Consider the following 62,505-nt stretch of genomic DNA (forward strand, 5'->3'; position numbering starts at 1 on the left):
AAAAAAAAAAAAAAAAAAAAAAAAAATTCTTTTTTTTAAAAAAAAGACCTCTTAACACAGAAAAGCTTAAGAAACAATGGTTTTGTACCACCTATTAGGGGCCAGGCATCAGGACAATGGTTTTAAGATCCAAGCAAAGATTAGGAACTCTGGGGTGACAACTTTCTCTTCTGCTGGAGACCCTGACACTTTCTCTCTGTACCCCCAGGAGAAGAGCCAGTGACCCTCCCTTGGACATTCATGTTATGAAATGATAAAGACCAGCAAGAGCAAAGAGGGGAGAGAAATGCCCTGTTCTGCAGGAGAGGACACCTATTCTGAGCACAGCCCTCAAAGGCTCTATGACTGAACCATATATTTATTTACTAAGTAGCAGTGGGCTACACACAGAAGAGACAGGCTTCTCCTACAGTACATCAGAGAAGGTCTTCCAAAGTGTCCCTGAGCACATTGGGACATCAGAATCTAGTTCAGCCAGCCCAGGGGTTCGAAGGGAGGAGGAGGAGGATTAGGGTATGCCTATTAAGACTGTGCTGATTCATATGACCCTCCAAACACTCATCTTTGTCAGATTTGTCAAATGAGAGTGTCCCCCCAAGAAGTGAGTGGGCAAGGTGAGATTTATAAGAACAACTGACAGTAGAAAGAGAAGTATAACTTGACATTTGGTTTTATCTCTGCTTTTACTCATGTCCTTGCCTATTGGTAAACCAGAATTACGTACATTCTCGGGGTGAAGCATATTGCAGGTTATATCTAGACATTGATCTATGGTTAAGTTATACTCACCACCATATCTAACACTTCAGAAGACAAATCCCACTGCATATTTATAAATGCATTGCAACAGTAAATTGTCACGTGCTGATAATTGGTCACTGAAAAGCTAGATCTGGAAGTCGAGTTTCGCCCCACTCCCAACATATAAACTTGAGAGTACCTGGGGGTACACAGAGAAAGTGGCAGGGTCTTGAGAGGCAGCTATGTTTGTCTCAAAGTATCCTCTGAGATCCTCTGTCTGAGGTTGGGATGCCACCCTTAACTCCGGGACAATCAAAAAAGATTGAATCAATCAAGAAAATGTGAAACAGTTCAAGAGTAAAAAAAAAAAAAAATGTCTCTGAGAACAGCTAGATGATGATAACACTTGCCATCATGGCTTATCCCTTGATATGAAAATGTCTGCAATGGGAATGAGAAGCCAAAGTTCCACCATGGACATGCATTCATGAGGAAAAAGCTGGCTGCTCCGTAGGGACTTCCCTGGTTGATTTCAGCTGGATATTTGTATGACCCCCTAATTGGATCATGGTACACTTCTTTAATTGGGCTACCCAAGTCATTTCTGAGATGTTTATAAACCCCCAATTTCAGTTTTTCTTGCATATTTCCATCTTCCTCATTTTATTGCTAATATTCTTTTAATTTACCACTATCTTGTATATAATAAAAACTCCTGTAAAACCAGAAGCATGGATATCATAGATCATAATTTACAATTCTGCTTGTGAAGAACCTAACAACATTAAACTAGAAGTAAAGAGTAGAAAGACAATGCCAGAGGATGAGAAAGGAGTATGACAGGGAGAAAAGTGAAGCCTTAGTGAGGAGGGAATTGTATGAGGTAGGAACACGAAGTAATGTGGAGAGAAAATAAAGGTCAACAAATGAGACAGGAGGACCAAGCTTAGAGAGGGATGCAGAGCAAGGTGATCACATTTGCTCCACTCCCAGGTGCTCTAACATGCCCAGGATCATAGGATCAGAGCCAGTCCCACAACACCCAGAGGAAGCTCCACTCCCAGGCTCACTAACACACCCAGGATCAGAGGATCAGAGGTGAGGAGGGCACATCTGTCCCAAAACCTGGAACAACTGGGACCAGTGGGACCTAGGCACACAGGATCTCCACCAGTGGCATGGCTTGCTTCCGGTCTGTCTGGGCCAGTGCTCTAAGCAGACCTTGGGAACAAATTTTGCAGTCAGTCCCACAACATCTAGAGGAAGCTCCACACCCAGGCACTCTAACACACCCAGGATCACAGGATCCCAGAGACAGCTTGACTAGGATCACAGGAAGGGCAGGCCCCAGTCAGATTTAACCAGGTCAGGTAGCACTAAAGATAACCCAGGAAAGAGATCAGGAGTCACAGATGCAAGCATCACCAACAGAATACAAGAGATAGAAGAGAGAATCTCAGGGGCAGAAGACACCATAGAAAACATTGACACAACAGTCAAAGAAAATGCAAAAAGCAAAGAGTTCCCAAAAACATCCAGGAAATCGAGGACATAATGGGAAGACCAAACCTTAGGATAATAGGTATAGAAGAGAGTGAAGACTCCCAACTTAAAGGACCAGTAAATATCTTCAACAAAATTATAGAAGATAAGTTCCATAACCTAAAGAAAGAGATGTCTATGAACATACAAGAAGCCTACAGTATCAACTTTTGATAAAAAGATATATCATTGGAGAGTCTTGCCACAAGGAATGTTGAATAGCTGTACCTTAATGGCAATAGTTTGTATGACAGCCATTAGAAATAATTCATAAAATAGTTTCCTCAATCCATAACATACCATTATATAGATATCTTACTATCTGATTCAGATACAAATAGCTTAGGAAAAACATTTGGTGTTTGCCTTTCTGGAGATTTTAAATTGTTACTAAAAATATAGGTTATTCTATTAATTATCTAGGACATAAGATTCAACTACAGTGGGTACATATCAGGGAAGTCAGACAATTCTGGGCCAGAAGGATAAAGACATATGCTCCAACATTATTAGAAATATATAGGACTGTTCAGGCAGCCAGCTGTCTCTATGAATTGTTTAAGTTTTGGAAATTATGTTTTTGTGCTTCTTACATGTTCAGGTAACATTTAATTCATTCTCAGATGAAGACTAGATATAGTCTCATAATCAAACGAGTTGTTAAACATTAAAAAAGAGATCTAGATTTGAAAGGATGGTTTTCAGATGGTAAATTAAAGCTTACAAATTTAGCAACCTCAAATTTGCCAAATACGATGGACTGGATGACATAAGTACATGTCATGCCTTACAAGTTAGATAATTGTTAGAAGTATGGTCAACATATATCTGAAGAAAAGAGCCTTTTTAAATGGACAAAAGGGGAGAAATGTTGTGGGTTTGGTCTAATGTGAACTGTAACATATCAATCTGGGTCCCCAAAATTGCTCAAGAATCCACACATCCGCATGTAAGACACTGGAGGAACCCTGTCCTAGTTGGTTTTGATTGGTAAATTAAATTGCCAGTAGCCAATGGCTGGACAGGGAGAAAGAGGTTGAATTTTTAGGATTCCCAGGCAAGAGGCCAAGGAAGGAGGAAGGAAGGGAGAGATCTGCCATTCTAGGGAAGGAGAAGAGATGCTGTGCCTAAGAAAGGGTGGATTAGAGAGTATAGCTACCATGTACAAGCTGGGGTGGCCCAAAGGGGACTGCCTGATTGGGCAGGAAAGATAAAATTTAGATTTCAGTACATGATAACTTGGGACTACTGGAGGGTGGTGGATTAGCCATGTAGAGATTAGAAGAAGCCCAGGCATTGAGCTCTTTTAGACATAGCAGAATATCAAGGCTGTGTGTGTGTGTGTGTGTGTGTGTGTGTGTGTGTTTGTGTGTGTGTGTGTGTGTGTGTGTGTGTGTGTGTGTGTGTGTGTGTGTCTCATTCAGGAATAAAGCATTGAGGTGGGTAGCAGGAATGTGCCACCATCACTGGGATCAATTGAGTAGCATTAATTGGGTACTGCTACAGAAAACTAAAGAAGAGCACGTGGAATGCGATGGCAGAGGGGCGAGGGCACTTTACACATGCATCTCTGCATTGCATAGTCCAGACTCCAGACATCACCTGCCCTGCAGTGTTTGTAGAGGCATAAATGGAGGGGCAAACTTGGCAGCTTTATAGGAACAGGACAGGGCAGGACAGGAGTGGAACCAGGCTATGGGCTCTGTCCTGCCCTAGCTCCAACATACATGGGATGATAGCTAATGCTAGATTCCACCTTAGACATAGAAATGTCTACACAAGAGACATGAAAATGGAGTCATCATGATCCAATTCCCATCAGACCATGTCATTTTAGTAATACATTAAAGACAAGAGTCAGGAGTGATCTGTTAGCTGAGGCCACCAGGATTGGATCAGTAGAGACAGAGGACAGAAATGCTAGATAGCAGAAGCATTTGGCAAATTTTAAAATCACTGGACCACAAAATGAAATAAAGAATGAAATCAGCCTAGAGAGATGGTTCAGTAGATAAAGTGCTTGCTCTATGAATCTGAAGGCCAGAGTCTGCATTCATGAACACACAGAAATGCTGGGTGTGTTTAGTGGTTTATCTGTAATTCAGATCTCTGAGAGAATTGACAGGGAATCTGGTTACATGGTAGTCAGCTATGCTAACAATATTAGTAAGATCTGGTTCACCAACACACTCTGCTGTAAGGCAGAGAGTAATCAAGAAAAACTCCTGGCATAAACTAGAACAGAGGCTAATTTTCTGCTCAGTACTTGGTCTCTGGGTCCTGTGGGCTGGTAGGAAGACCCAGGTGTCCTCAGTGGCAGATGCTAAATAAAGTTCACCCTTCTGTGTGAACACACTCATGCATGCACAAAAGAGGAGAGAGAGGGAGAAGACAGACTGACTGGTAGACATACATGTTCATGTATACATACACAAATTCATGTGTAGGTTCAGAGGAGTAGAAGTAGGAGCTCTAAGGGACAATCCATCTAGACTAGGTTCTTCCATTTAAGAATGAATCAGTGAGAAAAATAGCATTGGGACTACTTTTTTATAATTTTGATTACACACATATTTGTGTGTATGTGTGTGTGTGTATGTATGTGTATGAGTGTCAGAGGAATAATCTTTTGAAGATTAGAACAAAACGGGGTTTTTTTTTCCTTAAAGATTTTTTTCCTTAAATTCTAACAGTCAAGAGATACAACTTGGGTCATTAAACTTGGTAGCAGAATCCTATACTCAATGAGCTATATTGCCTGCTTTTGAATTTTTTAAGTTGGCATTTTATTTGCTCTTTAAATAACAATATTATATTGTGGCTCAAACTGATATGAAACTATGTAGCCTAGTTGGTCTTGATTTCCTAACTCAGTCTCCCAATTGTTGGGATTGTAGGTACAAACCACTCTGATATGCTGAAATTGACTTTGTGGCTTACCCTCTAAATTGTCTTCTTATTGCAGAAGCCATGCAGGGAAGGCTGTGGCAAGCAAGTCAGTTTCTTAGAGATGGTCTATTGTTTTACATGGCTGTAATAGGTGTGCTCTGAGGTATGGACCCCAGAGACTTCTCCTTGCTGCTGGTATGCCTTTCCTGTCTCTATCTCATAGCCTAATGTTTCCTGAACAGATTTCTGGCAGAATCAATATGAAGATGTACTTTCATGTAATAATGCTGTTTCAGTGAAATGGTGATTTCATAATTCCGGATATTATGGCCAAACGCAAATACTTATAGAAGGGGATCTTGGACCATATAGTAAGATGGTGGTGGCCTTTAAGATCTACCATGCGAGGGATGAAAAAGTCTCAAACCAAAAATCCTTGATATTGACTAAGGCATTTTAGCTGGTCATAGCAACTGCTGAGGTTCCCTTGTCTCCCAAAGCCTGAGAAACTATGGGTCCCTGCTTCAAATTTAGTCAGGAAGGTCACAGGGTCCTGAGCCTATACAAACTCTCATAAACCACCTGACCATGTCGACGGTGCCATCAGAAGGGGTATTGTGCTATCTGTGCTATCAACCTCCCCCATGTCTCTTGAGAGATGAACATTAGACCCAGATTGCCCTCTGCTCAACCTTAGGACTACCCATGGGTAACTGAAGGGGTCTGGGATCCCTTAGCCTGACTACCAGCATCTCTGATAGGGAGCCCCAGGTAGTCATCAGGATATCAAGGCAACCCATCTCTTTCCTTCTGTATACTACAGTCCTGATGGATTTTTAGGGATCTACCTCCCCTTCTCATTCTCCTATTGTCAGGGTAGGGGACAGCCTTATCAACCCTACCAAGCCCCACTGCCTCATTGTATCTTTAGAGATATCCCCTTATCTGCTCCTTCCTACTGGTATCAACCTGCCCCATCTTCTTACTGGGGAAGGACCTCTTAGCCAAAGTGAGAGCCTCTAGTTCCTTTGCTCTCAACATTTACTTAACCCTAGGGTCTCTGGCCACTCCCTTCCCCCCACCCCGCCTCCAAATCACACAATCCAACACATCCTATTTTTGTTTCCTGGCTTCCCCATTGCATTCCCAAGTGTAAGACGCTTATTCTAAAGCCAAACCTCATCTCTCATCCTCCAGCTACAAAGCTCAGTCCTGTCCAGGGCAAAAAGTAAGAGACATCACGCGCTCACCTGGTTCTGGATGTTTGGAATGTTTTGTCTGTCTGTTTTGTGGGTGCAGATAGGTCTGTGTTTTCTGGTGTGTCCATAAGTCTTGTGGCAAACATGGAGCCAGGATGGAAATAGCTCAGGCTCAGTTGAATTATGAATGTTGGTAGCCACTGCATGTTTATTTCAAAGGACTGGTCTCTTTTGAGCATGTGAGCTTTCTGAGTTCTATGTTTATTAGTTTTGTTTTTGTTTTCTTTGCAGCTGCCAGTCTCCACTACTAATGCCATTTGCCAGAGGTACTTTGATGGCCAGGGCTCAGAATTCATCTATGGAATTTCTGGTTAATACATTCAGTTTAGCAGGGATTCAGATGTCTTTTGAGTGTGGATAATATTCAAGTTGTGTTATGCTGTTCCACTTTTACTGGAAAACTGGCTCTGGAATTGGATTATGACTCCCCTTCATTGAGATCCAAGAATGTATCTCAATGTTTAGAGAAAGGTTTTCTCTAAAATCTCTGTTCTTTGTTAGGAGGGCCACCTAACTGTGTCAGAGAAAGGAGAGCAAACTAAGACAAAAGGAATTAAAGGAACTCGCTTTGCAGTGATTGTTCTCAGCAATAAGTACTGAGAATAACACCTCTTGGCTAAATGGTTAGATGGAAAATGTGAAAGCTTAAGTGTTTGAGGATATGAAAACTTGTGTTTTAAGGAATGTAAATATGCATATTGTAAAGGTGTAAGAAAGTAATCTAAGGTAGTAGAAATGTTTCACATTTCTTTCACTCTATTTTGAAGGTTCAGAGTTTTAATATTGATCAATGGAGTTCTGATAAGCTGATAAAGCACCAACTATTATTATCAGTGACAAGCTTAAGATTTTAAATTTTCTTTGGTTGTCTTCTAAGTATATATAATTAAAGGTGCTTCTCATTGTGCTAAAAAAAATCTCTGACCAATCTATATGTATGACTCTGAGACAGAGGGAAAATGCCTGTGATTTTTAACCCAAAGTTTTTGTTATGGATAACTCCTGTTAGCTGCTTTTTCTACAGTGTGAATTTCAGTACAGATTACAAACAGTGCTAATACATACATACATACATACATATATATATATATCTTCTATATCTAACTTACTTTAAACAAAAAAGCTCATGTAAGTTTCAGGGAGCCATAAGACTTTGATCTACCTCTCTCAGGTCAAATGGCCTCCAGATAAGAACAGCCTAGCGTCCCCTACTGGCCTGTTCTTGAAGGTACGATCTCTTTCTCACTTGGTCTTGGGTCCCTTCCCCCTCCCTCAACTATCAGGATGATATGCCTGAAAGTTCCAAATTTCTGATTTTCCTTTAAGTTTCTTAAGTTAAGTACCTTAACTTCCAACCCTAGTCTACATCTGTCTCAGCAGATTTCCCTCAGTTGGCGGGTACCATCTGGGAATCAGCCATGCACTACAAACTATTCCACATGGCTGTGAGCCCTGGACTTGTTGAAAGCTGATAGAACCAGTCCAGCTCCTGTGATTGTTCCCTGTATCTTCAGCTGGGTCAGTGAACCAGATGTTTCTGATGAATACACCAGTGCTTAAATTCCCTCCTGGCCTTTGATTAGCATCCTAGCCTTCCTAAACCCTGACAATGAAACTTCAGCAGGAAGTTGTGAGAGAAGGGAGCACATCACCCCTTATCCTGGACAAAAGACTGGTGTTTTAAGTCAAAAGGAAATTTTCTGGCAAAAGGGACAAAATGGCGACCTGTAATGTTTATTACCACACCGGAAAAGGTACCTGTTCAAACTAAATAGACCCAAATTTATCAACCACTGGATTCATTAGCTGAAATAGTTCTACAATATGACAGAACACTCATAATTGCTTTATCTAAGACAAGGAGGTTATTGTGTGGCTTTGAGAAAAATTCTTGTTTCTATGCAAACCACTTGAAAGCTATTAGAGAAAATCAGTGAGGATTATTAGATTTACTAACAGCAGAGAAGGCTAGCCTCTGCCTCTTCCTCAAGGAGGAATGTTGTGTCTATGTCAACCAATCAGGTATAATAAAAGACAAAATCTGCCAACTCTAGACAGATCTCCACAGCACAAAGCCGCTGGGCGGTGGGCCCTTGACAGGCATGCTGCCCTTCCTAACCTCCCTTCGCCTTCCCCTTGTCCTCATTCTACTAATTATACTCTATCCCATAAACTTCTTGTCTAGATGTTTTTCAACAGAAGATCCAAAGATTTCTAACTAGATATTTATTAATCAGCTGTTATTAGAGGATTATCAGCCCCTGACTACAGGACCAGAGGCCTACAGCCCCCGATAGTGAAGATCAAGCTTGTCTCAAAGACTTCAGTGCCTCCAGACAGCAGGAAGTAGTAGAGTGGTATCTTCACCTATCCTAACCTCTGATTGTACTGTAAACAAAACACAGAGGAGTATAGAGTAAATGGGCCAGGAAAGAAACCCCTGACCCTGAGTTGTCCTTAAGCAACTGGGCCAAGAGACCACTACCCACTACCTTGTCCCTGACTTGACCCCAAGTCCAAGATAAAGGCCAAAGGAAAAACACTCTGCCCCTTGTCTGATCCAAAGCTCAGGGACATGGAAATCCCCGTTTCTGTAGTGGTCAAACAATGTTTCCTATTAGCTCACTTGGCATGCTCCAAAAACCCCATAAAAGTCTTCCATTCAGTCCAGCCCTCTGCTGCCTCTCTTCCCATGCAGAGACTGCAGCCATTCTGTTCTTGTCCCAAATAAATTTGTTCTATGTGCTTTGATAACTGGTGGTGTGGCCGTGTGGTATTTCTTGACTTGCGATAGCCAAGATGATCTTGCTTTGGAAAAACCTTTACACTAAGCCCTCCAATATCAATCATCAATCAAGAAAATGTATCAAATGTACATTGCCCATGGGACAATCTGATGGGAAGTGTTTTCTTAATTGAAGTTCCATCTTCAAAATTACTCTAGTGTATGTTGACATAAAAATAGCCAACACAAAAGGAAAGCACACAGTCACAATATTGCTAGGTGGAAAAGGCACTAAGAGCTGGTTGTATTGTGTAAGAATACAGATTCAGCAGCAGAGAACCCAACTTCCAACCCTGTCTTTGCTACTTCCTAGATGTGTAACACTGGGCAAGTTACTTATCTCAGACCCTCATACTCCTTATCTGCCAGGCGACAAGAACAGGACTATTTGCTTCACAGGATAAGAGAAATGAGACCATTCAAGGAATAGTGTCAGCTAAACAGAAAATGCTCGCTCCATTGGAATTAAATAAAAGCATATTTCCCAAAAGCCTAAATAAGCATAGTTGGTTAGAGTTTTAACTTTGTCTTTGTAAGTTCTTGAGTGACATTAAGCCAGGATCAGATACTTTGAAATTCTAAACTTCAGAACAAGAAACCATCCATTGGAATTGGTTGCAACTGCCAATATAAAAATACTCAAAGCTTGAAACCTGGGAATATTGAAGTTTGTTTCTAGAACAGTCCTTGAGAGCTCAGTGGAATTTTACCCAGCCATAGGATTCTCAGCCTATTGGACGAAGCCTTTCATGGTGAAATCACCTGCTAATGATCAAGGCTAAGGCAAATGAAGACAGGCCAATAGAAACAATAAAATAATTGACACAATAAGATCCATTTGAAAACATACGTTAGGAAGTAGCTTACAGAACAACTATTGGAAAAGCAAAACAAAACGAACCTGTTTTATTCCATATCAAAAACCATGTGAAAGGAATCAGTCTTCTCACCTACAAGGAAGACCCACAGGAAGACCCACAGGAAAACCTACAAGGAAGATTTTGTAGGCCTAATCCTCTGTAACCATCAAAGGCAGTGGAAGAATAGCATGCCATTAGATGCTGAGGGTTGACATGACAGGTCCAGCAAATGATGCCTCAGGGCCCTGTGCTGCTAATTATAGTGACAATTCCAAGCTTCTGCAAGTTAGCAAATATTTACTTATTATTTAAAATATACATCCATATGCTATGAAGGTCTTAAGTAGATATAAGTGAGGGGCTTTCACAAATGAGTGATTTGCTATAATTACTGACTGAACAGTCACTCTAACAAGAGAATATTGTGTGTAAGTGTGAGTGTGTGTGTGTATTTAGTGTTGAGGGCTAAACTCCAAGCTTCATACTTACTGAAAAAATGCATTAATAACAAACTATATGCTAGCCTACTTTTTGTCTTCAGGCAGAATCTTTAAGTTGCTGAGGTCAGCCTTCAACTCACTCTGTAGCTCTTGTAGGCCTTAAACTTGCAATCCTCCTGTCTCAGCCTTCCCAACAGCTAAGATTACAGGCCTGTACCCCTAGTCCTGCCCCAGTTTGGCTCTTTGTAACGTAGAATTATAAGTGTTTGTATACATTGGATTTCCCAGAGTGGAGAAGAGCTAGCTTATAAACACCTAAAATTGCTCTAGGCCAAGTGTCCTAACAGCATGTAGGAAATAGTTCACTACAAAGAGGAAATTGCATAATTTGAAAGATCACATTAACTTGCTTAATTTACCTGGCTCTGTCATAAAAACTCTGGTGATTTTATTTCCACACAAAAAATTATAATAAAAATACACACCTGTAGTTTCCTGAATCTTTATGAGCTTGTAAGTATTGCATTGTCCTTACTGGGAATGAACTGTTATATCTTACAGACAAGTAGACTGAAGCATGAGGAAGCTCAAGATGATAGAGTCGCTGATGGAGGGGAAGAGTCATACTTTTTGTGTTCTAGTTATTTTCTGTTGCTGTGATTAAAAAATGATCAAAACCATCTTGAAAAGGAAAGGGTTTAATGTAGCCTGCAAGCTATAATCTACCATCAAGAGAAGTTAAGGCGCAAACTCAAGCAGGAACTGACAGAGACCATGTTGTCCCCCAATTATGGATCCTAACACTCTGGAACCATAATCCCCCAAAATAAGTTGCCTTGATAATGGTGTTTCATCGCAGCTATAAAAGACTAACTAATACACTAATGTAATAACATTTCCTGTTTATGAATAAAAGTGCTTATATTAATAAACCTTGGCTTTATATAGAAGAACTAGTAGCTGTCCCACATTGACAGGGAATCAAGCTTGTGATAAGGTTATTTCCTGATAAGCTACAGGCAAAGACATTCAGACCAAGGCTAGAAGTGGCCCATCGTTCCTTCAGCAATGATCCTAAGAATTCCTGCAGAGCCAGGATGGCATCCATGGCTTCTCAGCGTGGGCACTCGAGCACTACTCCTAAGCTCATCCAGCCAGGGAATACAATCCTCTGCCATGTCAACTGCCCTGGATCACATCACCTAGCCCAAGTTAGTGCTTTTGCAAGGATACTACTTACCCATGCCACATCCCAACAGATCTTTCTGCCTCTCTCCTAATCCACTCCGCTCCAAAACTCAAAATAGATTTCTACTTTAAGCCAATTCCCAGTCTTAAAGTGCAATAAATAACCTCCTCATGCACCCTCAATATTTTATGATACTAAATAACTCAACACCTACAAACATAAGATTGAGATAGATAGAGTAAGCTCATGGTCATGGAAAGTGCTCATTAGCACAGAGAACCAGCACTTCCACTTGACAGAAATCAATTTCATATCTTTCAATCCAAAATACTGTAAAGAATTCAAATCTCTCAGCACATGTTCTGAAGAAAATTATTAACTTGCTCTAAATGCCAACACAAACTATCTCCTAAGAAGAGATGTTAATAATGAGTAAATAAGCTCTTCTAGGTTCCAGGTAGGGTGTATAAGATAAATAGTAGGTGAACAGGTAGGGTGGGTCTGGGGAACCTGCCTGGAATTCTGGGACAGACTCCACATGGAGACAGACAGTTTGATGGGTAGGGCGACTGACTGCTAGGCAGTTAAGTGGAGTGGTTCTGGAGGATCTACCTGGAGTTTTAGGTTAGTCTCCTGGTGGTACCTAGTAGCCAGATGGGTAAGGTCACTATTGGGTGGGATGGCCTGTAAGATATGTCCAGAATTCTGGATCAGACTCTACATGATGCCAGGTGCACGATGACAGACAGGTGCATGGAATGATTTTGAAGGGCCATATCTGGAGTTTAGGATTTGACTCACCACAGTGTCAAGTGGCATGGTTGGTAGAGTGATTGATAGGCAGGCCAGTCCTGGAAGACCTACTTGGAATTCTGGATTAGATTCCACATGGTGCTAGGCAGCACACCGTAAAGGTGACTGATAGGCAGGTGGGTGGAACTGCTCTCTCTAAATAATTCTTACACAATTGAAAGTAAAATCTACCCATGTATTATTCCAACTTTGGTATTTAAACTCCCCTTACTGAAGAAAAAGAAAAGTCTCTTAAGAATACCAAATTCATATTCAACTTCCAGATTGAGCCTAGTCCAAAACCCTGTGCTACCACCAAGCATGGTGAGCCCTCCTGACCGTGCCTATACCCTCTCTATTCCCCAGACCTACCAAAGGGTCTCACATCCACAATGTCAGTGGCCTTACCTAGTAGGCCCTTCTGAACCTTTCCCAACCTTCAGGCTTAGGTCTAGTGGCACATCATGTTCACCAGTCCAGCCTGCTATTTCACATCAGATACATAACCAATGAAAGAAGTCCACATGCCAAGGCCTTGATGTAATTGACAATATAAAAGGTCAAGACAACATGCCCAGGCCCTCCTAAGCCCATCAGTCCTCTGAAGATATCTGTAATGAGAATTACCTAGATCAACTGCAGGACCCAGAACTTAAAAGAACACGCATAAATTTCACCAACGAATTCAAGGACACAAAAGAGACATCTCTGCAAAGAGAATAAATGCTTGAGAACTGCCCAAGAGAAAACAAACTTAAGACTGAATGAAATGAGGAAGACAATCCAGGATTTGGAAACCAAAGTCAATAAAGATAAATGATAATGAGAAGTCAAGCTGAAATAAAGATAGCACTGAACAGCTCAACAACCCAAGTCTTGGGAAGGGATCAAATAGAAGATAGAATATCAGGAGTTAAAGATAAGAGGAGGACTTAGACCATACACATCAAGAGTATGAAGTTTGAAAAATATCCAGGAAAGAACATGAAGGGACCTTGGAGCAGAATTTCAAGGTCAAACCTTAAAATTATAGGCATAGACAAAAGAGATGAATCCTTGATCAATGAATGGTGCAGACCAGATCTTCAACCAGATCTATAATCAATCTCAGCCCTCTGGAAGCTATAGCAAGATGGTTATGTTATAAGTATTTGGAGATGAAGGCTTTCACCTAGGGGATCTCTAGGGCTCATCCCATGGGGTAAAGAAAAGACTGCATGTCTGGGAAAATCAGAAGTCCAAAATTCTACTGGAAAGACGCAACAGTGGCAGTTGCTAAGAAAGTGAAGCAGAAAAACCCAGCGGGAGCCAGAAGAGAAAGAAAAGCACAAAGGTTTTTAGAGCAGACAGTTGCAATCATAGGACTAGAGGAAGCCCCAAAGCTCAAGGTCCAACCTGGGAGTCCGGGTCTGCTGGACAGTTTATAGGCTATCCAGGCCTACCTCTTCTAGACTTCTTTCCCCTTCTACTTGATTGGTCCTGCCCACGCCAGCCATTAGCAATTTGTATCAGGTGCAATGTTCTGGTTTGCGGAGGGGGAAATACTACCTCAGGAGCGAAAAGCAGCCCTTCTTAAAAGGCCCTATCCCTGTTTTTCTGGTTGGCCTAAGTTTCCCTGACTCTTCTTCAATCACAAGTTCAAGGTTAGCCTGCACTACGTAAATTGTCTCACACACACACACACACACACACACACAGACCATAAAACAAAACTGAAACAAAAACAAAAACCAAAACCAAACAAACAAAAACCCCCGAACAACAGAAACATCCTATGATCCAGGAATTTTACATCTGAGAGTGTCTCAAAAGAATGTAGGGACATAAACAGATCATTAAGTGATCACAGATACAGCATTATTTACAACAAGCCCCAGTGTAAAACCGACTCAGTGACCATTGACAGAAGAATGGGAAATGTGGTATATCTCTACCACAGAGTATTATTCAGACTTAACAAAGGGAGGACATAATAAAGCATATCACTGCATGAGGCTCTTGGGCGAGGGTGGTCATCTAGTCATCTAGGGTAGCACTGAGTTCATCCTGTAGGACTGAAAAAGAATTGTACATCCTGGAAAGAAGAGGCAGAGAGAGAGAGAGAGAGAGAGAGAGAGAGAGAGAGAGAGACAGAGAGAGAGACAGAGAGAGAGACAGAGAGAGAGACAGAGAGAGAGACAGAGAGAGAGAGACAGAGACAGAGACAGAGAGACAGAGGGGAGAGAGAGACAGAGAGAGAGACAGAGAGACAGAGAGACAGAGAGACAGAGGGGAGAGAGAGAGAGAGAGAGAGAGAGAGAGCAACCGGAGAGTGAAGAGAGGGTGGAGAGATCCCAACAAGTGATTGGAAACATCCCCCCTCCCCACCCCCCACCCCGTGGAACTCAGGGTGCTACTTCTTAGAAGCTCCCTTTTGCTGCTCTTCTCCCTGCCTCTCATTGGTCCCAGCCTGACTGCCCTTAGCAATTTGTAAGGATTGCAAAGTCTATAGCAGAACAAGGAGGAGCCTCTCTTAAAGTGGTAAGTTCCTGTTTTCTAGATCAGCACATGCTTGCCCAAGTTCCCTGACCCTTCTTCGGTACCATATGTAGGAACCTTGAGGAAATTAAGCTAGAAACCAAGAGAGTAATGGTAAAGGGGCAAAATCCATAATGACTGCATTTCTGCAAGATATCCAGACTAACACAAAAGGACAATGAAAAGCAGAGGCTGGACAGTGGTTATTAAATAGATACACTGTTAAATAAGATTCTGAAACCACTGTGGGGATGGGCCTTAGCAACTGTACAATACAAATAAATGGTGTGATATGACTTTAAATCATGTTCATTTATCACAACAATTACAATCAATGCATAGTAGACCATGGATCAACAACCAAAATGAAAAAAATAATGAAATTCTAGGACTGAAGTTGGCCACATGGTTTCACGATGAGCTTTGTAGATGCAATACAATTATGTTCTATGCAAGAAGCCACTACAATGTGGGAATTTATTCAAATCTATTTTCTCAGCCTGTGTGCTAAGATCAAGGGAAAGGGGCAAATTCCTGCTCTGCAAACCATGTATGGTCATTTCTTCTTGAAACATTCCCTGCAGGAGGGAAAGGAAGGCTCATTCAAGAGCCAAGTAAACAGAAGGTTTCAAATCCATGAAGGAAGAAATTTGGAAAATTCTATAATACCTCTCCCTGGTTTGACAAAAAAACGGCTACCGGGGGAAGAGCCGCTGACCAGCCAGGAGGCTGAGAAAAGCTCTCAGGACTGGCAGCTGCCTGCAAACCCTGCAAGAAGCTCCCAGTTGCAGCTTTCCTGTATTGTGGTCAGCTTTTCAGAGATACTTCACTTTTTTACAAAATGTGTATGGCTGTTTTGCCTGAATATATTTCTGTATACTACATGCATACCTGGTGTCAAATATGGAGGCCAAATGAGAGCATCAGACTCCATGTAACGGTAGTTACAGAACTGCTCTGTGGAAGCTGGGAATTGAATCTGCATTCTATAGGCAAGCCACCACTGCTTTTAACCTCTGAGTCATCTCTTCAGCCCCATAGCTGCTTTTAAAAAGTTGCTCCTGTAAACAGCCTATGGTCCACACTCCTGTTAGTAACCCCAACAAAGATCATTGGTTCATCAAGAAGCCGGACTTGTGTGCAAACCCTACTGTGGTCTACTGTGGGTTCCCTTTCAGAGGTGAGCATGTGTATGTTCCATATCCCTAGAAAATATTTTCATACAACAGCAAAAGACACATTTTTGGCATATATTAATTATACAAAATAATATATGTTATTATATTCCTTCCCCATTACCCTTTTGGGGCCACTTCCTGCTCTCATTAATCCCCTTCCTCTTCCCAATCAGACCTCCACTTTCCCATATTTTGTGTGTTTGATCTAATGAGTTCAATCAGGGTTGCTTAAAGGAGCACAGGCAGCTAACAATGGCTATATCATTAAAGAAATATCTCTCTACCCCCTGACCTCCATCCCCACTAACTGCCAATATGTCCTCAAGGAAGAGTGGGTCTTCATGAGGACCTAACAGCAATCTCTAACCACCTACAAATCCCCAAAGAGGGGCTGGGTCTAGTTAGCACTGCACCTACCCATCACAGAATGTTAAAATGCCAAATAGTTTTGAATGGATTTACTCTGGGAAATATTTATGCATGTAAATAAATATTCTGGCCACCTTTGTCACGTGACCCTCTCTTGTCCTCTTCCTACCACCACCAACTCATCTTCCCACAGTAGTAACATTTTGGTTTTGTTTCATGGCGCACTGGATCTAAGGAGGGATGCTCACATGAGAATGGATGCCAAGGATCCATGAGCTGTCAGGGGTACAACACTAAAGACAGTGACTTCTTTTCTCCAGTAGCCCAACATAGCTGTTAGCTAGGCAAGACCCCATGACCCCCAATCCCATCTATGACAATAGTAGGATCTTCCCTCACCAGGGTTACTCTGCCAAGAACTACTGAAAAGTTTTATGGTACTAGATATGAAGTCCTGGGAGAGCTGGCTTCAAATCCATTCAAAAGTGGCAGTCTGTTGTGGATTTACTTTCTGGGGTGAATATATATACATATGCATGTATATGTATATATACTCATATATATATACATGTGTGTGTGTGTTGTGTATCCCCAGGGAAAGTCTATCTCACAACAGCAAAAGACATTTTTGGGTATATCAATTATAGAGAAGAATAGGTTACCCCACACACACACACTCTGGTGGAAGGCAGAACGCTTGGCAGGCTGTTCCTGCGGCAGAGGAGCTGGAAGTGAGTACGCTTGGTGACTTTTTCCCTTAGGATCTTCATTCACATACTCTGGCACTATCAGATCTAGCCAGCAGGGAGAAAGCTTCCAGCTTTGCTTCACCTTGATTTCTCTACATCCTAAATCACAGCAGTGGAGTTCTCAGCAACAGGGGCTTCACATCCAGCTCTGGTGAATGGAGGTTTATAGGCTCCGTCTTGTAGGCTCGGGTAACTACTGTAGCTGCTCTGAATTCATGAGGACCATAGTTATGTTACTCCCCTGACAACTAATGGCATATCACATCCCCGCCCCACCCCATTGTCTGGTGCTCACAATCCCCTTCTTCTTCTACAATATTCTATGAGCACTGATCAGGCACTTGCTCTCAGCACCTTGGCCAGCCATGACTTTCTTCATTAAAAGTCCTCTTTGATCATGCCACAGGTATACACACTGTGATGCAATGTTGAGGTACCCAGACTCGTCCAGGTGCTGCTCTGAGTTCATGCGTGTGGAACGTGATGTTGCCTGAAGACAGAGTCCCATCAGTTCCCACTACCTCTACTGTCTCTTAGACTTTTTTTTTCCACTCCATCTTCCACAATGTTCCCTGAGGCTTGGAATGATATCGATGTCCTATTTAGTGCTGAGTCTTCAACAGTCATCAACTCTTAGCACTTTGACCCTGAGTCTCTGCTGCAATAGCTACCACTAACTGAAAAAGAAGTTTAAGTGACCAAAACTGAGAGCACCACTAATATGTAGGCATAGGCATAACTATTTAGAAGGCAACTTGCTGGGTGCAACTTGCTCATTTAGCAAATCAGTAGAACCTTCCACAGCAGGGCCTAGTGGCTCCCCAGCTAAGGGTTACTGAACAGCTTTCTAACACCTAAGGTGAATTCCAAGTGGAGCTGACCTCAAATCCAGTCAAAAGCAGCTGGCTACTCCCTTAACAGTCAGAAAGCTATCAGTCCAGTAGCATATTGCTCAGCAGCTCACTCACGTAGCACATGAACGTAAGCCTGTTCATGATTTCTCTCCCAGAACCTGCAAAGCACATTCCAGCATCAGGAAGGAAGCATCCAGATCAGCTGCAGCTTGATGCTTGACATTGCTCTTTCCTGAAGCCAAAGAACATGGAGTGTTCAGTGAAAGAGTCTTCACATCTGGTTCTGGTGGGAAACACACTGTTAACAGAATAAAAATACAAGTCACAGGTTAATGTATATACATTCTACATTATATATGGATCACACAGATGCAATATCCTGAAAAGGACTTTAGAAACATTAATAAAGAGTTGGGTGTGGTAGGTGGTGCACGCCTATAATCCCAGCACTCAGGAGGCAGAGGTAGGCCGATCTCTGAAGTCGAGGCCAGCCTGCTATGCAAAGTGAGTTGTAGTGAGTCTAGGGATGTATGTAGCTTGTGGTACATTTATGAACACACAGAAACACATTCACTCACAATATATATGTTATACATATATTGTTATACATGTGTGCATGTATAAATCATATATATGTTCTATTGTAAGGTGGATTTTCCACAGTTGGAAGGAACTCTTAAAAGACCCATAGTCTTTTCACAAGTGCCATCGTCATTTAAGAAAACATTTTCCTATGACCTATTACGAAAGTTTCAAGTATTTGCTAACTTTGCCTACATAACTGATGTTTGTCTAGTGAATAAAACACTTCACCAAAAGCAGCTTTGTGAGTTGGTTTTCATATATACAGACCAATAATACTTTTTTTAAAAAAATACCCAAAATAACTCTTCTGCCTCACAGGTTTCTTACATGACACACAAGAAAAGCAATCTTAGTGGTAATCTTTCCAGGTAAATTTACTTTTCTACAAACATTTTCTCAGTATTAAGTTGGACATGTATTTCACATTGTACAGACTAAGCACTAAACACTAAATAACCATTTTTCAAAAATTTACAAATACTTTACCACCCACTGCCAAGCTAAGCATATTAATTACAATGCCCACAGTATTTCTGTTAATAGTCCTATGTGGACCAACTGTAACAGTGAAAACGTTCACCTGATCTCTATGGACTTTCAACATCGCCGGCCTGTCCCTGTGCAGCTATCTTCCTTGGCTCTACATAGGTCCACTGTGTCATCCTGCGGCCGAGTGAGCTTCTGTGCACAGCTTCACAGCTGCCCTGGAAACTTAGGTAAGTTTAGGACCCTCCTGAGCTTGCCCTGGGCAGTAGGAGGCAGAGAAGTCTGCACTCGCCTCAGCTCTGCGGTTGGCGAAGACCAGTGGAACCGTTGGTGAGGAGGGCGCATGCTCCTGTGGCATGTGACCAAAGGATTTAACACCATTGGCTGATCTGTGGAAGTTTGCAGCCCTTGCACCAGCCAAGAATGTCAGCTTTGCCTTCCAGCCCTACCCTGCCTGTCTTGTGGTCACACCTCACTCCTCCAAGTCCCGTCCGTAGCCCAGCGATGACCTGCACCTCAGCCCAACTAAATACTCTCAAGCAAGCCCCTTCTGCCTGGGGTCTCCCTGTTCACAGCTTGAGGTACCTGTAATGGACTGAGATTGTGCAGCTCATTGGAATTCAGTCATCTGGTGACCCCAGTCTTCCTGTAATTTTCACCACGTCTGGGAACTCAGTGAGGCACAGACCCCTGGTATTTTTTTGTCACAGCTACTTCAGTGTTGGTTTAATGCCGGCCTGTCCCAGAGTGGTTCTTAATGTCCAGCTATGCCTTCCTCTGACCCAGTCTTGCAGTACAGACAAGACTGTTCAACTCTCTTGCTCCGGTCTTACTTCCTAAAGCACACTGATGTACTGATGTCCAAATGTGGCCTTTTCTGTAAAAATCCAGAAGGCATTTTCTGGACATTAGCAGAAGACAGTGCCACAGTATGAGACAGGACTTTAGAAACCTCCAGTCTCACACTGATTGTAAACTCCCCAAACAATACAAAAAGGCAGCTTTCCCCTGGCTCCTCCTTCCAAACTTGGCATAGAAATGAGTACATAGATCAAGCTGGCCTTGAATCATGGTGATCCTCCTGCTTCAGCCTCCTGAGTGTAGACATAATACATCACTGGACAAGATAGTTAATTAATAGATTGGAGCCTTTTTTTTTTAATTCACCCTTTCAGTGAGCTAAGTACTCAAGTATGTCAGCCATCTTTTGAAGATTCTGCCTACTTAAACTATAGTGCGAAGTTAAAACATTGCAAAAATACTTGAGGGTGTAGGGACATGAGGGTCATAGAATTTTTTTTAAAGCTGTTTTTGTGGTACTGGGGATATATATTTAGCACATCACACAGGCAAGTACTTTTCCTTTAATACACACCTCTAGGTCTGTCTCCTGATTTTATTGTTTTAAAATAAAATAGATTGTTATGTTTTATTCTGGCATTTAAGACATATAACTTATTATGTGTCAGTGTGAGGGAAAACTGTGGATTCCACATAAATTAACGTATCCTATGAACATTCAAGACTAGTGGTCCTCGCTGGATGATATATGTTCTCTGCTACCCTGTCTCATCCACTGGTGGATCAGATCTTTCATTTCACAACAAGGAAAAGAAAAGCAGGGAAAATGTCTATTCCCTGTGGAAAGTATGTTTACATTTACAGCTAAATTAAATGCTTTCTTTGCTTTTGTCATATTTCCACACATTTCATGTAATTCTCCAAAATGACAATCGTGTTTCCAAAATTTTTCTTGAACATACCAGATTTATTGTCAGGAAAGAGATTAATGTCTCTCTGAATATGTGAGAGACAGTGTGGAAATAATGCCTCTTTATATTTATCTGAAGGATAGGTGTGACACCAGAGAAAGTACCTCATTTAGCCTCGAAGGATGTTTGGCTGTCACGGTGCTCGCCTTTAATCCCAGTACTCTGGAGGCAGAGGCAGGCGGATTTCTAAATTAAAGGCCAGCCTGGTCTACAGACCAAGTTTGAGGACAGCCAGGGACACCCTATCTCAAACAAACAAACAAACAACAAACTAAGCAAACAAACTAAACAAACCAGGAACACATAAGGGATGGGGAGGTGGCCCTCTGCTGAAAAAGTGCTTGTGGAACTAATGATGAGAACATGATCACAAGATCCTGTCTTAAAACATAAGGTAGAGAGGGATTGAGGAAGACTAAATGTCGACATCTGGAATCCATAGGGATGGAGGAGTGTACATGCCCACATGTACACATATACTCATCTACCTACAAATCCTGTGCACTCACCTAAATATGTACACACACAAAATTAAGCAACAATGTTAAATTATCAATATTCTGCAATAAAACTCTGTCAATATTAAATTATGCTTTTATGAACTTAACACCTTAACCTGCTTATAACCCCAGATACCGTGGAACCTTAGGCAGTATGAAATCATTAGTTCTACACTACCATAGCCAACAAAGTGACATCTTAACTCAAAATAGTATTTATACATTTTTTGAAAATAGGAAAAATGAGTATGTAGTAACAAGGGCTAACTCAAGAATTAAGAATAATTTTATGTAGATTTTAAAATGTTCTGACTTTTCTATGCTTGTGTACCAATTTGATTTTATAATATGGAAATAAAAATCCAATTTATATATTAAAAAAACAAGCTGGGAAGTATGACAAATAGCTACATTTCCAACTACTCAAGAGACAGAAGCAAGAAAATCATTCAAACCCAGGAACACAGCGTAAGCCTATGCACAAAAGAAGAATCTGTGTCAAAAGAAAAAGTGAAACATTTTTGTACATATTTTGTGGATATTTATTTGCATCCAAATGTGTGCTGGCAAACTTCATGTCAACTTGACACAAGATAGAGTCATTTGGAAAAGGGGAACTTCAATTTTGAAAATGCTTAATTATCTTAATTAATGATCCATGAAGGAATGCCCAGTCTGTTAGCATTCTGTCTAAACTCCACCCCACAATTACCTGGCAACAGCCAGGTAAGCTCCTCCCCACTGTTACCTGGCACCAGCCAGGTAGGCCTAGCCCAGTATAAAAGGGGATACTTGCCCCCTTCTCCCTCTCTTGCCCTTTTACCTCTCTCTCTTGCCTCTTGTTCTCTTGCTCCCTCTCTCTCCCCATTCCCTTCCCCTCTTCTCTCAACATGGTCATGGCCGGTCTCTACTTCTCTACTCTCTCCCTCTCTCTGCCTTTCTCTGCCTCTACTACCCTCTTAACTCCCCTCCCCATGCCCTGAATAAACTCTATTCTATACTATATCATCTTGTGGCTGGTCCCTCAGGGGAAGGGATGCCTTGGCATGGGCCTGCTGAGGTACCCCCTTCCCTCATACCTCACTACACCCCCATAGAACACATTCTTATACCTCTTTATCTTTTTATAGACACATCACATTGTGTTGGTAGGACCTCTGAGTTGTTGGTCCTGGGTCTATAAGAAAGCAGGCTGACAATATCTAATTAATGGAGAGATACTTGAAGCAATCCCACTAAAATCAGGGACAAGACAAGGCTTCCCACTCTCCTCATTCCTATTTAATATAGTACTCAAAGTTCTAGTTAGAGCAAGAAGACAACAGAAAGAGATCAAGGTGATATAAACTGGCAAAGAAGTCAAAGAATCACTATTTGCAGATGATATGATAGTATACACAAGCAACCCCTCCAAATCCTACCCAAACCTTCTACATCTGATAAACAACTTCAGCAAGGTGGCTGGATATAAAATTAACTCAAACAAATCAGTAGCATTTCTTTATACAAATGAAAAACACTGAGAAAGAAAATAGGGAAGCAACACCCTTCATAATAATCACAAATGATAGAAAATATCTTGGAGTAACTCTAACCAAACAAGTGAAAGATCTATATGACAAGAACTTCAAGTCTCTCAAGAAAAAAAATGAAAGATCTCAGAAAATGGAGACATCTTCCATGATCATGGATTGGTAGGATTAACATAGTAAAAATGGCCATAGGAAGACCAGCGGTCTCAGTTAACCCAGACACTTGAGATCTCTCCAACACTGAGCCGCCATACATAAGCTGGTCTGAACCTTCACACACACACACACACACACACACACAGAGAGAGAGAGAGAGAGAGAGAGAGAGAGAGACAGACAGACAGACAGACAGACAGAGAGACAGACAGAGAGACAGAGACAGACAGAGAGAGAGAGAGAGAGAGAGAGAGAGAGAGAGAGAGAGAGAGAGAGAGAGAGAGCGAGCAGGAGAGCAGAGGGCTGCTTTGTCTGGCCTCAGTGGGAGAAGAGGTGCCTACGCCTGAGAGACTTGAGGCCCCAGGGAGTGGGGAGGCCTGTTGAGGTCAGGGTGAACTTCCTCTTGGAGACAGGGGCGGAGGAGGAGTGGGATGAGGAACTGTGAGGGTACAGACTGAGAGGAGCCAACAACTGGACTGTAAAAATAAAAGTAGGACTGGTGAGAGGGCTCAGCGGGTAAGAGCACTGACTGCTCTTCCGAAGGTCCTGAGTTCAAATCATAGCAACCACATGGTGGCTCACAACCACCCATAATGAGATCTGACGCCCTCTTCTGGTGTGTCTGAAGTCAGCTACAGTGTGCTTATGTATAATAATAAATAAATCTTTGGCCTGGAACAAGCAGGGACTGGGTGAGCAGAGCTAATCAGAGCGAGCAGAGGTCCTAAAAACTCAATTTCCAACAACCACCTGAAGGCTCACAACCATCTGTACAGCTACAGTGTACTCACATACATAAAATAAATAAGTCTTAAAAAAATAAAAGTAATAAAAAAGAAAAGAAAAAAAAAAAAAGAAAATGACTTCCCCAGACATAGGAAAATCACTTGGAGCCCCTGTTGGCCACAAGATGGCAGTGTAAGGAGACTTTTACTTCCTCGGTCCTAAGAGCATTCTTCTGACATAAGAAAACCCACAGAATCAACTAATTTAGGTTCATAGGGGCTCAGAAACCGAAGTGACATCAGGGACTGACTTAGACCCTTTGCACATTTATTGTGTCATTTGGTATTCTTGTGGGGTGCCTAATAGTGGGACAAGGACAGTCTCGGACTTTTGCCTGTTTTGGGGACCTTCTTTCTTACTGGGTTGCCTTAATAAGAGGAAGCACCTAGTCTTATTGTAACCTTATATGCCAGGTGGGTTGATATCTTTGGGACGTCTGCCCTTTTCTGAAGGGAGTGGATGGGAGGAGAGGAGGGGAGGAAAATTGTATCTGGGAGGCAATATATGAGAATTAATTTTTAAAAACCAGCTTACATAGAACCAAACTAACGTTCATTGCAGGAAAAAATAATGAAAGAAAGAAAGTAGGGTGAGAAAGCCATGAGGAGCAAGCCAGTAAGCAGCACCCCTCCATGGCTTCTGTATCAGCTCCTGCCTCCAGGTTCCTGTTTGAGATCCTGCCTTGACTGCCCTCAGCAATGGACTGTGACCTGAGAGTCCTGAGATGAAGTAAACCCTTTCCTACCCAAGTTGCTTTTGGTCATGGAGCTTTATAACAGCAATTAAAACACAAGCGTTTCTTAAACATAAATGTTCTACAAGCTTGACTTAAACAAACCTTTGAATAGATATGACCCCCACAGACTCATATGTTTAATGCTTGGCCCATAGGGAGTGGCACTGTTAGGAGGTATGTAGCTTTGTTGGAATAGCTGTAGCCTTGTTGGAGGAAGTCGTCACTGTAGGGTTTGGGGAGATTTTGAGGTCTCCTATGCTCAGGCTACATTTAGTGGGGTACACAGTCTCCTTCTGCTACCTATGGATCAAGATGTAGAACGCTGAGTTCCTTCTCCAGCACCATGTCTGCCTGCATGCCACCATGTTTCCCACCTTGATGATAATGGACTAAACCTTTGAAACTGCAAGCCAACCTCAATTGAATATTCTCCTTCATAAGAGTTGCCTTGGTCATTGTGTCTCTTCACAGCAGGAAAACCCTAAGACAGAAGAAATTGGTACCAACAGAGTCAGGAATTTCTGTAACAGACCTAACCATGTTTTGGGGGAGTATTGTAGGACTTTGAAACTTTAGGCTAGAGGAGCTGTTAAGTGTTGAGAGCTCAGTGGGGTGTTCTGTGGGAGCTTAGAAGATAAGATTGTTGAGAGCCATGCAGGAGATCTAGGAGGGAGGCCTGGCTTGTGAACTTTCAGAGGAAAGTTAAAAGACTCTATTTGGTATTTTGAATAAGATTCTCTGGTTCTGGTTAGATGTGGCTTAAGAGCCAGCTGAGATCAAGAAGACACCAGAAACTGCTTTGCTGGGATATTTGATGCTGGTCAGTTGGAGCTAAGAAATTAATGGTGACTAAGAAGAGGCCAGGATCACTGAGGGGAAATCTTTGGAGACATGTTTTACTCTGAGAGCACAGAGAAGCTGTGTTCTAGAGGTGACCAAGGCTGTACCTTGTATTGGCAGCAGGACTTGGTAATGTGTAAAGTCACCCAGTTGGTACTGGTTTTAAGGGCTCCTGGAGAGCAGTCGAGGCTTGACACTCTGAGAGGTCAGAAGGGACATGAGTAAAGGTACAGCCTCAGTGGCGGTTGAAGTTGAGGCATGCCACCAGGAAGAGAGCCTATGAGAGGCTAATAGTGAACGTGTATCCCAGTAGCAGCAGAAGACCCAAGTATTTTGGAGATATCAGTGCCATGGCATGGCCACCAAGAACAGCAGCAACAATGGAGTGGAGTCAACCAGAGCCTAGAAGACAAGCTGTATGCTACAGAGGGCAGAGCTGGAGAAGTGACCTAAGCCCTTTTGAGGAGTCCAGAAGATCATGAGGAGAAATTGCACAGTTGAAGTCTGCTTTGCTTTGATGTGATTGTGATTGTGCATGGATTTCTTTTCCCTCTTGAAGTAAGAAAGTATTTTACTGGAGCTCACAGTTAATAGACTTTGAATTTTAAAAGACTTTAGTATGAAAGACATTGGATATTTTAAAGGGATTGAAAATTTAATGTGTTTAATGTTGTAAAGACCATGGGTCTTGTAAAGATATTTATGTTTTTATTGTGAGATCTTGGGGTAAATAAGAAATAAAGGGTTCTGCCTTAGTAGTGATGTGTTTATGTGTCAAGTTAATGAGGGTTCCATTGTACTGCCTGATTTTGTGTGTCAACTTGACACAAACTAGAGTTATCACAGAGGAAAGAGCCTCAGTTGAGGAAAATATGCCATAAGATCCAGCTGTAATGCACTTCCTCAATTAGTGATCAGTGCAGGAGGGCGCAGCCCATGGTGGGTGGTACCATTCCTGGGCTGGCGGTCCTGGGTTCTATAAAAAGCAGGCTGAGCAAACCAGGATGAGCAAGCCAGTGAACAACACCCTCTGCATCAGGTTCTGCTTCTAGATTCCTGCCCCCAACCGAGTTCCTGTCTTGACTTCCTTTGGTGATGAACAGCGATGTGGAAGTGTAAGACAAATAAACTCCTTTCTCTCCAATTTGCCTTTTGATCATGGTCTTTCACCGCAGCAATGGTAACCCTAACTAAGACAGATGTATTGCTAAGAATCTGTGGTCTGGAGTATTGAATACTTTAGTTGCATCTTTTGCTGAAGGTGTCACAATGCTGAAATCAAGTTACCTGCCTACTACACTCGTATCTGGAGTCTGCATCCTCCACTACTGTGGTTTGGGCTTAACCTTCTGCCTGCCACTCCTGGGGCTGCTGTCCACTAAGGAGTTCTGAAGAAGACAAGTACATTGGTCTTTAAGATATTATGTCACTTGTACTTTGTGACACAACTGCCACCTCCACCATGTGCTCCTGACAATGATTTGCTGCCATAGACAAATACAACCAAGCCCTGCAACAGGATGCTTAACTCTGTATTAATGTGAAGTTCCTTTTAAGTTGGTTTCCTTTGCCTTTCTCTCACACCAGGCTTCTTCCTGAGCAACCTTTGTTAACCTCAGTGCATGTAGAAGGCTTGCCAGTCAGCATACATCAGTGGAGACTTCAGAGTCAGACCCATAAGCCTGCTTGTCAGAAAAGAAAGGAGGGGGACTAATGCTGCTCTCAAGACTTCCCAGCTGTGGACCACCCAGACTTGATGCTCCAGCTCAGGCTTCAAGTACATTCCTGCACTTTCCACTAAAACTCAACATACAACTGCAGCAGAGGGAGTTGCTAGAAGGAGGTTGCTAGAAGGAGGTTCTTGGTGGCCATGCCATGGCACTGATATCTCCAAAATACTTGGGTCTTCTGCTGCTACTGGGATACACGTTCACTATTAGCCTCTCATAGGCTCTCTTCCTGGTGGCATGCCTCAACTTCAACCGCCACTGAGGCTGCACCTTTACTCATGTCCCTCCTGAACTGGCTCCTGTGGAGGGGACCTATCTACAGTTCTGCCCTCTGAGACCTGCTGCTTCTGGGACCTGCCCTACACAGAGGAATGTTCTTCCTTGACTTTGGGGACTTCCTAGAGCTGATGGTTATATCTCTCCCAATCTTTCTTGATTTGTATCCTTCTGCAAATGAGAGTCTTAGGTTTTCTTCCTTCTGGGCTCTATTAATGTATTTCTTTGTATGAATTATTGCTCCTATGTTAGAAGTAAAACTCCCACTTTTTGTCTCCCTTCACTTTCTGTCCACTCCAATCTTAGAGGTATGACAACTGGCCAAGATGAGTAGAACTGACTGTCTCATAGTCAGTAGGGGGTCCAGTCTGTGGCATCTCAGTTAGCAAGGACTCCAGTCAACAAAGATGTCAGTCAATGGGTACTCTACCCATTAGGGACACTAGTCAGTGGGAAGTCTAATCACAGGCAGATCCATTCAGCAAGGATTCCTGTGACTCCAGTGAGCATGGGATCGTAGTCAGCAGGGTTTCTAGTTTGTGGGGTCTCCAGTGAGTGGTCTCTACAGTTAGTGAGGCTATCAGCTGGAGGGACTTCACTCAGCTTTGATTTCAAGGACCACAAGTTAGAAGGGAGCACCAGGCCACAGGGACCCCATTCATCTGGTACTCCAGTGGGTATAGACCTGGAATCAGCAGGAGCACCTGTCAGAGCAGACTCTGGTCACCTGGGACTCCAGTCAGTGGCATTGTCCTTTCCAAGCATCTGCTTTATGGATAGGCATTAGAAGTTTCTAGAGATAGAAGCTGTTATGCCCGCCTGGGTCACATGTAATTGCTCTTCCTGGAATTCCTCATCCTGCTCTCCTCTGGGCTGTATAGTGGAGGGAAGCAAGAGGGCACCACAGTGGATTGTCTCATATGTGTTTTTCACAGAATTTTAATAAATGTGATGTTCATGAATTACGGCCTCAGGGAATTATTTTTTATTAATTAAAATTAATTAATTTATATCCCAATTGCTGTTCCCTCCTGTCTCCCCTCACATAGCCCCCCTCTCCTTCTATTCTGAGAAGGTGGCCTCTGGGAACCACCCCCCATGGCACATCAAGTCTCTATAGAATTAGATGCATCCTCTTTCACTGAGGTCACACAAGGCAGCACTGTTGTGGAATGATTACCATAGCCAGGGTGCATCTTTAGGGTCCCATTGAACTACTTTTGGGTCTCTCCTAACTGGCCATCAAGGTGTGCAGTCATCATTTTGGTAATGGGTTGTTAGAGTTTTGCTGACAATCAACCCTACAGCTTGCGGAAAAGAGACTTTAAAGAGTTATTAATGTCCGTTTAACAGTGCCAAGTCATTAAAATGCCCCCTGAGAGTCTCGAACCTATGCTGCTACGAGAGAGGAATATAGATCCTTTGTGATCTTCAGATATAATAGACATTTAGCAATTTCAAGAATGACCAATGGGAACATAGGTGCTGACAAATAGTTCTACTTCTGCAGAGACACACATGGGAGCCTGATGAAGTCCTGTCATGTTGGGAATCAGAAGTGGCAGGAGAAGAGTTATAGCTAAACATGTATGTAACTACAAAGAAAAAAAGGACATGAATTTGAAAAAGAGCAAGGTCTATATGGGAGGGCATAGAGGCAGGGAAGGAAAGGGGATTTGATTATATTACAATCTAAGTCAACTTTTAAAAATTCAAAAACCTAAGCCCTGGGCTGAGCATGGCATGAACATGTACCTGCTCTATGACGTTGACTGACTGGATGTCTATGTTGCTGGATTCCTTATGCACATTATGCAAGGATTCCATGATTCCCGTTATACCAAGCTATATTTTTTTAGATCTTGGGTTTGCCAAGATAGTCCTATGAGGCCTGACACAGGGTTTTTCAGCTAGTCAGACTATCTAAGGGCTTCCCAACAATCAGTCTTGGGAGAAGGATATGTAGCAAAAGAGAGGAGCATAGATGTCCCATGTGACAGGATGGATTCCTCTTCTGAGACCATGAGGAAACCTTGTTCCTTGGCTTTATTCCTCTGCCAATCAGAGTAGGTCTCCCACTTGGCCAGTGTTACTGTCATAGGAAGACCCAACTTACAGTTTCAGAAGCTCAAGTTCAATATGGGAATCTCAGATCAACTTTACCATTGCACAGGTTCTGCATGACCATGGGAAACTGAACAGACTGCTGACTTCGTGGGACCAATGTCCCAGAGAAGTCCCTTCTGCACATACCCAGACAAGATGCAACCGAAGAAGGTGTGCTGGTCAACCCGTGTCAGTGAGGCACAATGCCTGAGTTTGTCCACTTACAACAGAATGTGATGTATTGAGCTGTTTGTGGCTTCAGACCATACGTGGCTGGGAACAAGTGTTAGGACCAGGCTGTTCTCACAGCAGCCAGTAAGCCAAGAGTGGCTGGCTCTTGTACAAATGCTGCTTTCCTGAGAATCCATAAATGGATTCACCCAGTCACTAGATGGGAGTCTCCAGGACCTGACTACCCACTTTAGGCACCATCCGTGCACAATACTGCAGTAGGTACTATTCAAAGCATGAGGCTTAGGTCACTGGAGATCTAAATCCTCCTTCCTGCTTTGGCTCCCACAGACTCCTGTGCATCTCATAATGTCCAATGTGCTTAGTCTTTCCAGTTCCAGATTTGCTTAAAAGTTCTTGTCCATTGGTTCCCCTGAGACTCTGTGAACTCTTCCTGTGAACTTCTATAAAATAGAAGTTATTGATGTCTGTTCTACAGTTTTATTGCTGTGAAATGACATCATGATGATGGAAACTCTTATAAAGGACAATATTTAATTGGGGCTGGCTTACAGTTTCAGAGGTTTAGTCCATTGTCAATCTTCATGACTGGAAGCATGGCAGTGTACAGGCAGACCTGGTGGTATTGGAGGAGCTGAGAGCTTTATATCTTGATCCAGAGGCAGCAGAAAGAAACTGTGTACCACACTGGCATTGCATGAGCATAAGGGTCCTCAAAGACTGCCCCATAGTGACACACTGGCATTTCATGAGCATAAGGGTCCTCAAAGACTGCCCCCACAGTGACACACTTCCTCCAACAAGGCCAAACCTGCTCTAATAATGCCACACCTAATGGTGCCATTCCCTATTGGTCAAGCATTCTACACATGAGTCTAGGGGGCCAAATCTACTCAAACCACCACAATGTCCATAGTACAGAGGTCCTGGGCAAGCATTCCATCTCCAAAATGAGAAGTAAAGGATAGCAAAGCTAGCGATGCAGACATTACCTCCCAGAATAAGATGCCATCATTTGGGGCACTCAAGAGTATGACTTGTATTCAAAGATCTGCTTGACATTCCCAGTTTCTGTGATAGCAAGAGCGTGTGTGTGTGTGTGTGTGTGTGTGTGTGTGTGTGTGTGTGTGTGTGTGAGTGTGTGCACAGAAGTCAGAGAACAACTTTGGTGTCAGTGCTACAGCATCATCCAGTCTGTTCTTTTTAATTTTGGAGACAAGTTTTCTTACTAGCCTGGCACTTATTCAGAAGTCACCAAGTTACTAGTCTGTGGGACAGAGCCCTCCGGTACCCTGGGGTTACAAGTGCATCATCACACTGAGTAATTGTTTTTACATGGGTTCTAGGGATCAAAATCTGGTCCTCATGCTTGCAAGGTAAGTGTATTATCACTTCACTGTATCCTCAGCCCTGAAGATAATTTTAAACAAACACTTATTGTCCCCAGTACCATGAGGGAGGGATGTGTGTCTTCCACTCCTTACAGTAGATATAGCTCTAAACTGAGACAACACAAAAGACTGTCATCAAAATCACTTGGTGACCATAGTTCTCCTGTTCCCTAAGTACCAATGAGTTAGTTGCTTGTGGGTCTTTTCTAGTCTTTGTATTTCTAGACTATTCCCAGGCACAGTGCCTATATGCATGAGAATTCCATTATTTTTTTCTTGGAGAAGTGAATGCTGTGGTGCAGAAACATAAAGACCTCAACAAGCAGAACAACCATAGCAGATAAGTCAGGAACGAGTTACTTCAGTGGGTTTCAGTAAATGTAAAACTAGTCACACTTAGTAAACCAGGAAACAAAGTTATAGTGTTTTAGCTTAAAAAAAAAAAAGAATATAATGAGTACATGTGTTTATGCATGTGTATTTGCATGCATTCATATAAAATACAAGCAAGAGCACAAAGAGACATTACAGATTGTGTTTATCTTTGAGTAGATGATTGATACTTTAACTTGTTAATACTGGATGGTAGTAAAACAGTATACGAGGTTGTATAAGAGACAAAACCATGAAGAGCTTTCTTTGGGGATGGGCAGAGTCAGCTAGCCCCTAAAAGCCACACCAAGCTCTTTTGGTTTTAGTGAAGAAGGTGGTGTGTGCCTTTAGTTTCTCAGCTGCTCTGAGAGATTTAGAGTGGAAGTTGGAAAGTCAGTTAGGAAGGTCATATAGGTAGGAAGGTCCAGGTGAAGAACTTGTATTAAAACAGAGAAAATAAACTTAGGAGAAGAGCATGGATTTGAAGTCAGTTTTGCAAGGGGCAACTGGGTTTCCTGAAGGTTGAGCATAGGATGAGAACATTGAAGACAGCCCTCCATGGGTTGCTAGGTGTTGGGACCACAGAGCTGTGTGTAGAAGACAGAAAATAGAAGAACTGGTTTGGGGAAAGGGCCATGCTTTAGCTGTTTCAAATCTGAGACATGATTCACTTCATTTGATGAAGTCTAAAGGAATATCTGGTGAGGTTACAAACTTCTCAGTTTCTGGTATCAGAGGATGACAAACAGCTGAGACAATTCAAAGAGGCTGTGGGCAGGATGGAAGGGTAAGGGCAGGGTGGAAGGGTAAGGGCAGAGTGGAGGGGTAAGGGCAGGATGGAGGGGTAAGGGCAGGGTGGAGGGGTAAGGGCAGGGTGGAGGGGTAAGGGCAGGGTGGAGGGGTAAGGGCAGGGTGGAGGGGTAAGGGCAGGGTGGAGGGGTAAGGGCAGGGTGGAGGGGTAAGGGCAGGGTGGAGGGGTAAGGGCAGGGTGGAGGGGTACGGGCAGAGTGGAGGGGTAAGGGCAGGCTCCAGTGCAGTCCACTCTGTTTCAGAACTGTCATGCTAGGAAGAGGCTTGCATAAAGCAGGAGGAACATAGAAAAATGGAGGTTGCTGGAAGCCAAAAGATGGTTTTGAATAGGGATCTTTCAAGTTTTTCAATTTAACAATCCGTTTTGCCCAAGGAATTTTTAAATGACCCAAGTTACACAAAGATATATAAAATAGATATAGAAATCAAATATTTACTAATGATAAATCTTAATGAAGTCATTTAAAATAGTTCTTTGTTATGTATAAAATTAGTCATTTATTGAAGATAATGAAATTTGTGTATTGATAGGATAGATACACTTGCCTATTTTACATGAAGAATTTAATCTTGGCTAAATAAATAATAAATCCCATGGTACAGGGCATTGTCAACATTTTCAGAGTTGGTGGATATTTTGATTTTTAAACCCTGAAAGATGATATCACAACTTTGCATAAATACATAGCAGACAATGGTAAAATTATATTTAGGACCATTTCATAAGTTATTAGAAGTTCTGTCCTAATGCAAAGCCAGAATTAATTTAACTCACTTTTTTAATGAAACTTTAGCCAGAATCTGAGTGAGTAATTCTTTAAAAAGTGAACATCCTAACACATTTCAATCCACAGATATGAGAGATGACACAAAAAAATTAGAATCTTTGTTTTCATAATTACGTTGTTCTGTCGCTAGGAGAGCAGAAAGCTGTGGGCAGTGAAGCAGTACTGCTGCTGATGTGCAGGGCTCTCTAACCTGAGCCCAGCTGTTTGAGGCATCATTGACTGACGTCGTGTGGAATGACATCATGCAGTCCGTATGTCACATGTTTACAACCATGACTGCAGTGCAGTTGCCCATCAACACTGCTGAGTGCTGCCGGAATAGCTCAGATTCCTTACATGTGCGCCTTTAAGTTAATTTTAGGTCACTGCACGCTTGCTCGGAAATCTTCCACTGTTGCCCATATTTTTGTGATCTTCATAGTTATGTGACTCTATATGGGGTTGTGACCCACAGTCTACACAGCTGACTGACATGCAGTGAACAATTCTCAAAAAGAAAATGTGGAGTAAAGGGACAGTGATTTTTCTCTGATTTGTTTTAAAAGTTATTACAAAGTGATTGATCTGCTGTGCATGATACTTTATCTCTCCTGGTTTCCTAAGTGGGTAAGGAACATAGAGATAACCACAAAAGAACAACTAAATGCTCTGTTGTGCTTTTCTTCGTGTTTAAACAAAATCCTTCAACTTTGTATATCTAAAAACCCATTTTGAAGATTTCCATATGTAATTTTACATGAGAAGGATGATTGAGAGTGAGTTTTCATACTTATTTTTTTCCCGTGACAAACGTGATCTTCTAAATAACAAACCAGTATTCCACAAAGGAAAATGAGAGGAGGACAGTTTCAAATCAAAAGAAAACAATTGCAGATAGTACAAAGATCTATTCTGATGTCCCATCCAGTTCCTGTTGTCAACAGCTTACATTAGCATGTTAGGTTCCATCTACTTCCATCAGAAGTAGTGCTTCATGTTACAACTAATACAAATAGATCAGTAGCAGCTAAAGATGGAGATATCATTGTTCACTTATCTATAGCTATCATATCTATCATCTATTCATCTCTCATTGTCTTAGTCAGGGTTTCTATTCCTGCACAACATCATGACCAAGAAACAAGTTGGGGAGGAAAGGGTTTATTCAGCTTACTTCCACATGGCTGTTCATCACCAGAGGAAGTCAGGACTGGAACTCAAGCAGGTCAGGAAGCACGAGCTGATGCAGAGGCCATGGAGAGATGTTTCTTACTGGCTTGCTTCTCCTGGCTTGCTCAGCCTGCTCTCTTATAGAGCCCAAGACCTCCAGCCCAGGAATGGCACCACCCACAAGGGGCCCTACCCCCTTGATCACTAATTGAGAAAATGCCCCACAGCTGGACCTCATGGAGGCACTTCCCCAACTGAAGCTCCCTTCTATGAAAACTCCAGCCTGTGTCAAATTGACACACAAAACTAGCCAGTACACTCATTGATCTATATCTATTTAATTGTTCTCTCATCTCTCATCTACCTATCCTGTATCTATCACCTACATATCATATCATATCTATCTATCTATCTATCTATCTATCTATCTATCTATCTACTTACCAACCTATCTATCATCTATCTGTCTATCTATCTGTCTGTCTATCTATCTATCTATCTATCTATCTATCTATCTATCTATCTACTTACCAGCCTATCATCTATCTGTCTGTCTATCTATCATCTATCTATCTGTCTATCTATAATCTATCTTATGAATTCATTTTTTTTTGAAATGTCTTATTATGTGACCGAGGCTGTGCTGGGTGGGATTCACTATGTTGCCTAGGCCACTATGTGGCCTCAAACTCATAGCAATCCTCTTGCTTTATTCTCCCAGGACTGGGACTGCAGGCATACCTACCATGCCTGACCAGACAGTTTTAAATGCTGTGTCGCTATTAGTTTTTCCTCAAGATTTGGTCAGTTTTGAATCTCTGTAATGTTATGCTGAAAACAATATTCTACTGCCATCTACTGTCCCAAATTATTTCTCGGTTTTGATTTCTAAGATTTTGTTTTCTTATTCTTTCTAACATTTTATAGCTATAGACTTCCTTTCAGTTTAATCTTCCACAACTCCTCCCACCTCCCCCCACCAAAAAAAAACGACTAACACACTGAAGCTTAGAGAGGCAGCAGTGACAACCCATGAGTTCACTCAGATTCAGCACACATTGCTTAGCCCTCTCAAGTAGAAAAAGGGTCCTGGAGATGTAAAACGAACGGGGCAAAATCAGCTTCTGCGAGGATCTCTGAATCTAACAGAGAATCCATGAGACTATTCTAACACAATTCTATAGGACAAGTCCTCCCAGGGAACACAAGGGAGAGTGCTTCAGATTCAAAACGAGAAAAAGGAATAAGCCAAGCTCTAGGGACAGTTTCTTGACTGAACTAGTCTTAAATTATCAGTAGAAAGAAACAATGTGTGCCGGGCGGTGGTGGCGCACGCCTTTAATCCCAGCACTTGGGAGGCAGAGGCAGGCGAATTTCTGAGTTCGAGGCCAGCCTGGTCTACAGAGTGAGTTCCAGGACAGCCAGGGCTACACGGAGAAACCCTGTCTCAAAAAAACCAAAAAAAAAAAAAAAAAAAAAAAAAAAAAAAAAAAAAAAAAAAAAAAAAAAAAAAAAAAAAAAAAAGAAACAATGTGAATAGAAAACAAACTGGTAAGAAGAACACTCGAGAAATTACATGCGGAACAAAAGTAAGACGACTATCATATATGTGAGAAGAATGTTCTGAGTGGAAGACAACAGAAGACGGTGGGTGAGGACAGACATGCAGCTGAGACCAGACGTGAAGGAATGTGCTTATCTCCTTCAGGAAGCACAAAGTTTATCTTTGTGATGATGGAGGACCAGTGAGAAGCATTGCGTTTTACTTTTTCTTAGAGAGACATAAACATAAGGCCCCCCAAGACAAGCTAAAGAACTGATTCTATCCACATCCAATTTAGTGAACCAACAAGCTTATTGAGTTATATGAAATTTAACTTTATCTGAGGCGTTACTTACAGCACCATGGATGAGGGATTACTTACACAAAGCCTGGGTAATGAGTTACTTACAACAGCATCCATGTATGGCCCCCAAACTGTTATACCATTGAAAAGAATGACCTCCTAAAAGTTAGATTTTTACATCCTGAATATTCCAAAGACCACAGGGAAGTAGGATAGAACTTCTGGTATACTCCAAAGACCACAGGCAGCCAGGACAGAATTATGTATCTGGAAGGGGCAGAGGAGAGGAAGTGGCTCTTGTCTAAGACAAGGGTAGAACGTCCCTTTCCCTTTCTTCAAGGGAATGTTAATAGGCTCTGTCTTGTGTGGGGAATTTCACCTGCATTGATTAAGAAGGTAACTATAATTATGTCCTGCCTGGGAGAGTATTTTCTAACAGGCATGTAAAGAGATTGCTGGGATGTATCGAGTCACAGTATTTTAGTAAGATGTAAAAAATGGATGTACAAGTGATCAGTGAAGAGGCAGCTGAGACAGGATGGAATAGAAATTCTAGACACTGGGAAACAAATGAATGGCACATCTCTAATTACTTGACCACAACATAGAAGCTAAAGAATCAAGGATTACCTTGGAGTTTAAGTGACCAAGTTGATGGGGGTGCTGCCTGCCCACAGTGCTATTTACAACACACAAGATGTTAAACATTACAAATCAAGAAAAAAAAATAAGGAAATGTTCACCATTACATTATTGAGTAGGAGGAGTCTGAAGTAGAAAGGAACAGGATGTGAGTGAGAGGAATAACGGGAAGTTGTGTGAACGGGGAGAGGCTGAGAGGGAAAGCCAAGTGCTATTACCCCAGCACCTGGAATACTGACACAGGAGGAACAAGATTTGGGGCCAGCTTGGACTGTAAAATTGTCATTGCCTCAAACACACACACGCACACACACACACACACACACACACACACACACACACCACAATCAGAAGGCCTTGGAAGGAAAACACAACCTGTAAGAAATAAAACTTGGGTTACCTGATATTTTGCTTATCGGTTGGCCTGCAGGCTCTATGCATCAATGGGAGGGAAATTCTCAGTGACAGATGACAAAGACTGTGTGCGTGTGCGTGTGTGCACACAGACATTCATGTTCATCCATATAAGACTATGTGTAGGGGAGGCTGTGAGAGAGTCTGTGGAATGTCCTTAAGAGGAACTAAGCTAGGCTGTGGTGGCACACGACTTTAATCCCAGCACTTGGGAGGCAGAGGCAGGTGGATTTCTGAGTTCGAGGCCAGCCTGGTCTACAGAGTGAGTTCCAGGACAGCCAGAGCTATACAGAGAAACCCTGTCTTGAAAATACAAAACGAGGAACTAGTTCACTTAGACTGGATTCCTCCATGTGATATTGTGTCTATGGTGATAATTTTTGACCAGTTACTTTTGATTTGAGTAAGTTGTTTATTTATTTGCTTGGTCTCACATTTTAGCCCAGGCTGGCCCAGAATTAACTGTGAAGCCTAGGTTATTGGATTTGAATTTATTATAATCTTCCTGCTACCTGCTGACTCTGACTGAGCAATTGAAACTTTAAGCTAGAGATTCGTAAATTAACCTTTTCATCAAAGGCTGTGGTTAACTGTTTTAGAAACTAAATCAAACAACCCTGAAGTTATATTTTGGAGTCATCTTGTTATACAGAAAACTTTTCACATTTTATTTTGGATAGTATGTCAGGTTGTAGGATCAGGAATGATTTTAGACAAGAAACGAGATCTAAACTATTGAAAAAGGTCTTACCAGGAAGTGCTCTCATTCTCTCACAGCACAAGGAATTTTGTGAAGTTCACCTCCAATTGCCTTTTGCATTTATAAATTAGTTTATGGAGTCAGATAAACAAGGACCAGGCTCAGATCCAGGTATATACCTTTGGAGTGTAAAAAATTATCTAATAATAATTGCCTGATGTTGTATTTTATGCCTGCCATGTGGTATGATGGCTCTAGTCATCAATTAGTTTAGCTTTTGTTATTTTTACCTTGAGAAATAAACTACATCTTATCCCCCTTTGAGCCGACAGAACTAATTAATTAGTACAGTATCTTTCAGAGATTCTGAATAGTCAATAATCTTTGACCAGCTTGATATTAAGGAGCTCCACTCCACAATACTCTGGAAATTGCATCATGAGAGTGAGGACATATTATATACAGTCTAAAATTATTCATTAAGACACCATTAACTCATTTAATTGGTAAAAATATGACTTTTCTACATAGAACTTAGCCAGCAAAAATATTTTCATTACGTTTGAAAGCCTTTAGGTCCTAATCGAGGACATGAGCACCACACTTGTCCTGTGGGCAATCGACCTTGCTCAACATGTATGCCTCTGCGGGGTTTTGGAAATGAAGTAGTGGTTTCTGCGAAGTTAAGGCTGGCTAGTGATATTCTTTGGACTCTGGGACAGATCTTTGCAGCGTCCTAGTAACTACTTGTGTTGGGAGCATCATGTGTAAGAAAGAGATACCACTAAGCGCTTTCCAATTCTTTAAGATGACATGAGGTTTCAGAAGACTTCGGGTGCAGGGTAAAAGGTGAACGTTCTGGTTGATCTGTCCCAGGCCACCACTGACCCGGCACTGAGGATTTGTTTCTCTCAGTGCCACTCCTGGCTGTTGTCCCACCCTCCCTGCTACAAGTGAAGATTCTCAGGGGCAGAAGCTAGCTCAGGACTTGGAGGGGGAGGGAGGATTTCAGTTGCTGGTGCACGCTGACACGTGATTTTATTTGAAAAAACAAAAACAAAAAAACCCAAAAAACAAAACAAATCCTGTGTGAAGTAGATAGAAAGGGTAGTAGTAGAAAGAGTAGGGAACGCACTAACTGGGGCAAAGGGAACTGCAGTTATCAACACCAAAGCTACTCAGATTAGGAGACAGCCTCCGCAGCCTACAGTGAGCCACTGGGACCTGTTGGTAACTCAGCCTGAAACACCCGAGCACAAAATATTTGCGTGTCTATGGCAGCAAGAGTCAAGGTCCAAAGGTGGATCAGGGCAGGAAGTGCAGTATCTGCCTGTGGAAGCGGACAGTGACTCCAGGTTTGAGCCCACAAGTTCTTAGGGCCCATCATTTATTCACCGGCCACTGGGAAGTCCCAGGCATGGAGCTTGGAGGAGTGTAGCTTTAGCAATGCTCCTGACACTACGTTAATTTAGGGCAGAGCACAGGCTGGCGCTGGAGCGTCCACAGGTGTGTGTGCAGGGCTGGGCTGGCGGCGACCTGGTGGGACCGCAGGCGGCTGGAGGCACAGGCACGCCCACCCTGGCGGTGAGCCCGGGGCGAGCCTGAGCTCCGCAGCCCGGGTGACCGGGCAGGTCGGGGCGGTGCGCTCTGAGTCACCGGAATCAAGGTGTGGCCGGAGCGCCGCTCCCCCGCCGCCAGCCCCGGGGCCGCGTCTTCTCGGGAGCCGCCTCTTCCTTTAGTCCTGGTGTCAGCGCTCGCAGGACCACTCTCCGCCGCTGCTCCTACCCCGCGTTCCTCCGCTCCGCGCCTGCAGCCACCGACGACATGCTGCGCTGCGGCCTGGCCTGCGAGCGCTGCAGGTGGATCCTGCCCCTGCTGCTGCTCAGCGCCATCGCCTTCGACATCATCGCGCTGTCCGGCCGCGGCTGGCTGCAGTCTAGCACCCACATCCAGACATCCTCGCTTTGGTGGAGGTGTTTCGACGAGGGCGGCGGCAGCGGCTCCTACGACGATGGCTGCCAGAGCCTCATGGAGTACGGTGAGTGGCCGCCGCCTCCGGGAAGCCCTTGGGGTCCTAAGCTGTGCTAGCAGCTGGGACCGGTCTTTAAGCGGTCAGGGGTAGTGGCTGTTTCAAAGTCTGCTTAGAGTTCAAACTTTAGAAGCAGCAGTTTTGGGTGACCCAAATCAGGCTCAAACCTGAAAGAGACTAGTCCAACTCATTTAAAAACAAGGTTTCTCAAGTTACCTGTGCAAGCTTATGTTAGCCATTGCAAAGTAAGTATAAAAATAAATAATATGCCAGGGTGGATTCATTTCATTTCATCTAAGTTAAACTATTTTTTTAAAAAAATCTTATGAGAAAGTCCTTTCAGACAAAGTAGGAGCAGTTATGATTTCGATAGATATTTCAGTATCTTAGCTGTGGAGCTGTTTCATGTTCACTCTTGTCCTGGGGAGTGGCCTTAGTTGAAAGTGACTGTTTAAGAGAGTTTATCAGAATCTGACTTAAAATCAGGGAAGTAAACACTTCATTGAGCTGGCTCTTTTAACACATCGAAGGAGAACTCCGTTTGCCTCTGCCTGGGAAAGGCCCCAAGTACTTGATTTATAAGTCACTAGTAGTCTTTGGGGGGGGGGGCATTTTCTTCCTCAAGCCAACATCCCTCTTGTTTAGGACAGAGACAGTAGTGACTAGCAGTGTGTACAAGCAAGGGAGAGAAGAACTATAGCCAAGGCAGGCTTTACTGATCAGTTTGGCCCCCTTGAAGGAAACAAGTTCCTTTTTTGTTTTCATTCATTTTCTAGATTGACTATAACTTGATTCTTTTCCTGAAGCACCCAGGACTTCTGCCAGACGCTCTTTGGCTTGGGTTCTGGGCCCTGTATCAGCTCCTTATCAGCTTATTCTCCCTGTAGGAACTTCCCCAGACTGGGAGGCAGGTAGTAAAACGAGAAGACTGAAGAAGTTCCTGCTTTCTTTAAGACCTGTGCTCTCCCTAAAGACAGATGCAAATGCTTGGCTTAAAGAACTTTCTACTGCTTCAAATCTTTTAGGTTCTTACCGGCAAAGGTTCTTACCGGCAATGTGTTGCCTTGGAATATCCCAGCTGTTTCTTAAAATGCATTCAAACTCAGTCTTGCAGGGGATGTAAGAGGTAGGCTTGTGGGTTTTTAAAATAGACTTTGGTAATTATAGCTCACTCCAAGGCTGATACAGACCCAAGGAAAACTCGGTAGCAGAAGTCAGCCTGCAGAGGCAGGATCAACATTCTTACTGGGACATGATCTGGCCTGCAAGGCCCTCTTGTGAAACTCACACAATACCATCTCCCTGTTTCTTGCCTTGTAGGGTAAGCTCATCTTTTAGGGTGTGCCTGCTCTAACCTCAGGCTGATATGTCACTGTGTGAATGGAAGGGAAAGGGCAAGCTTTGTTTCTCGGTTGTTTCTTTAACCAAGAGTCTGAAGCATCAGCTTTTTCCCACTGCGCTGTTTCAATTCACTATAGAAATCAGCCTTGGAAAACCTCCATTTCCCTAATGAATCTTAAAAATGTATTACTTTCATGATGAAGTACCTGGTTCTCACCTGATCTAGGATAAGTGTGAAAGCGACTTAACACCTCAGGGGAGTTATTCCTATCTCCTTCTCAAAGGTAATTAAGTTCCCATAATGTGGAAGTCGGGCAGTGGTGGTGCATGCCTTTAATCCCAGCACTTGGGAGGCAGAGGCAGATGGATTTCTGAGTTTGAGGCTAGCCTGGTCTACAGAGTGAGTTCCAGGACAACCAAGGCTACACAGAGAAACCCTGTCTCAAAAAAAAAAAAAGTTCCCATAATGTGGTAGACAGCTCTTGCTCAACACCCGGATACATATCACCAATGGAAGACTGGTCTTAGTGTCACTCTGTGGAGCCATCTGTGATGCCCCATCTCCTCAGCATTCTAACAGGGATGAGTCAAAATGCTTCTCAGCTTCTCATTCTGCCCACTCTGTGTTGACTGATCATCAGTGTACTACACAACTACAAACAAATGGCTGTCTACACTTTAGGGTGATGGTCTCGGCAGGTGAGAACTCTGTAGAGCTCCAGAAAGCTTTAATAGGACCTTGCTAAAAACAGTATGCTTGCATGCGGTCACACGGTATGGAATGTATGTGTTCCCACAAAGCAGGAGCACTGTCTTGTATGGCAAGGAACAGGAAGATAGGTCTGTTTAAACCATACCAATATATAGGACTGAGCATGTGTGCCTTTCCCTCTAGAACGTGCCTTCAGGATCCTTGAAAATGTTTATTTGAAGCTATTAACAATGCAAAACTTTCATGATGAAGTGTTTGATGATTGTGTTTTGCTGAATGATATTCATAACAGTAATACATTTATTTTGGTAGTAAGTACCATTCTTGGCAATGCTGATCATAATATTAAATAATATGCATATTTTATAAAGGTCAATAAATTCCTAGGAATTAATAAATATATTCTTTACTATTATTGTTAAAAATTTTGACAATAATAATTCATTTAGTTTCCTACATACATACATACATATATACATACAGAAATCAATAAATAAATAAGCCAAGTTAGACCCTGAGTGTTTTGTCATGGTGGCAGCTTAATTAACATTTATCTTAGCAAATACTTGCTTGAATGTTTGGCTTATATTTGTCGAGAAGAAAGTGAGAATCTAGATTTGCAATTGAAGTGATCATTCAAGTTTCTCCTATAAGCCAAACTTAGCATTAAACTTGAGTGAGTGTGCACATACTGTTTTTGCAATGCTAGGACCTTCTTTTCCAGTTTAGAGAAGATTGTGACAGGGAGTTATTTTAAGCTTCAACTGCACAGACTTCAGATCCCAGGCAAGCTCTGGCGTGTCAGGGTGGAGGATAAAGGGATGAGGTATGCACTGGGAGGAGGAGGAGGAAGAGGAGGGGGAGGAGGTGGAGGAGGAGGAGGAGGGCCTTGGAAAGTCAGTGGCTGGAATTCATCTCTGAAGAACAGAACCACAGTTTTACCAAAGACATCCCTTAAATTCCTCAGATGGACACAGTATTTTTCCTAGACACTGCTTTCCCAGAAGTCAAGGGATCGGAGTAGTCGATGAAATTAAGTGCCCTGGTTCCTAAAAGTGCAGGACATGAAGAAAAATAAGCACAGAGTCAATTATTTACATTAGCCTAAATTCACCAGAAAAGCCTTCATTCTGGGATGATGCTCTTCCAGCTTTGTGGGAAGTGGGGGAAGTTTGCTGGTGGGGTGGGGTGGGGTGGGAGCTGTTATTTTATGACGTTAGACTAGTAGATAGATTTCATATGGTGGCATGTACACATGTCCATATTCTTAACAGCAAACTTAGGTTTCATCCACTCCTTTGATGTATATCCATTTGAAATATAATTGATATGTAAACTCTAGGCATTAAGCCCATGGTGCAGGCTAGCCTAACATCTCTTTGTTCCTGTAGCACCCAGAGAACCTCAGTGTCTTGGGAAGGACTTCACTTGGCTCTGCTCTAATAACACAGACCTCTGGACCTGCAGGACTAGAGAGGACTTAAGGTGCTAGAGTTCCAGTTTTCACCAAAGCCCCACAATTAGTATCTACAACTAAGCAGCTTTTTTTTTTTTTATTTGAGGCCTTAACTCTGGCCCTGGACAATGCTATTTGTACACATTTATATCTTCTATGTAGACTGAGAAGAAATGTGTTCCCTGCCATTCCTACTGTCCAGCATTCTTCCAACTGATAGATTTGAAATATTTGAGGGTCTGTTGGCTGCAATAGGGTGTAGTTTCCCATTCCTTACGTGAGTTCTGAAAAAAACAATGGTACTGAGCCACCACATGTTGGGCTTTGAGAGAGAGTGTCAAGTGTGTCTGGCTGCTCCAGCAGCTGGAATGCCTTGCCTGTGGCTCTCCTGCCATTTCTCTATTAGGCCAGTCATTCCTTATTGCCTTCCAGAACTTCTGCAGGATGATGGCTTGGCCCTGTATACAATGAATTTTATAGGTCTGTTCTTGATCCTCCTCTGGAGTTTTGCTCCTCCAGAGTTACAAATCAACATCATGGGAAAATCACTGGGCACAGGAGTCTCAACTCAGCCATGCTTAGAACCTTCAATGTAGCAAGTGTCCAGGAATGGCAAGCAGGGCAAGTTTCGGGTGTTGTTGGAAAAGCTTCCAAATGATGCCCCAAATAATGCCATTGCCTTTATCTTCCTACTGAATATGCAAAGCAGTATTTTTATATGTCACATTCACCCATGTTTACCTACTTATGTGTAAGGTCTTTTGGTTTTGAAAATATTCAGATTTTACTTCTGCCTATGAATGGCATAGAGAACCTCACAGAAGCAGTATAATAAACATCTGATCGGAACTCTGCTCCTCTGTGTGGGACCTTTGATAATGCTCACTGAAGAATGGATGATCTAGAAAGGGACCCCACTTCAGTTTGATGACAACATTGGTGCCCACAGAGTCTTAAGCAATGGAATGGACCACACAACTGTTTTGGTCTGTTTAGTCTGCATGTAAACTCAATGAAAAATATAGCAAATCCTTAGGAAAGCATTAATTTGAGGGGGAAGGGGGAAGGGAAATTAGTGAGCTTCCAAAACTTACAGATTAGGACTGACTGTCAGCAATATTTTCCCTTTTCCTTGGTTTCTTCCATAGCATAAACTTTACAAAGTAGTACCTAGGAAACAAACTTAGGCCATACCCAGAATGCATTCAGGGAACAGTAGATTGCTCTTTCTATGAGGAAAGGAAAGCAAACACACAGTTCCTACCCTGAAACACTCGTCTGTCTCCTTGGAGTCCTGCTCGCTTTTGTGGACTCAGTCAAGGGAATCCCCTCCACACCACTAGGAATGGTGGTAAAGTCTGGATAGTAAGGAAGGACAGACACACTTGTGTTCTGAACTGATAAAGATGAGCTCTACCTGCAAACTGCTGAGAACCAGAAAAGCATGAAATAGCAGCTTTAGGACATGTTTTGAAAATGGGTGTTTTCCTTGGTGTTGGTAATTTGAATCATAATGTAAAATATATTATTATACTAGAAATAGTTCCCAGAGGCTTGTATATACTTATAGATGTTAAGCTCCTGGGCAACTGAGTGAGATCAAAAGTACCTGAAATACAAATATTTTAGCTTAAAAAAGAAGAATATAGTGAGAAAGTGATACTAAGGCCTGTGTGGCCAGCGGCCCACTTCTCAGACTGTGCTAGGCCTTAAAGCCCCTGTTGAGACCTGCAAAGGCCAGTCTCTCTATCCTAAAATAAAGTTGCTGTTGACCTGAGAAGACATCTTGCCTTGCTTGGAGAGGTCTGTCATGTATCAGCTACAATCTTTAAAACCATGCCAAGATTTCTGTCTAAATGATAGCTATATGATTCAGTGTGGGTGTTGCCCTGTTGCAAGGAGCAGGTTTTACATGTTCTACAACTGAAGTGGCTTTTCTCAAGGGAAAATGTTGCTTCATTTTCCATTTTGATTTTCTTTATACTCAGCATTTTAAGTAAACAAGACATTAGCTAATTGGTTTAATAGGGAAAGTGCCCCAGGTGGTTCATTGTAAGTACAGCTTCACCTACGGATAGGAGACATGTATATTAGGTTGCTATTTCTTTTATGTAATTCTTTGCACATTCCTGAAATTAAGAGTGGGTTATATTTCAGCCAAATGTCAGAGAGAAAAATCACATTAGTAACCTGTCTATATTAATCTAATTTTCCCCAAGTGTACAGGTAAAACGAATATGGCAGTATTACACAGAACTTATTTAGTTAGACTTTCAAGACAGTCTGTGATTATAGAAGTAAAGTTATTAAAATATGTTCCTCATTATGAAATATTTCTGTTTTTCCTAAAAATTGTGTTTGAATTCTCTGTGTGCTTATGTAGATTGGGCTGCCTTTTCTGGCTTCATAGAGGGAAATACATTTTGCTTTTGTGAATATAATGATTGATTTTTATTAAACTTAATGGTTGGCAGTAGTTATATAGACAGACAGACAAATAGACTGTTGATTTCAGGTCAAATACTGAAGCCTCTAAGCTTTTGAGGGTAGCCCTGCTTTCATTTTATAGATGTTTGTCATCTACACTCTTATTCTCAGCCTTCAGTATGCTTATAGAAGGGAGACCAAGGAAGAGCAGAGATTGAGGGCAGGGGCAGGGGAGTAAAACAGAATATTACATTTTTATTATATACAGAGTCTAGATTTAATCCCCCTGCCTCCACACACATTAACACACACTACATGAAAACAAGAGAGACTAGAGGGAGGAGACAGAATCATGAGGGTGGATATGAGCCAAGGTACAAGGATCATGTACCTTGTATATGTACATGTGTATGAAAATGTCACAATGAAGCTAGTGTGCAGGAACTAAAACAAATCTTTGGTATGCATGGAAGAACCACAAGGCTATTACCAATCGCACTTTCTGGATCCAGCCTGTTAAGTCCTGATCCAGGAGGTCTAGAGGAAGGCATACGAATCTGCATTTTAAGAAGCACCATTACATAATATGACACTGTGCGCTATGGGCTATATATGCTTAAGGAGATCTGATCAATTAATTGTCTACCAAAGCATAGTCCTTTCTCATTTGAAAATTCCTTTTACACAAAAAGCAAGGCAAAAGGGAGAAAAGAGACATTAATTGTATATTCTGGCTTTAACATTAGTCATGTGTTTTTAAACCAAGATATTGTGTTAACCTCACCCTAAAATTTGTCACTGATCTGACAAGATGAACAAGACTTGGTGGGGGAACTGTAAGAACTGTACCTCTCAAACTGGGTGTAATCATGGAGCGTCTCACCTCTCCTGCCTCCACTGCTGAGGGGTCATTTGTTGGAGAACATGGTATTTGAAGACATATAAAAATGTTTGTTTTCCTTACTCATTTGTTATGCCCCAGTCAGTCATACACCCTGCAGCGAGCCCTGCAAGGTGTGAGGCAGATGGAGAAGGGGACGAATGGGATCTTGCTTAGCCCACATTTTTCAGTAGCAGATAAGGATAGGAAGCTGGGGGTGGGGGGGGGTGGAAGTCTTTAGGATGACACAGAACCTTGCCAGTGTGGGATGAGGTGAAAATCTGAGATTATGAACAGAAGTTATGGGAGCAGAAGAGGAACTTTTTGGACAGAAAGGGCTAGGGAGTTAACAAAGGATGATTTTGACGTGGGGGTGCTTATCCTGACTCAGCTTAGCATGCAGCTAGGCTGAGTCCACAGATGAGAAGACTGGTGTGAGGCTCACAAGGGGCAGGGGCAGAGCCTTTTTGAGCTTTGGCTGCCTCTAAACACCTTGTTTTTTCGAAGTGCTTGTTTGACTCTGAGGACTGAAATGACCAAGTATAATGGAAGTGTATTGTATTGAGCTGTGTCTTAGTTTTGTAAGAAGACCCAAGGAAGGGGCACATAACTCCCCTTTAAAATTCAATGAAAAGTGAAATAAGAGCATGCATAGATGAATGGGTAAACAAAACAGGGGAATAAGTAGAATAAAATTGCCGGGCAGCAAAAAAGAATGAGGTGCTAATTTATGTTATAGAATGGCTCATCGTTAAAAAAATACTTCCTTTGGTGAAAGAAGCCAATCACACCAAGTGACAGAGTGTAAGAGACCATTAGTATGGAATTTGTAGAATACACAAATTAGGAAGACAGGCTAGAGGCTGCCAGAACCTGGGACTGGGGTGGTGAGGGACAGAATGGCTACAGGAGGAATGGGATTCCTTGGGGAAGGGTGAGAATATTATTCTGGAATTGTTAATGGTTATTATGTTAATTCACATAGCTCTCTGAATATAGCACAGTCAACACAAAACTAACACCCAACTATGAGGTCATGAACTTGTAGTAGATGTACTGCATGACTTATAAGTTATATCTTTTTAAACTTATGTGTTGGATTCAAACAGGCTAGAAAGCAAACTGAGTATTTACCATCTATGTATACCCTCACTTCTAAACTAGAAATAAGGATGGTGTGAGCCATAATATCTGTTGTGATGAGTTCGTGCACATCCTGATGTTAACTGAGGGCTCTGAAGGCCTGGTTGGATGTGAAGAGAGGAAGAGTCCATACAAATGGAAGGAGTTACTGAACTGAGGGATTATTGAATGGTTTGTGCTTGTCTGGAGGGTCTCCCTATCTCCTCACTTACACAACAGAAAGACACAAGTCTAGTCCAGCCTGTGTAGGTCTTCAAACTTAGAAATCAATCTGCCTCATCTAATTCATTTTAAGGTTTATGGACTCTTGTGAAATAAATTTTGAATGAAACTAGACATTAATGTAAACTAAGTAGCCATGATTTAAGAGGAAGCATTTCTGAAAGAGTGTGTAATTTGAATTGTTCAGTATGGAGAATGTTTACCATGATAATGTATATTCAAGTCAGTTTTAAAAAAATGGATCTATTTATGTGAAAACAGAGCCAAGAAGCTGAACTTACATTTTAGAGGTGTAAACATTTGTCATCAAAAGTAGGGGGAACAAAACACTATAATAATATTCTCTACATGAATCACCAAGTTTTCCCTTGAAGTGTGGAGTTGCTTAAATATTCCTAACCCTTCACAAGTAAAACCAAATCCCTCCTTTGTCCCCAAACACTTTCCTGGTAGAGAGAAGGCCATATGTGATTTGATTAGCAGATGTAGACGTGGCATGTCTGTCTTACAAGTGTCTTTGTCTCTGTCCTGCAGCGTGGGGACGAGCAGCTGCCGCCACGCTCTTCTGTGGCTTTATCATCCTGGTCATCTGCTTCATCCTTTCCTTCTTTGCCCTGTGTGGACCGCAGATGCTTGTTTTCCTGAGAGTTATTGGAGGCCTCCTCGCACTGGCTGGTAAGACCGAGTAGCATCAGCTCTTCATCTGTGCTTTCAGTGGGCATGGGTAGAATGTTCTATTCCATCTAAATGGAAGACCTTCTGATTTGTCCTTGGAAGTACACCAAGTACAAAGTATCAGAGGAGATATGTGTTTTAGGAATCTGGTCCTTAACCTCCATGCCTTAGACAGTCTTCTGTTCTCTCAATTCAAATGACAAGAGTTGTCTTTCTATGTTTCTCTCTTAAGTAACCCCACCCACTCAAACCCACCCCAGAGACTAGTAATGTGTCTGTTCTGGAAGTACAGTAACATTCCTGGCCTCCTATAAGCTCCATGCTGGCTGAAGGAACCTGAATATCCCCAAATGATTTTACTTGTTGAAGGAGTTTTGTGATCTGGTGATAAGGTGAGGTAGGGAGAAGCTAGACTTAGAATCTACAGCCTAGTTCCTATACCAGGTAGGAGAAATCTGTGGCATAGAGCCTGTGCCAGGGAGTTGACTCAGTCATAGGCAATGTGAAGACAGATGCAGGTAGGTAGACATAGCTCAGAGTACACTTTTATTAATAGAATGCATGATCCTGGAATGAAGGAGTAAGGGCTATTTGAAGTTTCTGGCAAACACCTGTCAAAGTGACATAGTCTCAGCTACCAGTTAGATTTAGAAATGAAACTGAGTCACTAGAGAGATCTCTCAAACAGTCCTCTTCCAGAGGATCCAGGTTCAATTCCCAACACACACATGTTGGATCATAATCTTTTGTTACTCTACTTCCAGAAGATCCAAGCTTTCTTATGATTTCCACAACACTACATGCATGTGGTGCACAGGTAGGCAAGCAAAACACCTATAAAAATAAAATACATAAAATTACAAAAGAAAAAGTAGTAAAACTTGATTTTCTGAGGCCAGAGATGGTATTAACAGGATAAAATTAGGCCTCAACTTATTTTTCAACATATCAACCAAGGACCACAGAGGAAACAGAACAGAACTCCAGCCATGAACTCGGAGAGACAATCTGTATAGCCAGCGTTGGTACTAGGTCAGATGTCCTGCAACTGCATGGGTCCCATAAAATCAAGCTTGAGCCAGGAGAATGATAGCAAGTCCATGTTATGAAAGGAAGGAATGGCGGGAGAGAGGGAGGTCAGGGGATAGGAAGCCACTTTAGTGTTTGTAGAACTCTAGAAACAAGTTAAGATGGTGGAGCAATAGTGAGGACAAGCAAGGGTTTAGCCAAGCTAGATACTCGTGTCATGCAGAATGAGTTCCCATGAGTTTCCTCCGTGGATCCAGGGATCTGTTTCATGCAGCAGCCAGTCATCTAGTATGGCTCATGATAGACGAGATTCCTCTAGCCCCTCTTTAGAGGGATTATCATTAAAGGAAGAAACTTTGTGAATGGGGAGATTGCTATGTGTGTCCTGGATGACTGTGATGAACACCATGACCAGGGGCAGCTTGAGGAGGAAAGGGTTATTATTCTTTGCAAGGTAGAGTCCATCAGAAAGTGAAGCCAAAGCAGCAGTTCAAACAGGAACCAGAGGCAGGCACTTAAGCACAAGTGGAGGAACACTGCTTACTGGTTTGCTCAGTGCTCAGTTTGGTTTCTTACGCAACCCAAGAACCCATGCCCACGGGTGGTGGTGTCCACAGTGGGCTGGGCCTTTCCACTCCAACCATTAGTCAAGAAAGTGCCTCAAAGCATGATCACAGGCCAGTCTGATGAAGGTGTTTCTTTAGCCAAGGTCTCCCTCCCAGAAGACTCTAGGTTGTATTAAGTTGCCAAGCACTCATCAGCACACTCCGCATTCACTCATGTGTTTGTTCACTTGAGCCTCATACTGTGAGCTTATCGTTTTCTTCCCTTTAGCTATATTCCAGATCATCTCCCTGGTGATCTACCCTGTGAAGTACACACAGACCTTCAGGCTACATGATAACCCTGCTGTTAATTACATCTATAACTGGGCCTACGGCTTTGGATGGGCAGCCACCATCATCTTGATTGGCTGTTCCTTCTTCTTCTGCTGCCTCCCCAACTACGAGGATGACCTTCTGGGTAATGCCAAGCCCAGGTACTTCTACCCTCCTGCCTAATGTGGGAGGAAGACCCCCAGAAAAGCCTGCTGCAGTACGGATCTGAGGAGGAAACTGTTCTCCAAGGCACAAGGAACCTATGTTTGGGCAATGTTCATATGATCAGAAATGCTAGAATAAATGCTAAGGAAAATTCTTCATAAATACTGTTGTTTCATGTATGTCTTGTGGAGTTAAAAAGACTTGTTTCTGTTTGTTAAGTATATGCTAGTTTTTTTTCTTACATCAATTCTATATCATTTAAGCTTCATTTGTTAAGGAGTATGCCTGTGAAACTTGATAAGGTAGAAATGCAATGGCTTCTCATTTAAGAATCTGACAGAGCTTTTGTTTTTCCACATAGAGTGGGTTGTTTCTATAAGGGCTATAGAGAAGGAAACTTACTGGCAAGATTTCAGTGACCAAATATTCTGAAATTAATGTTTAAAAAAACTTTCATTTTCAGAACATGTAGTTTTCAGTTCCATAAAGAAACAGAATGGTTTTCTAAGTGAACATTGTCTATGAGAATTTTTAGTCAGTGTTTTCAACAATTATTGTTTTGCTAAGCTTTGTGTTGACTTGCTCTGATGTGTGGGAAAGTGTTCTAACATGGCCAAGGTTACAGTATACAGGCCACTGTCACTACTGAAATACTAAGAAGAATTTCCTCTTTTAACGTAGTTTAGAGGGGTAGGGTGTGGGAAGAAGCCATATTAAAAAAATCTGTACAGTTTTGTGTGTGTATGTTTAGAACCAGTGTAGACTGGATGGGAGGATGGCCTGATGGATGTGAAGAGGTTAAACAGGAAGGCACAGGAGGGTCACCACTGTCATAGCAGCGCCATGCAAACATCCCGGGAGAAGACACGTCAATGCCTCCTCTCAGCCTTAACTGAGTTCTACTCTTAGACAGCTAGAACAGATTTTAACTGTAACAGAAACATAAATACAATTAAAAACCTCGTCTTCCTTGGTAAACAGACTTAAAATATCTGTATAGTACATACAAGTGGAAAATTTGGGAATGAGTTTCTCTGACTACATATCGGAAGGGCTACTATTATTTTTTTTTCTTACCATTTATACTTACCTAATGGAAACGAGCTTATTTTAAATATCAGAACACTATTTTGTAAGTTACAGCAAAGACAGTTGCAATTTTCATTACTAGCTTCCCCCAATAAACCAGGTGTTCAAATCTTGTGTCTGCTTCATAGTTTTTTTTTTTTTTTTTTTTTGCTATTGTTGCTAATTTTCCATTCTGTGTGGGGAATTAAAAGTGTTTTCAGTGCTAGCACGGCTGCCCTCCAAGAGGCCCAACAAGCAGCTGACCTACAGATGCAGATGCAGACCCAGCCAATGGACTGAAATTGGGGGCCCCTGTGGTTAAATTAGGGAAAGGTTGGAAGAAACCTAGGAGGAAGAGGGCAAGTTCATAGGAAGAACACCAGTCTCAACTCACCTGGACCCCAAAGATCTCTCAGACACTGAGCCGCCAACCAGACCGCATACACCAGCTATCGTATGTACATACATACAAACATACAAACATACATACATCAGCTAGCGTACATACATACATACATGCATACATACAAACATACATACATACATACATATACCAGCTAGCATACATACATACATACATACATACATACACCAGCTAGCATACATACATACATACATACATACATACATACATACATCAGCTAGCATACACTAGCTGATATGAGGCCCCTGACACATATACAGGAGAGGAGTGCCTGGTCTGGCCTCAGTGAGAGAAGCAGCACCTTACCCTTCAGAGACTTGAGGCCCCAGGGAGTGGAGAGACCTGTCCAGGAGGGGGTTGGGGGAGGTGGGGGTGGGTTGGTCCTCTTGAAGGGAAGGTTCGGGAGGAAGGAGAAGGAATGGGAATGGAATGAGGAACTGTCAGAGGGCAGACCAGGAGGGGGATAATGACTGGACTATAAAAAAAGATTAAAGATAATTTTTTTAAAAAGTACTTAAGTTTCATTTCTCACTTTTAAGGGTCTTGGTTTTGTTTCGTTATTCAATCATGTTTTAAAAAATTCATCCTACAATTTTAATCTTGTATATTGTGGTCCATAAGTAACTCACTGTCGTAAACCCTGTATGTAGCTTTCATAGAACACAATTATATTACATTATTTATTTGGGTTTGTGTTAAAAATTGATCAGTTCGTTAAGCCTAAACTTAGATAATTCAGAATACTTGTAAAGTCAGTATCCACCTGCCCAAACTTGTTTTGTTATTTCCGTGCATCTTGGGTCAGGGTTAACCCTTCCCCTCATCTCAATTACAATTTTAAAAATAAACTCTGAAAGTCTAATGTGTACTTCCTCTCCACAAGCGAGTGTCTATCAAGTGTGCCAACAGCGACTGACTGAGGTTTATTGCTGGCAGGCTCAGATGCTCAGGATTCATTTGTGTGGTTTAGTGGAAGGTTCATCCCTTTCTCATCTCCTGGTACCAGCCTTTCTTGTAATGGGTCCTCTTCCATCCAGGGAGGGGAGGTGGGAGTATTCACTTTGTTTCCCCTGACTACCTTCCCATTCAAGCTCCCCCATCATTGGTTGAAAGTTAACTCTATCACAGTGCCTGTGAAGAGTGGGGCATCATCAGACTGTCAGGCAGAAGGATGGAGACGGTTCAGGCACTCTTCTTTTGCCTAAATGGTAACGGCCCTGGACTTTATGCCTTTCATCTTCTGCCTTTTGGTATGTGACGTATTTCATCATAAATGCAACGTAGTCTAGGTGGTACTTCACACTATTTACTTTTAAATCCAGCTTTTCTGTGACTGGTTGGGAATTTGAAGTGGCAATCAGTGCTAAAATTCTCGTCTGCCAAAAGAATAGCATAGCTATTTCAAGAAAATAATGGATACAGAAATTAAGAAACTAAAGCCTGCTGTGCAAGCCTTTGAGTTTTAATCTAATTGCCTTTCTTCTTCCCTTTCTCCATCCACAACACACTATATTTTAGTGATAAATGTTTTAGGGGAAATACAAGTGAAAGGGGGTGGTGAGGTGATTGGACAGCAGCCTTTTACCCGAAACACTAGAGAAAAAAACTCACACTAAGTGCCTTTACTTTCTCAATGTTCTATTTCTTGTATCCCTACCCAAGTACACAGGTCCTTCAGGCCTCAGAGGTTCAGACTCCTCATGACAGGTCCACAACAATAATCACAAGGAAAAGTCCCAAGAACTCTGGACTGGCCTGACTGAAAAACTGGCTAGAGACCAAGAGATCCTTGCCTGAGTTTTCCCAAGGCAAAGCTGAGGTAGTGTTTAGTTGCCTAATTGTGTTGAGTCCCCACCCTTTAAATAGTCAGTGTTATGTTCTCAAACAATTATCTCACGCATATATTGTGAGTAGCCAGATGTGCTAAGTGCCACTTGCCATTGACTGTAACGAAGAGCTGATATGGTGAGGTGCTTTACTTCCCACACAGGTGGCTGTGCATGGTGATGACTTCTAGCTCCAGAACCATATGCTCTGAAACGAGAGGCCATTAAATCCCATAAGAGAACAGAGTCACGGTGACTCCATCAGACTGGGCCTCCTCTGAGCTGCTGAGAGATCCCTATGTGTTTAGTAAATCTACATGTTGAGAGCCTTCCTTTCCTAGGCTCTTCTGGAAGGCCTATGTGAGTCTGTCCCAAACTGGCTCTTGCTGGCTGTGCAGGCATGGGTGGGCCAGTTCTCAATGGTTATACTATCCTCATCTGTATACGGAAGTAATCCTGTTCGTTCCACAATTCTGTTCATAGGCTTCGTGCAATTACTATTTAGTTCATTTACTCAACTGTTCTAGGGAATGGGGAAAGGCTAAAGTGAAGCTGCATTTTTGGGTGCTTTGTTTCACATAGTTTTCATGGGTAGACATCAGTTAAAATCACATTACTATAGTGACAGGATTTTTTATTTGTTTAATAAAAAAATAAAAAGATCATTTATTAAGATGAAAATTTGTGACTATGTGCTCTATCAAGAGTATAAATAATCCTAAAGCTGAGGGGTGATGTTATTTGTACTCTAGAAAACTTTGGGTTCAAGTGCTGGAGTAGAATTATTTAGTGAATTTCTTCTAGAAGAATAGGAGAAGGACAACAGTGTTAACTAACTCAGAGCTCAGGGAGCTGCCAGGGACTGAGCCACCAACCAAGCAGCATACAGTACTCTGAGGCCCCGGGAACAAGTAGCAGAGGACTGACTGGTCTGACCTCAGTGGGAGAATGTCCATCTAAGCCTTGAGAGACTTGAGGCCCCAGGGGATGGTGATACCTGGTATGTGTGAGGGCACTCGGAGGCAAGGGGGAGGAAGAATGGAGTGAGGTACTGTGGGATGGGGAAGAGAGAGGGAGCAACAACAGGAATGTAAGTAAATAGAATAGTTTTTAAAAAGCGAGACAGTAAATGAGTGCCACAGGTAATGATGCCTAATGAGAGGTTTCTGCTAGTTGACTGTAAATTTTTATCAAATTTCTAGATAACGAGAAATGAGTTAACATCATTGTTCACAGCAGCTGACACATGCAAGGACGACATTATTCACAACAGCTAACACATGCAAGAAACTCAGATTTATTGTGAAGCAACAGCTATGCCTCTAGGTAAATGCCAAAGAGGTGCCAAGTGGCAAGTTTGGAGAGGAGGCGACTGTGTGGGGGTGGGTGGACTGAAAAGGGGGAAGGGAGGATAGAGAGCAAGTGATAAGTGGATAAGTTAGGGGTCTGTCCTTTGGGCATCTGTTAATTCACCTGCCCAACACCCACTCCAAATTCTCAGAGTGGGACAGCAGGCTCCTGGTGTTTTTCTCTAGGTAAAACTCAAAGATAACAATCAGGCTAATTAGCATGCTCTGTCCTAAGGACTTCCACAAACTAACTATAAATCTCACCTGAATCTATCATTAAAACTAAATTTTTCTTATCCATTCTGAAATGGAAGCATGTGACTTTATGAAATAACTTCCCAAAGGTCAGATAGCTACCAAACAGCAGCGATGACAGTAATAATATACAGGTAGGGTGTGCTTGGGCAGTGTTGAGTCGGGCGGGACACAGGATTAGCATTGTAGGCAGACACACAAACCTTACTCGCCTCCCGGAGCATTTCGCTTCACACTGCAAGGAGTGCTTTGCTCATGTGTTTGGGGACACGTGATAAAGAGTGAAGATGGCCAGGATCAGAAGTATAAAGGGCTAGGTCTGAACGGTAGCTGGTTCTGTCTGTGAATGAGTAGGGCAGCTAAAGGCAGCGAAGGATGTGCATATACAAACGTGGTGTAGACGTGTATGCCCCACTACTGCATTAGAGAAAGCTTGCTTGCCTTAAGATGAGTGTTCTTCATTGGACTGCCTTCCAGAGCACTCGTCTGTGATTGGACCACGTGAGTCATCACTCTGAAGCCGTATTACCTTTAAGCTCCTCTGTGATTGAACCATGTGAGTCATCCATCGCGCTGACGTCTTATACATATAAGACCTCTTTCAGAACATCCCATGGGTGTGGTTGAAACTGGTGTCACATTTTGATCTGGGAAACCTGCTGAAGAAGGCACATAAAGCTCCACCAAAACTTTCTGAATTATGTGACTCAGGTGTGGGGAAAGACAGCCAAAAAGGGAAATTAAATGACACTCGAACTCAGTCAAGTTGACGATCATTTTCTTTATAAGAATAAGGAAAAACCTCAGGAAAGAAGGAGAAAGTGAGAGAAAGCAAGAGAGAGCAAGAGAGAGGCTAGAGAGTGAGAGAAGAGAGAGAGAGAAAGAGAGAGAGAGAGAGAGAGAGAGAGAATATTTGAAGATAATTCCCTTGTAAACAAATGGAATCTTGTTGACTTAAATGTATGAGTGTCTCAGCAACAATGAGTCATCGCATAATTCTAATAGATGTTTGCATAATGGTTTGCCAGCTAGTTTTTCCAGTACAAAGACTCGTGATAATTAACCAACTATTAGTAACTACTTTTGACTAAGTTGCTTTTAAGAAGGAACACAGCCAGGCAGTGGTGGTGCACACCTTTAATCCCAGCACTTGGGAGGCAGAGGCAGGCGGATTTCTGAGTTCGAGGCCAGCCTGGTATACAGAGTGAGTTCCAGGACAGCCGGAACTACACCCAGAAACACTGTCTCAAAAACAAAAACAAAACAAAAACAAAAACAAGAAACCAAAAAAAAAAAGAAGAGATTCTGAACTTAATTGCTGAAAGTAAGTTGGTGAATAAGGCTTTCAAAGCCATTTCTGCATGCAAATCTGATTTCTCTCTAGTCTGGGGGATAGTCTTACATTGAAAATTTTCTGTAAAAATCTGTTTCCATGGGCTACCCTGCAGTCTCTAAAGTCAAGCAACATTTCAATGTCCAAGAAGTTGCTCAAGAAAAGCAAAACAGAACAAAACAAAACTCACAAAATATAAACAACAAAACCAAACTTCCATCTAATTTCATGCATATATAAATGATTAAAGTGAGGCTGGCACATTTAAGAAGTGCTGGTTTTTGCTATATCATTGGACTAATAACCACCTTTGAAGATAACTTGGTATCAAAAGTTAAATACAACAAGGTAAGAGATATCAGTATTATAAAGCAAAGCCGTGGTAGATGCTAAACAAGAACAAATCTCTCTCTCTCTCTCTCTCTCTCTCTCTCTCTCTCTCTCTCTCTCTCTCTCTCTCTCTCTCTCTGCTATCTCATAGAATAGTCCATTAGCCACACAGGGCAGATGACTCCTGGCCTTATTCTGGAATGACACTTTTGGTAAAGCTTAAGGGAAGGTTATCGTTCCAATGGGCCGAGAGTATCTGTGCCTGGTTCCTTGTACCCAGCTGTTGAGCCCCACCAGGGCAGCCAGATATTGTAGTGAAAGTACCCTGACTCTAAAGAGAAACCTCCCTAGGCTACCCCTAGGTAGAAATTACTGCGATCACTTTAATAAGTTTGTCAAGCTTTCTTCTCCACTTATATTCTTGTCTCTACCCAAATTCTCTCTGAACCCAAAGACATTGGAATGAGGATTCAATATGAAAGTGAACAAACCTCTTTCATTCCACATTTCTAAATTCAAACTCATCACTAATGGAAATAGGGGCAGAATCATACATTGACCTTTGTCCTTTGTACAAATGATGCAGGAATCCAGGAGAAAGTACCATTGAAAAGAAGGAAGAAAGGAAGAGTAAGGGAGCTGGGCTTTGTGGTATAGGCATATAATCTCAAGGACTTGGAAGACTGAAATGGGAAGGTTGCATGTTCAAAGCGTGCCTGGGCTGCAGAGTGGGTACAAGCCAACCAGGATAAGATGCTGTCTTAAAATCAATCCATCATCATCATCACCATTATCATCACCATCATGAAAGGACTAGGGGGTCATAGCTCAATGGCAAATCACCTGCTTAGCACACATTAGGCTTGAGATTATTATAAAAAGAAGAGAATAAAGGCACACCATGTGGATGCACCCCCATTTCCAGTGCTACCCCAGTATGTTTGAGGAGAACACACTTAATAGAAAGCACCCAGGACAACTGGCTGGTGGTTACCTCAGGGCTCCCTTGGTGTCCCTGAGTGTCTCTTTCACTTTTGCACAGTGGTGCCCTCTTTCTCCACGTAAACCTGAGTTGCTGACAATAGCCATGGAAGACAGCCTGCTTCCAACTCTGCCATCTCAGTCAGTTTAGCTCAGCTGGTGTGGCACTGAGCACTGTGTATAAAATGTTTGGCTGATTTCGCTATTTCACTTGTAGTCTTTTGTATTTAGAACAAGTTTTCAATTCTAATGCTGTCTAATTCTAGGACTACTTTTGAGGAAGAAGACATGGGAGTGTGTGAAGAGCTCTCTGTCTTCTCACCAAGGCAGATGACTCTCTGACAGCAGGTTATCCAGAGAGGCACTGCTGGGGCCTGTGTTTATTTTAGTAACAGAAGCATAATCTTTCCTCTCCACCTGGGTGTCAGTGAGCCTTCCCAGCATGTGGTAGGGCTGGCAGGCCGGGTAGGTGGACAAAGCCTGTGTTTAAACTTCTAAAAGAGTTTCTCTTGAAATAATGTTGGCATCACTGGCCAATGATAATCCCAAAGAGTGTTCATGTGGCTTATATTCAGTGCCAAGTGGATAATTAGTCATAAGCATTAACTGAGGGAAGCAATTTTCTTTTGAATTCTACAAATGCTTACAAGCAATATAATGATGACCTATTATTTTCAGCATGAGAAGAAATATTAGACTTTCTTTTCTTTAGAAGAATAAATACCAAAAGCTCTACCACAACCCCCCACCCCCAATCCACAACCCATGCTTACTGATAGTATTAAGAAGGATTCAATGGTAAGCAATAAGATGCCAGTAACATCCACCATCACAGTGCTTCTTCACTAGGCTATATGTCAGGCATGTTTCCTAGGACACACTATAGACATATATTATTGTTTTCATTTAAGAGATAGGTACATTGTGGCTTTCAAAGTAAATAATGAAGCCATTATTTAAAACCAGGCAGGGTTGATTCCAAATTTGATTGTTTAACCTCTTCACAAACACTTTTGCAAAATAAATATACAACAAAGATTTAGAGGTTTTTGAATTTTTTATTTATACAAACTTTAAAACTATCAATATAGACATTTTACAACACAGACAGGCCTGAAGGAAGAGCCCTGTAACTCTTGTTCCTCAGAAGAAGGCCTATGTAAGAGGAGTGCTAGTTTAATTAAACCTGCCCGGGCTACAGGGTGAGTTCCGAGCCAGTATGGGTAACTTACCAAGATCCTGTCTCAAAATTATTATTATTATTATTACCCACAACAACAAAAGGACTAGAGATATAGCTTATTGGTAGAGCACTTATCTAGGGTTTGCCAGGCCCTGCATTCAATATCCAGTATTGCCAAAAATAGAAAAACAAACCAATAAAACATGGAGGTCCCTCAATTTCAACACTGCTCAGTACATTTCCACTTACCCACTCATTCAGGGCTAAAATGAAGTCTAAGTCATCAAGAAGTTCTGTTACCTGCACATACTTTTTTACGATTGTTAATAATGGAGGAACATTCCCAAGAAAGAATGTATTGATTTATTTGGGAGTTGCTCCTAAGGAAGTTCAAATCAAGGACTATCAAGAGAACAGCGTGGGGAAAAGATAAATCTGTGTTTATAGTCTGATGACTGTTGCAGACAACTAGGGTCCTACGGCTGATGATTACTGTTGCAGGATGCAGCTCAAACTTGCTCTGCTGAAACCGAGAGCTGGCTTGTACACACCTGGCTCCTGTCCTTCACTGCCAAACCTTATTCTTTGGAGTTACTCAAAGAACCCTATTCCCTTATTCTTTGGAGTTTTGATCCAGGATGCTTTGGTTGCCTTGTGTACAGGCTGAGTAAGTTCCGAGGAGGTCAGGTGAAGCCCTCAGGGCAAGGGGCAGAAAGACACCTGGGGTTGGAAGCTGCACGGGTGCTCAGAAACCATTTGCTGGGGCTTCAGGCGATGTCACATCAGGGTGTGGAGAGATCTCAGCATTAGGCCAAGGTGGTCTGGGGCCTCAAACACTTCTGGCTTTGCTGTGGTTATCTCTGCCCCACACTGAGTAGCTCCTGGTTCTAAAGCAATTAGAGTTCATGCTCTCTAACATACAACTTGAAAAGGAAAGTCCGTGAAAACAGAGCTGTGCCCGGTTTTTTAATTGATCTTTTTGTAACAGAATCTATACCCCCTGGTGATTAACAAAGTCAGTTAATCCCAGGTAACAATTAACTCCGCCAACCTGCTGGTCTTCTTTCAGGAGACACTCCAAGTAACCAGAGGGAGCAGCTATAACGCAGTGGACCCCTTATTATGTTGTTTTATCTCCTGATTAAATTATTTTGCTTGTTTATCTATTTATTTCTTTTTTCAGTTATTGTTGTTGTTGTACTTGTTTTGGCAACCAAACACGGGCCTTGTGGATGATATGCAAGCACTCTAGTTTTGAGCTACATCCTTGGCCCTGATTAAAATATTTCTATTATTCTTGGGCTCTTGGACTTCTAATTCTGCCAGAACTATCTATTATAGGAAGGCTATGCCTCCCACCCTCAAAGACACTGGGAATATGATACATGAGGCTGATTCCACAGCTCCAAATTGTTTTTCTGTGAGCCAATGAAGAAGTTGTTTTACCATTTTGTCTATTTGATAGTCCATGAGAGATACAGAACATGAGAAGAGCTGGGCTCCCACAGTCCAGTGTCCACCATCACAGCTCAGCTCCTGTCATTTTGAAAGACTCAAAGAGTCTTTCTCTCGGGACCCTCGCCCAAAGACCACCAAGAGTTCAAAATTCGTTGCAACTGCAAGAGGATTTAATAGGTCCGGCGCGCCGGGGTTCAGCTGACTTAGGGAAGGAGCCGAACCCGAGTGACTGTTACAGAGAGTATTTAAGCTCAGAAACTGCAAGCAGGTGCGGGGGCAGGGGGTTCCAGGGAAATTCCAGTATACAGCTATATAAGTATCTCCTATACATTGATCGGTTGTTCAGCTATCTTTGGCAACATCCGCTCTTTGTGGTCGGCCATTTCCTCTGGGTACTGAGCCTTGAGGAGTGGTCCCAGGGTCCCTGGGGTCAGTTTCTCATGACCCAGGTACAGCACAGCCCCTGTGGTCAATTTCTCATGACCCTAGTACAGCACCTGGGGTTAGTTTCTCATGACCCTGGTGCAGGCAGCCCCTGGGGTCAATTTGTATTTTTCCATGGTCTTACAATTTAAGGAATCATACAATATCAATCACGCAAGAACTCTTGAAGTCCTTCAATAGTGTTTTACCACTATCTACTTAGGCTACCAACTGAGTCAGAAGATGAAACTGGTTTACAATAAGTTAATAGAAGAGAAGCATACAAAATTAAAATAATTTAAGAACCCTTCTAAAGAAATAAAGGCACAGAATACTGATAGATTCTAAACATTTTCCTCCTAGGTTGAGTAAAGAAGCGCAGTTGGGGATAAAGCTGCCTGGGAAGCCTGGAGGAAAGCCTGGTGGAGAAGGTCTGTCTGTAGCACTCCTGGGCTCTGACTCCCTTTGGAGAAATTTTCCCCCTCCTGCTACAGGAAGAATATCTCTCAGTAAAGTTGTTGTTGTTGTTGTTAAGATTTTGTTTACTATTTTATATGTATGGGTGTTTCGCCTGTGTGTATCTCTGTGCACCACTTGTATGCCCATTGTCTTTGGAAGCCAGAAAAGGAGCTGAAGTTAAACGTGGTTGTGAGTCTCCATGTGGGTACTGGGAACTGAACCCAGGTCCTCTGGAAGAACAGCCAGTGCTTTCATCCACTGAGCTATCTCTTCAGCCCCATCAGATAAAATTTTAATCTCTCATGTTCTGGAAGAAAAGGAGAGATTGGAATGCCCTTCTTCTTTCACAAGTACTTTTTTTTTCTTTTTTTCTTTTTTTTTCAAATTTTTTATTAGATATTTTCTTTATTTACATGTCACATGATTTCTCCTTTCCCAGTTTCCCCTCCCCCCCCCAAAAAACAATAACAAGAACAAACCCCTGT

The 62,505-nt window shown here is 42.3% G+C and overlaps 1 protein-coding gene and 1 long non-coding RNA gene across 2 annotated transcripts; one reads left to right on the forward strand and one right to left on the reverse strand.

Annotated features, from left to right (window-relative positions):
* Positions 1-15,217: 15,217 nt before the first annotated feature.
* LOC116097804 lies at positions 15,218-19,540 on the reverse strand. The gene is made up of 2 exons (XR_004121557.1): positions 19,330-19,540; positions 15,218-18,462 (listed from the first exon to the last, which is right to left on the reverse strand). It is a non-coding gene; the product is annotated as an uncharacterized LOC116097804 (long non-coding RNA).
* Positions 19,541-39,680: 20,140 nt separating this feature from the next.
* Positions 39,681-52,134, forward strand: Perp (p53 apoptosis effector related to PMP22). The gene is made up of 3 exons (XM_031380519.1): positions 39,681-40,012; positions 48,719-48,859; positions 50,723-52,134. Exons 1-3 carry the CDS (start codon positions 39,799-39,801, stop codon positions 50,947-50,949), a joined length of 582 nt encoding a protein of 193 aa, XP_031236379.1. The 5' UTR covers positions 39,681-39,798; the 3' UTR covers positions 50,950-52,134.
* Positions 52,135-62,505: the final 10,371 nt, after the last annotated feature.

This window comes from Mastomys coucha, unplaced genomic scaffold (genome assembly GCF_008632895.1).
Source record: "Mastomys coucha isolate ucsf_1 unplaced genomic scaffold, UCSF_Mcou_1 pScaffold2, whole genome shotgun sequence".
NCBI classification, from domain to species: domain Eukaryota; kingdom Metazoa; phylum Chordata; class Mammalia; order Rodentia; family Muridae; genus Mastomys; species Mastomys coucha.

Coding starts and splice junctions, on each gene's coding strand:
- Perp (XM_031380519.1), top strand. CDS start 39,799: ATGCTGCGCTGCGGCCTGGCCTGCGAGCGCTGCAGGTGGATCCTGCCC. Junction 40,013..48,718: donor CCAGAGCCTCATGGAGTACG/GTGAGTGGCCGC, acceptor TCTGTCCTGCAG/CGTGGGGACGAGCAGCTGCC. Junction 48,860..50,722: donor AGGCCTCCTCGCACTGGCTG/GTAAGACCGAGT, acceptor TCTTCCCTTTAG/CTATATTCCAGATCATCTCC.